The following is a 72,089-nucleotide window of genomic DNA, read 5'->3' as shown; positions in this document are numbered from 1 at the left end:
ATCCTTCTAGTCTTCAAAACTCCCCACCTTATAGAGAAACACTATCTCTCGACTAAATACAAATACTGCTCATACTTACAAACACGCGAAAAAACAAGTCATTTTAAATGAGTTCGAAACAACAAGAAATGAAACACAAACCTATATAGCTTTATACGACTAAAATTTGTGGCTCTAGGTTCAAAAGAATATTTTTTGTTTCAATAAACTACTGGTTCTAAGTACATTAGAAGATACTCTATAATAAAGTTTCTATATAATATTCAGGACTTATCAAATATATTAATCTCACTATTTTTCTAGTATTGGATTGTCTATGTGCTTATAATTTTTAGACTAATATAATCTCTATCAACTATTAGATTATAATAGAATTTGCTTATCCTATAAATTTATATTCCTTTTCGCGCTAAGATTTGTGGTCTAATATTTAATAATTTATTAATTTGATGTTGTTTCATATGTGTTATATATTTATCCACATAACTAATCCTAATTTAATTTCACGTAAATCTAAAATATCTGATATTTTAACTTTACTGTTACATAATATATAAATTTCTCCAAATATTGCCTGTTAAAAGTTTGCTATCAACTTAACTACTCAAAATAATATTATCAATTGTGTTATTGTTCTCATCATTCTTACTACTATCGTTATTGATTTGTTGATTGGTCAGTTGGTAGACTAAGTCTAAATCTTTAAGTATGACTCTATTCACATACAGATTATTATAGTTAACTTTATTTATTCCTATTGAATCCATATATTATAGAATATTGGCGTTAATAATTTAATATGATTTAAATTCGAGTATGCATAAAATTAAAATTTTAATATGTCCTAATAGTCTTTGGATTTTGCTATTAATATAAAGTATCCTATTAATATACAAATTTATTTTCTGTTAAATCCAAATTTGTACTAAGCATTCAATTACTATTATTACTTCTTCATGTGTATTTGTTTCATTTTAATGATTTACAAAATCAATTATTAGACTCAAGTTAATTTGGGTATTCGATTATTAAGAAATTTAGTCTTTTTTATTTTATGCAATATATCCGCACGTTTTTTGGTCTAATCTAATATGTCTTATGTATTATCTATCTGGTTTTAATGCACAATAATGTATTTCTAATTTTATTTAATTTACAAAATCTGAAAATAGATAATTACTAATAATTTTTCGTAGCTACTTGATCCTAATTATTACTTTTATCGTTATACATTTACTAATAAGATTTTAATTAGGTTAAATTCAATTCAATATTATTGGATAAGTGTTAATATTACTTTTATTATGATTACTAGTGATCTTATTATCATTTATTATTAGTGACATTAGTGATCGAACTATTATCTTAACCACTCTTATAATTTAACTTCATTTTTACTTTAATAGATTAATGGTTCTAATTACAGAGAGGATACTCAATCAGTTTCTAAATAGAATTTTGGATTTATCTGTGCACTAATAGAAGCAAGTCCTCCTTATATGCCTAGTGATACCAGAATGTAGTTGCCATGTCTAGGTTCATGATGCCTGACAATGCCTACGTACGTAACAAGTATCACATGAACTCATCAGAATTACCAACTTCACTATTCCCTATTGCTGGATTATCTAAGCATTGAATTCCTGAACTAATTAATCTTTAATTCTCTATTGAAATTTCTAGTTATAACCTAACTGGTTTCAACCTATAATTTTCACTTCATGATTTACAAAATAACAAACCTTCACAAAACAAAGAACAACCAATCAAACATGTTATCCAACCCAATCAAATTAATTCAACTTTTAGTTATTGATAGTTTTTAGTGATTAAGATTTATCTCACATCCCAACCAGTTTTAAACAAATCTAGTTCACTAACTGGCACTGGCTAATCATATTGTCACTCATATAAGATCTAATAGTGAGCTCTAATAATAAGTCTGTAGCGCCCCCAAAACTAGCAGCTGACTAAACCAAACGACTAACTATAAAAATAGGCACTAAGGATCTAAAACATCTATTTAAACAATAATAAATAAATTCTAAATAAATATTAAACCAAATCTAACCGCTCTCCGAATGAAATACAAAAGCTCCTCTGAAATGATACATATTCAATATTAAGTTAGTTTACAAATTGAATATAAACATAAAACAAACATAGAGGAAGCTAACTAAGGTAACTAATTCCTCGAAGCTTTCATTGTCACGCGCACATCTTGATCTGACTCTGAAACTGAAAGTGGGAGTTGAGTGAGCACATCATCCCTAAAAGGGATGCCCAATGGAAATTACATTTAACTTTTAAGTAATCATAGCATGTTTTGGATAATAAATACATGTCTTCCCAAATATTAAAAGATAACCAACTCTCTGATTAAACAAACATGTATATGGAACTAACTTTTTCTGTAAGAAAATATATTTGTGATGCATTTACACACCGCAAACAAATATCTCCGTGGTGGCATTTACACACCGTAATATTGGTGACAATTACACACCTAGATAGTTTGTGGGTGATTGTACACACCCGTAATATTGGTGACAATTACCCACCTAGTAATCTTGGTGACAATTATATACTAACATAATCATAAAATATAAATTGATACATATGATCTCTATATCTTGGTAGCTATTATTATAGAGGCAGAATTCAGAATAATAATAGACGGAGACTTAGTAAACATAACACAAAGTAGTGATTCGAAGAAAAATATCTTCTCTAAATTATGAACAATAAAACGATTACAATTCTCTCTTTGTTACGCTCACAATCTTTTCTAAACAGAGGATCAACCTTAAACTGTTTGCTAAGCTTGCACCAGTATTTATCCAAGCTTTCTTTAGGTTTTCCGTGCCTAATATATATCTTTAGCTATTAGTCATAGCCCTCTATTGATAATCTTCATCGTACACAGCTGACCAAGGACTTTTATTAAGAATCTATTTCCTAAACTAAGAGTATTGCCTAAAACAAAAATTTTCTCTAACTAGGAAATCTGCCTAAACGAGGATTCCTGCGTAGAATAGGATTATTCCCTCAACTTAGCTTGAGGTTAACTAAGTTCCCTAAAGGAGTACGGATACACCTGTATAATGGGAGTACGGATACAGCTGTATAATGGGTCCCTCTTTTAAGAAATTGAACTTCTGTGGGAGTTAGAAATGAAGGTTGAGTAACTCGAGAGTCCCTTTTTCTTTGTTAAACCACTTGGAATTTCTGGGAACTTGACCTTTACATCCAATCAGAAAAGATTTTTTTTGTCTTTGTCGTGTTCTGGTCACTCTTTTCTCCAGTATACAATCTTCCTTAAGTGGTTTTTCTCTATCAAACCTTAAGTCTTCTACTTGTGGTAATATCATAGTGTTGTCGCCGTCATCATCAAATAATGGTGGTTTAAACAACTTCAAGTATTTAGCATTTATAACCGAGTACATTCCTAAATAAGGTCACAAATCCATACAAAAGGAACTGTCACCAATCTGATCGAGTATATGAAAATAATGGTGGTTCAAACAACTTCAAGTATTCAGCATTTATAACCGAGTACATTCCTAAATAAGGTCGCAAATCCAGACGAAAGGAACTGTCACCAATCTGATCGAGTATACGAAATGGTCCATATCTCAATGGTTTCAACTTCTTTCCTTCTCCCTTCAATCGCTCCTTACTAATTTTAACCATACCAAGTCACCAACACCTAAATAACAAGGCACAAGATACTTGTCATGCTTTGCTTTGTATTTGGTTGTGACTTCTTTAATTGTGCTTCAACAGTTGCATGAATCTGAGATATCTTCTCCAAGAAATTTTGTGCCTTTTGTCGTTCACTTCCTTCTTTCCCCCTCATTGAGGAGTCACTAGAAAATACTAGATCAAAAGGACTAGGTGGTAAGTAACCATAACACGTCTCAAAAGGATATTTTCCCAAAGAACTATGAACTGCTCTATTGAATGCAAATTGTAGATACGATAAACACTCATCCCAAGTTTTAGGATGCTTGGAATTATATCTCCCACCCCTTTAATTAGAACAAGACTAAGCAAAATTCTAAAATCTAATGGACAACAGTCGTGGGATGTCCTTCCTTTTAAAATCTAGACCGTTAGATGTTAGAATATTGCCTATAGATTACCGTCACATTCCCTGTGGCTTTTTTTTCCGTTACTTCACGAAAATACCCCTTAGAAAAATAAGCTTCTTTCAATGTTCCCCTCCGACAAATTATTTCCTTTCTCATTTATCGCGCTTGAAAAAGCGGGGGTCTAACAACCACACCCAACAATTAGATTAGCAATATGTACGGCCAAACTCCAATATACTTTTAAGAGTATCAGTTAAGACTCAATCTATAAAACGAATATATCAAAGAGTTTATATCTCTATCTCTCGATTTAAATCTTACTCAAGCAAACTGCGAGTCTCAATTTAAATACAAGAGAGATAAACTTGGACGGTACCAAAGACCAATATCCAAGTGTCAATCAATTTAAATCAACAACCAAAAGGTCGGATATTCTAATTGATTGAACAACACACAACCTGCATTATTTCAATTATATAAACAAATATAATGCGGAAAACAAATAACACAGACACCAGAATTTTATTAACGAGGAAACCGCAAAGGCAGAAAACCCCCGGGACTTAGTCCATATTGAACATACATTGTATTAAGCCTCTACAGACACTATCCTACTCCAAACTAACTTCGGTCTGGACTGTAGATGAACCCCAATCTATCTCACACTGATCCAAGGTACAGTTATGCTCCGTACGCGTCTGATCCCAGCATGATACTGCGCACTTGATTCCCTAAGATGATCTCACCTACAACTAAGAGTTACTACGAACCAAAGTCGAAGACTTTAATAAACAAATCTGTATCACACAGAAAAGTCTACGGTAATAGATAAATCCGTCTCCCACGAATAAACCTACGAGTTTTGTTCCGTCTTTTGATAAATCAAGGTGAACAAGAAACCAATTGATAAACCAGACTTATATTCCCGAAGAGCAACCTAGTATTATCAATCACCTCACAATAGTCTTAATCGACGCAGCAAAAAAAGATATTGTGGAATCATAAACGATGAGACGAAGATGTTTGTGACTACTTTTTATCTTGCCTATCGGAGATATGAATCTTGAGCCAATTATTACAATCGTACTCGTAACGATAGAAACAACAAGATCAGATCACACAACTACAGAAAAGTAGTATCGGTCTGGCTTCACAATCCCAATGAAGTATTTAAGTCGTGAACCTGGTTTAGAAGAAGAAACCAAATGTTAAAGGAGAATCGACTCTATCTTAGCAAACTAGTATGACACAGAAGGTGTGCGGATTAGGTTTCCCAGTTGCTAGAGTTCTCCCTTATATAGTCTTTCAAATCAGGGTTTGCAATCAATGTTAGCTTGGTAACAAAACATTCAATATTCACCATTGGATGAAAACCTGATTTAGATTCAATCTAATATTTCTCAACCGTTAGATCGAAAACATAGCTTGTCATACACAATTGAAATGTACGTTTCTAGGTTGGTGTAACCGTACCCAAACTTGTACATTAGTTGGTTCAACAATAGTTAACCAAATGGTTAGCCATATGATAAATTTCATATCAACCATATTCTTCTTTACCATAACTAGTTCAAATGACTCAAATGAACTAGTTAGAGAGTTGTTCAATTGCTTATATCTTTATGTACTACACAAGACACAATTGAAGCAAAAACGGTTTGATTCACATGAATCGGTTCATGAACTATATAACCACGTTTTTCAATTGCATTCCTTAGTTTATTTAATCATGAGTTCAAGAACGACCGTTTTTAGATATACCAATTGAGAAAGCGGGGGTCTAACAACCACACCCAATAATTCGATTAGCAATCTGCACGAACAACCTCCAATATACTTTTAAGAGAATCAGTTAAGACTCAATCTATAAAACGAATATATCAAAGAGTTTATATCTCTATTTCTCAATTTAAATATTACTCAAGCAAACTACGAGTCTCAATTTAAATACAAGATACATAAACTTGGACGATACCAAAAACCAATATCCAAGTGTCAATCAATTTAAATCAACAACCAAAAGGTCGTATATTCTAATTGATTGAACAACACACAACCAGCATTATTTCAATTATATAAACAAATATAATGCGGAAAACAAATAACACAGACACCAGAATTTTGTTAACGAGGAAACCGCAAATGCAGAAAAAACCCGGGACTTAGTCCAGATTGAACATACATTGTATTAAGACGCTACAAACACTAGCATATTCCAAACTAACTTCGGTCTGGACTGTAGTTGAACCCAAATCAATCTTACACTGATCCAAGGTACAATTACGCCTCTGATCCCGGCAGGATACTGTGCACTTGATTCCCTTAGATGATCTCACCCCCAACTAAGAGTTACTACGACCCAAAGTCGAAGACTTTAATAAACAAATTTGTACCACACAGAAAAGTCTACGGTAATAGATAAATCTGTCTCCCACGAATAAACCTACGAGTTTTGTTCCGTCTTTTGATAAATCAAGGTGAACAGGAACCAATTGATAACCCGGACTCATATTCCCGAGGAACAACCTAGTATTATCAATCACCTCACAATAGTCTTAATCGACGCAGCGAAAAAAGTTATTATGGAATCACAAACGATGAGAAGAAGATGTTTGTGACTACTTTTTATCTTGCCTATCGGAGATATAAATCTCGAGCCAATTATTACGATCGTACTCGTAACGATAAAAACAACAAGATCAGATCACACAACTACAGAAAAGTAGTATCGGTCTGGCTTCACAATCCCAATGAAGTCTTTAAGTCGTGAACCTGGTTTAGAAGAAGAAACCAAATGTTAAAGGAGAATCAACTCTAGCTTAGCAAACTAGTATGACACAGAAGGTGTGGGGATTAGGTTTCCCAGTTGCTAGAGTTCTCCATTATATAGTCTTTCAAATCAGGGTTTGCAATCAATGCTAGCTTGGTAACAAAGCATTCAATATTCACCGTTGGACGAAAACCTGATTTAGATTCAAGCTAATATTTCTCAAACGTTAGATCGAAAACATAGCTTGTCATACACAATTGAAATGGACGTTTCTAGGTTTATGTAACCGTACCCAAACTTGTACATTAGTTGGTTCAACAATAGTTAACCAAATGGTTAGCCATATGATAACTTTCATATCAACCATATTCTTATTTACCATAACTATTTCAAATGACTCAAATGAACTAGTTAGAGAGTTGTTCAGTTGATTAGATATTTATGTAATACACAAGACACGATTGAAGTAAAAACGGTTTGATTCACATGAATCGGTTCATGAACTATATAGCCACGGTTTGCAATTGCATTCCTTAGTTTATTTAATCAGGAGTTCAAGAACGACAGTTTTTAGATATAAACAACTCAAGTTCGCGGACTGGGTTCGCGAACTTAAGCTCATGGAAGGAGTACACAAACTCCAGCAGAAATTCTCGGGTCGAGAACTTCCGCAAGTTCGCGGACTTGGCTCACGCCACTTCCATTTCTCTTGATCAACAAAGTTCGCAAACTTTGGTTCAAGGAATAAGGACTTATACATATATGTGTTTCCACAACAATGCTTATATCCTACCAATGGTTATGTAATATAAACTCTCATTTCAATCATCGAAACATTCTCAGAGGACGTTATATAGTCGTTATTCACAAACCATTTTTCGTCAGAACAATTTTCAAAGTGATTGAAACTTAACATGACTTTCGTCACTAGGTAAAGATGAACTTGGCTAAAGCGAAAGCTTTACCAACACATATTTTGAGAAATAGATAGGCGAGGTAAACTCGGCTCGAAATACCAAATGTGTATAATCTAAGTCTATATAGCAAAATGACTTTTGTCTCAATATATGAGATAAATAGACTTTCTAGTGATGGGTAAGTTCAAGTCTCCACATACCTTTTAGTGGATGAAGATCCACCAGCTCCTTGAGTAGTCCTTCGTCTTGTATGATGATTGCCATGGAGTTCTTGAGCTCAACTACACTTTTTATCCTAGTCCGATACCTTAGCTATAGTAGACTAGAAATCAAGACTTATAGTTTTGATCACTAACATTGACAAATATGCTTGAGATAACAACGCATGCGAGTTCGACCGAGCAATGCTCTAACACCGCTGTGAATTTAATGTATCGTTTCAACTAAAACCATTCTTGATTGACAACAATGTGAAATCAATCTTCGCCTCAATTCTTAGATGATTAACACCAAACACAGAGATTAGAAATCAAATCAATTTATAACTATCTCAACTTGAAATAGAAACTCACAATTGGATAAGGTAGATTTCAAAGGGCGGTTTCAAAATTCTAAAAATGGATTAGAATTTCAATTGGAGAAGGTACTAGGAGTTATGGGTTGTCATCAATCTCGAATTTGCAGGGAGTTGTGGGTGTCATAAAAGATAAATTGAATTCCAGAAGCATCACCTGTGAAAAGCACACCAACTGTTCGGAATAAGTCCTCAACCAGTACCATCTTCTTCTCCCAAATTGTCTTACCAGTAGAACTCTGATTAATTGAAACACTGAAAATTTCCTATCAAATGTTGATTTATACTAGACGCAGACAAAAATTCCTATCAACTAACACTCAAACCGAAGACAATCAACTCAATTACGAAATGTAAAGTGCTTAGAATTCATTATGTAACTCTAACATGACTTACTGAAACACCAATCCACCAATCCATTTTTCATTAAAGTGCTCAAAAGACAAATGCATTACAAATTCACAAAACATTTGTTACATTATCTATTGTTATTGTAAAATCGACCACATTTAAAACCCACCTCTTCAATTTGAAAAACAAAGAAAACCCACTTATTACAGTAAACTCGAATTACAGAGATTTTAAACAACCTAATAAGACCCAAATCAATTGCTACATCTCAATTCGGTACCTATTCTTTGTTTTCTTTAACATATTTCTTCATTTCTTTTGTTTCTTCTTCAATTTTCATCTCTGATATCTCTAATTCATTTCTTAACCTCTCATTATTGATTTGTTGACTTTCAATTTTGTTATACAAACTTTAATCTACAATTATTTTATTTTTTTAAGAAAGTACACTTTTTAAAAACGGAGATGGATAAGAAGGAGAAAGGTTTGTCTCTACCTTTTTGTTATGTTATTTTGACACCTTGGTCTGGCTTAGTTTGTAAGGTGTATTTTGATTGCAGCAGAATTGATTGATTCAAGAAAAAGGGAGAATAAGTCTGGATTAGTTTGTAAGAGGGATTTTGCAAAAGCTTTTGACAATATTAATTGGAATTGTGTTGACATCGTTCTTCAAAGATTTGGCTCTGGAAATATATGGCGGGGATGGATAAAGTAGTGCATCTCTCAAGCAAGATTTTCCATTCTTATTAATGGTGAAGCTACACCCTGTTTCAAGAGTCAAAAAGGAATTAGACAGGGTGATCCTATATCCCCTTTCTTATTCATTATGGTAGCCGAAATTCTCTCAAAGATGATTCAAAAATATGCTTCGGTTGGTCTTCTGTCAGGTTTCAAAGTTGCTACAAATGGTTCTGTTATCAATCATCTCCAATTTGCAGACGATTTAATCGTTTTCATTGATGACACGGAAGATCAATATTATAGCTTTGAAGGATATTTTGTTTGCTTTTCAGCTTTTTTCGGGTTTAAAAGGTAACTTTAGTAAAAGTGTCGTGGTTGGTATAGGGGATAACCACCATGGTCTGCTTGCGCTGATTTGTTTGGTTGTCAGCTAGTGGAGTATCCTATCAATTATCTTAGAATCCCTCTTGGCAGTAAATCAAAATCCAAAGCGGTTTGGGACGTGTTGATTCATAGATGCAGACATAAGATAAGTACTTGGAGAAAAAGATATCTTTCTAAAGGTCAGCGCCTTATCTTGATAAATAGTGTTCTAGCGTCAATGTCAATCTATTATTTGTCTCTGTTTCAAATGCCAATGAAAGTGGTTAAGGAAATAGAGAAAATAATGCGCAATTTCCTTTGGGGTTCTTCAAACTCTAAAAAGAAGATAAGTTGGGTGTCTTGGTCTAAAGCTAATATTCCAAAATCAAGTGGCGGCGTAGGAATTAAGAAGTTCAAGCTGGACAACAAGTCACTTCACTGCAAATGGATCTGGAGATATGGAGGAGAGAAAAAGACTCTTTGGCGGCAGTTAATTCTTGAAAAATTTGGAGGTAATCCTGATTATTTTCTCCCTAATGTTTCTAAAAAGTCTTTGGGTTATAGTCTTTCGGCTGGAATTCTTAAATCTAGGGATTATGTGAAGGCAAACACTTCTCTAATAGTACATAATGGTAGGAGCATTCATTTTTGGACGGATAAGTGGATTGAAGGAATTATTCTTAAGGATAGTCTCCCGTCAATTTATAAACTATCAAGGTGCAAGTCTTGCTCTGTCCGTGATATGCTCTCTGATCAAGGGTCTTGGAATTTTAACTTCAAAAGGAACTTAAATGAAACTGAAATTGGTGAAGTTGTTAATCTTCTTCAAGTGTTAGAAGGTTTTTCTACTACAATCCATAAATGTGTAGGAAATGATAGTAGAAGGTGGGGTTTTGGTCAGGAATTCTCTGTAGCTAACTGTTACAGTTCTATGGATGTGGATGGTTTTATTACATTTCCACATAAACAAATTTGGAATCCAAAAATTCCCTTGAAAATGTCTTTTCTTGTTTGGATCTTATCTCATGAAGGAGCTACTACTTTGGATAAGTTACATAGAGCTGGATTAGTAAAATCAGATAGATGCGTTTTATGTAATGAGGTTCAAGAAACGCAGAGCCATCTTTTTCTTCACTGGGCTGAGACACGGAAAGTTTGGAAATACTTCTTAGATAGTTTTGGAGTTAGCTGGTTTTTTCGGAAAGTATTAAAGCTAATATTTGGGAATGGCCAAATAAGAAGAGTAACCATATGATGGAGAAAATTTGGGGTCTCTTTCCTTTCGCAATCTGATGGACAATTTGGAATGAGCGCAATGACAGGTTATTTAAAAACCGAAAGCGAAGCATCAATCAACTAATTGTTTCTGTCAAGCGTTTGTTGTTTAATACGAGCATCCACTCTAAGCTTTTTGGGGGAGTCACTCTAGGTACATTAATATGTAATTGAGAAACTGTTATTCACATCTAACTTTTGTTTCATTTTCTTCCATCTTTTTTATTGTATCTTCTAACATTCATCTTTTTGACGATTGCTATTCTTTAATCAAATTTGGCATTTCTCTTTAAAAAAAAAATTAAATAAATTCTAAAAAAGTGAAACAGTACTTCATTTAAAAGTAACACAAAATTGAAACTTCAGTGAAACTGTGAAACAGTACTTTATTTTCATAAAAGGATAGCAAAATTGAAACTTCCTATTATCAAATACAAGAGGATAGCGAAACCATAACGATCACTAAACTACGTCCAACACTGGTTTAGTTAGACGGACAACAAGGACAGCTTCATTAGTGTTGGCCGCTTGGAATGCGAAACAAAAAAAAGAGTTCTTGCCTCGTACAAACTGCACTATGTGAGTATGATTAGCCTTTTTAATCGCAAAGAATTAGTATTTAATTAGAAGAAAAACAGGCAGTGCCGACACTGTAAACCGCTTACTCGCCCACAATACTGCTAAAGGAAACGAAAAAGCAAAAATAAATAAATTGTTTTATGACGATTGCCTAATCCCAATCCAATGTGGCAGTTTAAATGAGTCAATAGAGACGGCCGGCGTAACCGGCAAAGCGACAAAATGCGTCGTATTTGGTGCGAGTGGTCACGCCACATTATAATTTCATGTTTTGGATAATTATATAATGAGCCACAAAATTTTAACATTTATAATCGTCGTGAAACCAATTATTAAATGTTCAATCCTTCGTATTGTGTTGCCAAAAATCCTGAACCCTAAAACAAATGAGTTTGATCCGTGACTCATGAGTCGATACTATTATATCAAAAAGGTAATACAAAATCAAATTAACATAGAACTAAAAATATTTTTAATTTATAAAAAACCGATTTTTTGCTTCAATGTGTTGTTTTAAAATTTTATTTTCTAAAAATTATAAAAGTTAATTTTACACAAAATTGGTTAAAAAGATCAAAATCAATAATTTTTGGGTGAAAAGGACACTTAGATTTAGATACTGTTTAAATGACCAAAATTTTAAAAATGGCCAGGATGTAACCAGTTTCATTGTTCCCATTTTCAAATATTTTTTCTTATTTTTAATTTACACAGGATGCATCCAGTTTTATCCTTGCTATGTTTTAAATTTAAGTCAGGATGCATCCAGTTTCATCCTTGCTATGTTTTAAATTTAAGTCAGGATGAATCCAGTTTCATCCTTGCTATTTTTTCTTTGTCCATTTCACCCGAATTATTTTTTACTCGTCCATTTGAACCGTGATTAAATTTTTTTTGGACAAATAACTCATTTTCCGTTAATTTTAGATGTCTCGGAACCATCAAGTAGCGCCTAATGGTTCTCATGTTCCCTTCTTTGAAGGAGATAAGGATTCGAACTCTGGACTTTGTAATTGCTATTAGTATTTAGGAGCCACAACTAATCACTGTACTAACCCATAAAAAAAAGTAAAAAAATAAGTATTTAAACGCGCTCATTTGGAAATTACTTTTTGTTCTAAACTAACAACAAAAATCCGAAAATCTTGTATTCTTTAATCATCATTATGTATTCTAATCTTAATTTAGTAAAGTAATTGGTGTGGAAGCCAAGACATATACACGTGTGTATTTGTTAAGCTCATAAATTAGCCACGTTTCACGGTTTTAATCCAGCTAAGTCTGGTCTCCCCGCCAGTGACTTACACCTAACCACGGTCACGAGATACCATTCCAATAGAAAAAAAAAGCTTAACACGAGTCCTACAAACAACACAAGGCCTCCGCGCCAGATCCCGTGGCATAAATGAGAATCACTCGGTGGCAAAGCGAATAGACTGCCCCTAAAGAAACGGGTCTCTCTGTCAGTCAAAACCGCCCCTTGTTTTCCATCCTCCGTTCTTTTCTCTCAAGTTAACAGAATCAATACCACACCATTAAAACCGACATTCCCAACATTCTCTCGTTACACCATAAATACCATCACCCATCTCGTTCCAACATTCATTCATCTTCTTCTTCATCATCATCTCCGATTAAAACCTAATTATTAATGGATTTCAAAGTTGGTTCTCTTGATACACCCAAACCCGCTAATGGAGACGTGGGTTCTCTACCTGCAAACCATGTATCAACCCTCAAGACTTCGACATCGTCGACACAATTATGCTCAGCTGAAGCAACATTAGGGAGGCATTTGGCGAGGCGTTTAGTACAAGTTGGTGTCAGCGATGTCTTTGCGGTGCCCGGTGATTTTAATCTCACATTGCTTGATGATCTTATTGCTGAACCTGGGTTGAAATTAGTTGGTTGTTGTAATGAGCTTAATGCTGGTTATGCTGCTGATGGTTATGCGAGGTCTCGTGGTGTTGGTGCTTGTGCTGTTACTTTTACTGTTGGTGGTTTGAGTATTTTGAATGCTATTGCTGGTGCTTACAGTGAGAATTTGCCAATCATCTGTATTGTTGGTGGTCCTAATTCTAATGATTATGGGACGAATCGCATCTTGCATCATACTATTGGTTTGCCGGATTTTAGTCAAGAACTCCGTTGTTTCCAGACCGTCACTTGTTATCAGGTATATATCAATTTTTTTAGCTTTGTTTTCTGCCAAGTTTTTTGGTCTGTTTTTGATTTTTGTGATGATTTTTTTTTTTTTAATTTCCGGGTCTTTTGTGTTGATTGTAATTGATTGTTGTGTAGGCAATTGTTAATAACTTGGAAGATGCACATGAGCAAATCGATACTGCGATTTCGACAGCTTTGAAGGAAAGCAAGCCTGTTTATATCAGTGTCAGTTGCAATTTGTCTGCGATACCACATCCTACGTTTAGTCGAGAGCCTGTTCCATTCTGCTTAGCACCTAAGTAAGAATAGAATCTCTGACTTTCTCTTAGTCACTGGTGTTTTTTTTTTCTTCCAATTTTTGGGTGTTGGATTTGCTGTGTGTTTATGTTTTGTGTTTATTGTGGGATTGCAGGTTGAGTAATAGTTTGGGTTTGGAAGCAGCAGTGGATGCTGCAGCAGAGTTCTTGAATAAGGCAGTAAAGCCAGTGATGGTGGCAGGGCCAAAACTAAGGGTTGCCAAGGCTTGCGATGCGTTTCTTGAACTGGCCGATGCCTGTGGTTATCCAGTTGCGGTGATGCCATCAGCCAAAGGACTAATGAAGGAGACTCATCCACATTTCATCGGAACTTATTGGGGTGCAGTAAGCACGGCTTTCTGTGCTGAGATTGTTGAATCAGCTGATGCTTACATATTTGCAGGACCAATCTTTAATGACTACAGCTCTGTGGGGTACTCTCTACTTCTCAAGAAGGAGAAGGCGATTATCGTGCAGCCTGACCGGGTTGTGATTGCTAATGGAGCTGCATTTGGATGTGTTTTGATGAAGGAATTCTTACCAGCATTGGCTAAGAAACTTCAGCGAAACACAACTGCTTATGAGAATTACCACAGGATTTATGTTCCCGAAGGGCTTCCTCCTCGATGTGACCCAAAAGAGCCATTGAGGGTTAACATATTGTTCAAACACATTCAAAAGATGCTATCAGGTGACAGTGCTGTGATTGCCGAAACGGGTGATTCCTGGTTTAACTGCCAGAAATTGAAATTACCCGAAGGGTGCGGGTGAGAAATTTGCATCAACATCATATTCTTGTTATCTGCTCTTATTTATTTTAGCATTCTAGAATTTACAATAAGAATATATGTCTAAGTAAGTGATGTCATTGCAGGTATGAATTCCAAATGCAGTATGGGTCTATTGGTTGGTCAGTTGGGGCAACACTTGGGTATGCTCAGGCTGCAAAGGATAAGCGAGTGATTGCTTGTATTGGCGATGGAAGTTTCCAGGTAACTGCACAAGATATATCAACAATGTTAAGGTGTGAGCAGAATACCATCATCTTCCTGATAAACAATGGTGGGTACACCATTGAAGTTGAGATCCATGATGGACCTTACAATGTGATTAAGAACTGGAACTACACTGCCTTAGTTGACGCGATTCATAACGGTGATGGCAAATGCTGGACCACCAAGGTATAATTGGCTTCCCGTTTGGGATATCAGCTTTGTAGTTTGCTTGTGTTGAGATTGAAAATCTACGGGTTATGGAAGGGTATAAACTTATTAACTTTTATGTCTGTTTGATGACTACAGGTTCAATGTGAAGAAGAGCTGGTGGAAGCAATTGAGACTGCGACTGAAGTTAAGAAGGATTGCTTGTGTTTCATTGAGATTGTAGTTCACAAGGATGACACAAGCAAAGAGTTGCTGGAATGGGGTTCAAGGGTTTCTTCTGCAAACAGTCGACCACCAAATCCTCAGTAAACACGTTCCGAGCCTACAGCTGATGCCATTAAGAAGTCAAATTATATAAACGATCAAGTCTAGAAAAATAAGTTCCATTACGGTATTATGTCTAATTTGAGGTTAGGTGATCAATTTTTAATAGGGGTTTGTCTAATTTGATCTCTCGGTTACGAATTGCTCGATTTCATAGTATTATTCATTTGAAATTTGTCAGTGTGGGAGTGTTGGAAGAGTTGGTGACGTCTTCTTCAAGTTCTGGTGAACTTTTTGTCACTGATTACTTTTTTAAGACTTGGTTTTGTGATTGCAGTATTCTCTCAATGTTCATAGTTACTCTGGTTCATTACTACCATTCTCTGCAATGTTTTCGTAATTACTATCCTCTTCATTCAAACTCATTATTCTTGGATTCTATTTCTCAATAGGCTATTAGACGCACAACAAAGGAATCCAATAATCATATATCAGTGACCAAACACACATACAGAACAACCAACAAGGTTTTCACTCTGCTTGTGGCAGCTGAATTATTGGACTAAGCAACTTCAGAGCTATCCTTTCCAAAACGTAAGAGAACTGATGGAGGCTGTGGATCTGTTTAAGAAACATTAAGAAACTCTGGAATCATCTCCATCTTTTCATTTGGGGAACTCACATCCAGAAACAGTATCCTGGGTTGATTGTTGATCAGCTTCCACTCTGAGTTCTTCGGAAGGTGAGGTGAACTTCGGTGGATCAACAATATGTTGCAAGTTCTGATTAATGGCTTGGAACCGAAAGATGTTTTCTTTCAGGGTAAAACCGGAAGGTTTACTTAAACAGCTGGTCTGCTGGTGAATGATTAAAAAAAAAAAAAGAGTTAATATGGATGCTAGGATCTACCAGTGGCCTAGAATATGTTGCTAGATCGAGAAAACAAGAAGCTACTTTGAGAAAAAAACAAATCCAAATTTGGAGGGAAAGAGGTCCTCCTTGATTAACTCGTGAACCAACATTTGACAAATGAAATTGGTCGACCGTAGCAGCATAATATTACAAGCATGTTAGTTTACCTCATTATAAAGCTTCACATATTAATAGGATCTGAACTGTCATCAAAGGTAACAGCTTGTAATTCTTCAGGAGCTGCAGAAACACAAGCATAAATTTTCAAATACAATCTAGCAGACAACATTGATATATATGAATCACCAATCTAGACTACATTATAATCTAAGCAAAGAAACTCAATGTTAAGTAAATTGGAGACAACACTATGATATGCGCTACCTTTCGGTACTTCCCTCAACTTCATGTTTGTTGAAATTATATAAGTGATCGGTAGATAAAGCACTAAAGTAGATATTAGACATCGAAAATCTTCCATCATATTTGTACTGTTATCGGTGGAAAGAAACAAATTATATTCTATTTGTTTGTTTGTAATTCCTGTGTGATTAAAAGATGTTTTGATATTTGTACTGTTATCGGTGGACAAATGCAGCCCTTTGCCTTTGGTTGAATCTGAGAACTCTAAATGATTTTCCTGTCCGCTGGCATGTAAGCGTATAAACTCACAGTTATGCCTACTAACAGAAAATAAATGCACCAACTAATTTATCAAAGATGAAGACTAAAGTGACTGAAGATACCACGTGCTTTCTTCTTTGACTGAGGCTTTTTTTCCTGCTTCAGTCCCAGCATAGACCATTTCAGCATCAACCCTGTCAGCTTTAGTAACATCAAATTCTTCATTAGAACTAACATCTGCAATTCCAGCAAGGTGATATTCTTCTACAGATACCATCTAATACAAGCCAAAAACATCCATAAAGCATGAAAAAGCTTGAACTAGAAACCAAAGTTATTAATGCATTCTACAATTCAAGACAGAAGTTAAAAACCCAGAAACGCTTTAAACGAATGTGAAGCCTACGCTGTAACAGTTGGGGAAATAACTAAGAAAAACACAATTAAACTGTTTTCAGACAAAGGACACCCTGGTAGTCAGAACTTATGAGACAAAAGACCCTGGGCAGTTGGAAAATGTGGCTTTGAATAAGTGCGGGCAGCAAAGCTGACCAGCTTCAAATGTATCTCTACAGTAGCTCATGGCCCTTTATTACTTTATTAGTCTTCATGTTTTTCCCATTCTTAACCTCAAGAAAATACAGGGAAGTATGAACACACCTGTTTGCGGCTTCTCATTCCCTTCCCCATGGCAGTGAACTCTTCAATTTTATGCTCCCTGTATCTGTCCTTCAACAGATCTTCCCGGTAAACTTTTGTTTCTGTGTTCCTGACAGCAGGCTTATTCAGCATGGAAACATCAACAAATGGGTTTCTCGAACATGACATGAGAAAGAAAGCCTCTGAAACAGCATGCAATTGTGGCAGCAGGTGATTTTGTATACAAAATAAGTTATTCTACTCTTAAAAGGAGTAATAATGGCATTAGATCACAAATATCAACAATTTAAGTTTATGGTAACAAGCTTAACGTCGAGCTCCCAGACTCGGCGTTTTCGCATTGAGTCAGGCCCTTGTCCCCTTAGTTAATTTTGCTTGACGGATATGTATAACACCTGCGTGCATATATTACAAAAAGCAAAAAACCCTCTCACTGGAAACATACTACTGAAACATTATGGCATACTGGAAGTATTACAAGCATAAAATGATGATACGGAACTCAAAGCACATAAAAGGAAGACAGATGATTATCCGAAGATTTTATGTTTCTTGATTCTTCAACTAATAACTGTTGAATAATTGTTTGATGATAATGGACAAAACTGTATGTTTCTTCGAGCTAGTTTGTTTTATGTTCCAACTGCATGTTTTAATCCTGATAATCTCTTAACAAGACAGGTATCAGCCACCTATTCCAGCTGAACAAGTAAAACCATGGACTGAATTCCATTATGAAGGAGGATAATGTGCTAGATTTAGACTTGAGTTTTCCAGATGTTCTCTCTGACTGTTTGTGACAACACCTGAATATTTTCAATCTATGTTTGTAATAAGGTGATTTTCAACAGAACAAAAAGAATCTACAAAACTTCCAAAAAAAAGTAAAGTAAATGAAGATTATTAACCAGAATTGCTAAAATATACAGAAGTCAAAGAAACAAGATACAGAAGTTCAGGGGGAATCCGACCTTTTCTCTGTACTTCCTCTATTCCCAGTACTCTATTCATCAATCAGTTGGTGGTACAAAATTTGTTGTCTCCATCACTCCAAACTCACTCCAAATTCAAAATTAAATCACTGATTTGATGATTGAGTTGAAATTGAGATTGAACTAAACAAACCCATCTTCAGTTACCGATTCCAACCGATCCCTAAGTAATTTCAGGGGGAGTGGGGGGAAGAGATTATCTTTATGGTTTTTTTATGATCTCACTAAGAAGGGGTCGAAGATCTGACTTTTTTTTTTTTTTTTTTGATACTAAAGAAAGTCGATCACTGATAGAAATTAAAATTACAGAGATCATTTTTGACCAGCGTGAGAATATCATCTGGAAAATTGTCTAAGTATAAAAAATCTAGCCTGGAGTCTAGCTTTTTTGGCTAGTTCATGAGCTGCATTATTACCTACTCTGTTTACAGACTTGCAAAACCAAAAATTTCTACTACTGAATTTATGTTTAACTACTTCAATTAAAGTTTGATTGAACCAGTGAATATGTAGCTCATCATATTCACAATCCATTTCAAAAAATGTTTTAGTAATTTCCAGTTCCTCCATCCATTCCACAGCTAATTCTAGTGCCTTGCATTCAAAATACTCAGTCCCATATTCCTCTTGCACCTCCTCTTCACAGCATATGCCTTTTGCTCCTAAACATGTACCTGCAAAATTTCTCAGAATTAGACCTACACTTCCTTGTTTAGTCTGTGATATATAAGAACCATCAATAATTATTTTCACAAATTCCTTGTCCGGAGGCCTCCAATTCTTGATCTGCAATTAATTAGCAATAGGAAATTGATACTGAACATTCTTTAAGCAACCAATTAACTCTAGCTACAGTAACTTGCAGATGAGGCTTCTTATCTTGAAAGACCAAAGAGCACCGGTCTTTCCTGATGTACCAAATAACACAAATAAATCTGCATATCAAATTCTCATTACTCAAGCATAAAGAAGAAACATTACTAACTTCAGAGTGGAACCAGCCTATAATCCATTGTTCAAAATCATCATTGGAGTGTCTAATGGCATCTATATTAATATTCATGACAAACCAAATGGCTCTACTGTAACTGCAATCCATAAAGATGTGATTAGTGGCTTACTCACTATTTTTACAGAAACTACAGTGGGTTTTTATGCCATGTTTATATCTAGCAATCTTAGTTTTAACATGAACTATTTTCTTTAGACATTTCCAAAAGAAAATTTGAATTCTATGTGGAACTTTGAACTTCCACGAGTTTTTCTAGACATCAGTAGGAATAGAGCTACCTGAGAAGAGTCTCTGATACAACCATTCATAGGCACAAAATCTGACTTAACCATTGGCTTAACGGAATGGGAAGGTTCAGATAAAACACTAATGGAGGCAGCAGGCTCTTTTAAGTGGATTTTCTTTTTTGGGGTGGTACTGGTAAACAAAAATTTTCCGAATATTTATTTTCATTTTATTTGGCTAGTTGAATTTTGTTTATTTTGAAGCATGATATTTATTGATAATTACATTGAAATTACACGTTTGAACGTTGTACTTATGGAGCAGGATTAATACGCGACAATGTTTTATGTTCCTAAATTGGTGTACAGAGATTTCTAGTTAGCTATCGTTAGCCGCTCGGTTTGGCAGTCTGTCCATTACTTGATTTCCTTTCCTGTAGATGTGTTCTATGGTGCAATATGGGATTCTTGCCAATCTAATTTTGATTTCGGCTCATATCAGAAACATCATTAAATTTTCCAAGTCCATTTCAATTTGTACCTTTGGTCATCCTCATTCTATTGCATTTTAGATGTGATTAGTATGGCCCAAGTTCCAGCTTTGAGAGTACTAGTTATGCCCGGTGATTGGGTAATCGCTAAGATTGTGATAGGTTCATCATTTCTGTATATAATACTCGTTCCTGCTATTGCACAGTGTACTCTTGCTGCCAAATATGTGTTGATTTTGATCCATCCCACTAAGATGGTAGTTGCCTTTAAATTTTATGCGCATGTTCATAGATAATTGTGTTTCAAGTGACACCATGAGGGGGTAAGTGGGGCGGGTGTGGTATCAGGGCCTATTCCTGCTGAAGTTTGGTGATGATTTTCATTATGCTGACGAATTTGGTTGCCTTCGGTTATATATAAATTGGTTACTGGTTATCCATAGGTTGTGACCTCTTCATGGATTTTTTTTTAATAAACCGGGAGTTATAATTGTTTGAGGGTTTAGGGAGTGACTCTTTGAATTGATTTTGAGTAATACTAATTCATCTTGAACTCAGCTCTAATTAATTCACCCACATCAATTTACCTTTATTCGTATTTGTCTCCCTCCTTAATCTCTTTAATTTGACTTCATGTTTTTACTCTGCTCCCCATACGACTTATAACAGAATATTTAAATGACCCCACATTTGTTGATACAGACCTGAAAATATAATATTTTTAGGTTTTGTTGGCTGTATATGAGCACCAAATGTGAGTGATAAAATCTATAAATCTTAGATATTTATAATGGGTGTAATAAGATGCGCATAATTATATTATATCTTCAACGAGGAGAAGAAGAAGCAATGTGAACCAGTGGGATACCCGAAGAGTTATGGCTTGAAATCCTGATCAGATTACCAGTGAAATCCATATTCAAATGTAAGTGTGTTTCCACATCTTGGTGTTGTAATGGCCTGGTTCTGCTTCAGCATACTGATATTGAGAATTATGAATTTGGTAATGATCCCGGTGGTGACGTCTTCTTCATGAGTGTTTGGAACCCAGCCACCGGGGAATACAAGAAGATGCCTCCCTCGCGTGATGCATATGATTTATGGGGTCTCTGGATACATGGTCTATGGTATGATGGTAAGAATGAAGATTACAAGTTTGTAATTGGGAAGCGACTTGGTGGAACTGAGGTCACTACTTATGTGGAAGTCTTTTATTTAAGATCAAATTCATGGGAAACTATTGATACACCTTGTCGGTTTAGAGCAGGAAACTGGGGTAATTGTTAATGGAGATCTTCATTGGTTAGCCAAAGCGAAACATGGAGTTTGCATAGTATATTTGGAAAGCAGTGGTGATATGCCATCATCATTCAAAGAGATTCAACGACCTTTAATACCTAATTTGAAATTTGTATAACACGGGCAGTTACGGGTTATGTTATCTCCAATGGGACGTCAACACAGGCAGTTGAGAATGGAAAGTCCACCATGAAGATTGTGTGGTCTTTTAAGGCTGGGAATATTGTATTGGATTGTGTTGTATGATCTGAAGCATGGAAGTGCTACCGAAAGAGAATTGGAGAGATTTGAGGGCTTTGAATCAGTAGTTAGCTATGTAGAAAGCTTAGTTTCTATCCATACTATTACGTCCGGGACAGAACGAGTAGAGTCAGACGAAGGCAAATCAACTGAAGACTAAACAGAAGACGAATCAACTTAAGACGAATCAACAGAAAAAACCTTAAGAAAACCATCTTCTGTGATATTGCAATAGGCCTTCTTGATAGAGCATCAGCTACAACATTGTCAGCTCCCTTTTTGTATTCAATGTTGTAATCAAAACCCAAGAGCTTGATCAACCATCTTTGATGTAAGGGAGTAGTTATCTTTTGCTCAAGAAAATATTTCAAGCTTTGATGATATGTTCTGATGATGAATTTGGTCCCTTTTAAATATTGTCTCCATCTTTGCACAACCATTACAATTGCAAGAAATTATTTCTCATAAGTAGAAAGTGCTTGAGCTCTTGGACCTAAAGGTTTGCTGAAAAAAGCAGTTGGTCTGCCTTCTTGGAGAAGTACTGCACAGAAACATGTGTCACTTGCATCACTTTAAACAATAAAAGGTTTACTGAAGTCTGGCATGGCCAAAATTGGAGTAGTGGTCATTGCTTGTTTGAGTTTTTCAAAAGCAGTAGTTGTAGCTGGACTCCACATGAAAGAGTTCTTCTTGAGTAGAGAGGTTAATGGTTTACTAATCAAACCATATCCTTGAACAATTTCCTATAGTACCCAGTAAGTCCCAGAAGCCCTCTCAACTCCTTAATGGTTTTTGGTATTGGCCAATTCTGCATACAGGCAATCTTAGAGGGATCAGCATACACACCATTAGCTGAAATTATATGACCAAGGTATTCCAAGGAAGGTTGGCCAAAGCAGCACTTGTACATCTTAGCAAAAAGTTTGTGTTGTCTAAGGAGGGAAAAAAAATCTTCAAGTGTTCCAAATGCACCTCCATACTTTGTCTGTAAATAAGGAAGTCATCAAAGAAAACAAGAACAAATTTTCTCAAATAAGGCTGAAGATTTCATTCATTAAAGCCTGAAAGGTAGCAGGTGCATTTGTCAAGCAAAAGGGCATGACTTTGAACTCATAATGCCCTTAAATATATCTAAATCATGAACTTTAATCTGATGATAGCCAGCTCTAAGATCAATCTTAGTGAAGATAATTGCACCTTTCAACTCATCCAATAGCTCCTCTACAAGTGGAATGGGGAATTTATCTTTAATGGTGATGTTGTTGAGTTTTCTGTAATCAACACAGAACCTCCAGGAATTATCTTTCTTTTTAACCAATAGAATTGGAGAGGCAAAAAGACTGCGCTAGGTTGAATTATTCCAGAATGGAGCATTTCTTTCACAAGTTTCTCAACTGTGGCTTTTTGAATATATGGGCATTCTTAAGCTCTTTGGTTAGCTGGTGTTGAAAGTGGTTGCAATGGAATTTTGTGATCCAAACTTGTTTGAGGTGGAAGTTTGGTTGGTTCCTTAAATATGTCATTGAACTCTTGTAATAATGGTGAAATGGGTGCAGGGGGTAGGAGGTGTAGAAGTTGTAGAGATAGAGAAGAAGTGACCTAAAACTCCATGAGTAGTTTTGGAGATGAACTTCTTTACAACTGAGCCACTCATCATGAGTACTGAAGAGGTTGGTGGAGCACCCTGCAGTGTAATCTTCTTGTGATGGTGTTTGAAGGAAATACTCAACTTTGAGAAGTTAAAAAGCCCATCACCCAATTTTCTGAGCCAATCAGCTCCAAGCACAATATCACGACCCCTTAGAGGTAAGATTCTTAGATCCTCAGTAAATTTATGGCCTTGCATACTCTAGTGCAGTTGTGGGCATACACCAGTACTTACAGTTTTATTACCATTGGCAACAATCACCATCATGGGAGCAGTTTGACTGATAGTGCAGTGAATATTAGCGACTAAGGCACTATCTATGAAGCTAGTTGTGCTACCTGAATCAATTAAGATTGACGCTTTGTGTTTGTGGAGAATGCCAGGAATCCTGATTGTGTCCCCTGTAACAGTGCTTGTTAAAGCACACAGTGAAATCTCCATGTCAGAGTGAACTGGTGATTCCACAGCCTCTTCAAACACATCATCCTCAGTCTCTTGAGAATCAGAAGGCTCTATTTGAAGCACGAATATCTTTTGTTTCCCTTTGCAAAGGTGGCTTGGTTTATAAACCACATCACAATTGTAGCAAAGTCCTAAATCTCTTCTTATTTGCATCTCCTCAGGGGTTAGTCTCTTAATTGTGGGACTTGTAGTGGTAGGTTTATTCTGAGTGTTGAAAAAAGATTTTAGTGTTGGAGGTGTGGACTTTGGGGAAGTTAAAATGGGTTTAAGAGGGAAGGAGGGTGATGAATATTATCTATTAGAAGAATATGAGTGATTGAAAGACCTATTAAGTGGTTTGTGGTTTGTAGCTGCTAAGTTGAATTTCTGCTCTTGTAGTCGAGCCAGTGAAAAAGCTTCAGTAAGTGTGTCTGGTTGAAACATGGACACAGATTTACCAATTTCTTCCTTAAGTCCGCTCAGAAAACTTATAACAAAATAATCTTCAGTCAGGGAGGAATTCATGTTCAACATTAATGCTCTTAAAGACTCAAATGTTTCATAATAATCATCCACGGTGGAGAGTTGCACCAACTTATTAAAGCTACCCACGGAATTTTCTCCAATTGGATTTTCAAATCTAGCAATTAAATGAGTAGCTAAGTCTGTCCATGTAATACGATTTCGATTTACTTGAAAATTTAAAAACCATTTCTCAGCTTTACTTTCTAAATAAATAGCAGCAATATTTACCTTCAGATGGTCTTCAATCCCATTGAGCTTGAAATATCTTTCACTCTTTTGGATCCATCCGCGTGGGTTGTCACCATCAAATCGGGGAAAATCGAGTTTAGGAATTCGGTATTGAGGAATAGTGTATGATGGTGGTGTAAATGCGTGAGTCTCATTAGCTTCTGAGTGAGATCCATCATCTTTCTCAGGGATGTTCGGTGATTTCTCTAGGAATTTGAGGAGGGTATCGAACTGGTTTGATAGTTTATCGACGGCACCACGAACATCAGACACCTCTGTAACAAGTTTGTCATAAGATCCTTTGAGTTTTTCAACCTCTGATTCAACTTCCTTCAAGGTCATGATGAAAAAAAAATTGTGGGTTGATTTGAGTGAATTAGAACGACTCTGATGCCAAATGTTGTATAGTTACAACAATTTGTCAAACAGATAGAGAAATTTTGGATAGATTGGTGATAATTCACCTCTTGAATCGAGACTCGGGCCAATTCTATGCCCAAGAAGCACAACCAAAGAAGTATAACTTCATTTAAGTTTCAGATAGATAGAGGAGGAATTCTACAGGGCTTTTAATACCAATCACTAACCCTAGCTAAGACTCAATGGATGCAACACACGTGTCGACATCCGATACATCCAATCAATAATGATTAAGGCACAGAAGAATTACTAACAGCAGACTAGAGTAACTACTTAATTAATGAACCGAAGTACACTAATTGTCACACTGTAACAAAAATTTACTGAAGGGCAACAGATCTCAAATGACATGGAAATATCATTTTGCAATGAAAAAAGAAGAAGGTGTCGATGTATAAACTGTTAACGGATTGGAACCCCTTGATGTTCATGGTGCTTCTTCCCATTATTTACAAGGCTAGCTATACACTATATTCAAAGCTTAAATTACTCACCACTATAACACTAGTAAACTTTGATCCTCTAAAGAGTATTTTTACATGTTGCTTTGTACCATCAAAGGAAGTAGTATTATCTAAGATATTCAACTGTCAACTGTTCATGCTATGAATTAGAGCTTCCTTGTGAATGGCGAAACTTAAAAATGCATTTATGATTCTGAGAAATCTCGCCATCATTATTGAGGATAGTAAGTCGTCACTTCTTCTGACGAGAAAATGTATAGCAGAGACCTTGATGTGGAGTAGGATTGAGCAAAAGGTTTTTACACGTAATAGATCATGCCAACTTCAAGTAGAGATGTATAAGGCACATTTAGAACAACATCTGGTCCCCTGCAATTCTTGCTCAGGAAAGCAAAGACAAAATTGATGGAAAATCTCTTGAAAAATGATGATGATTTCTTTGCCTTTGCATAAGAATGCCCAAGGATATAAGCCACTCCAGATTCCTTAGCTCTCATTATCTGCAGTGATTCCTCCTTGAAGAAACGATTCTCTGAAAGATCATCTTCGGGTCTGACCACTTGAATATCGGATAAAGACTGCACCATATTCTCTTCGCGGTTTTGATGAGATAACATGAGCTTTGAAACATCGCAGGAATCAATATTGGAGATTGCATTGTTGATACATGATTTTCCTATTGGAGCGGACGTACATTGTTCATCTTCCATCTCAACAAACTGTATTATAACAGATACTAGCCTATTTTCGAAATCATAGTTCTCTTGTTGTAAATCTTTGTACCCATACCTGACAATACACCGGAACATGCCATGCTCTTTTGTGCCTACCCTGTCTACAACAAAACGTTCCCTTTCACTAACATATGGAACTTGTACCGATTTAACACACACAAATACTAACACCTGATGGAAAGCTGGCAAATTTGTCACAAAATGTCCGAAAACGGCCGGTACCCCAGTTGCCAGATCGGTGTAAACAAGTCCAATGCCTGGGACTCGAACCATGCCTAGGCTAGGTCCTAAAGCCACGATTCTTTTCATTGAAACCTTGTTCTCCATGTCGAATTGGTGTTTCTTCAATGTTCCATAGTTCCAAACATACATTATTCCCATACAGACGAAAGACAGAGAGAGTGGGATCCACCCACCTTCTGGGACCTTAATGATGCATGATGAGATGTATAAGAGCTCAATTGAACCGAACAATATCAGAAACGCGATAGCAGTGGTTATCCGTTGCTTCCATACGATTATTATAACCAAACACATCAAGCAAGTAGTCACAAACATCACAGTCGTCACAGCGAGGCCTACAAAGTCATCAAAAGAAATAACAAATGTTTCATGAATACAAAACGGAGAGGAAAGACAAGTAACATGGCACGCTTACGAAACAAATTCAGGGGTGTACCATAAGCATGACCCATCATGTTTGTGTCCCTTAATCCAATAGTGACCGCTAAACACAGGCACATCAGAATCCAGTTGATCTCTGGAATATATATCTGCCCGTGTATCGTACTTGAAGTATGAACAATCTTCACCCGAGGAAAGCAATTTAGTGCACAGCACTGGCTAACCATGGAGAAAGTAGCAGATATAACAGCCTGACTTCCCACTATAGCTGCAAACGTGGCCACTATGAAGACTGGCCAAAACACTGGCTCTGAAGATTGAAGAGGGAAAATAACATGAGGGAGCAGTTTTGAAGAATGAAATGAAGAACAACGTTTAAACAACAGTGTCGGAGCAGAGGGTCTGGCTCATACGAAGTGTTTAATTATCATTACCTGGTATTGCTTTATAGAAACTTCTCTGTATATCATCATGGTTTCTGGAAAGAAATGCGGCTTCCCCCATATAAGCAAGAACCAAGCAGGGATACACTAGAAATGAGAAAGCAACCTAGCATTTTGGATAAAAGTATAGGACATTAGTTTGCTTTCTTTTACTTGCTGGCTTGTTGATTAGAAATACAATTCGTTTTACCTTGACGGATAGAGGGGAAAAATGTCCTAAATCAGCAAACATGGTCTCGGAACCTGAAGAGTGGGGAGAGAGCTTTTTAGATGTCAGACTAGTACTATTCGCAGATGTGGTTATTTGCAAAGAATTACACAACAAGATGAAAAACATATAAGCGTGAAAGGCTACCTGTAATAGAGAGAACAACTCCCCCTAGCGACACCCAGCCTTCAATTCCAGTGGTTCTGAGGAATTTAAACATGTAAACTGGAGAAAGTGCATGGTATATTTTTGGGTTCCACCGGTAAATATTATATATGCCAATACCACTGATACATAGAAGCCATGCAGTAACAATGGGTGCAAATATAAAAGAAACTCTGTGTGTTCCATGATGCTGAAGGGAGAAAAGAACCACTAAAATCACACAAGAGATCACCACAATGTAATCTGGCAAAGACGAAATTGAAGAAGTTAGTTTTAACAAATTAGGTAGGATTCAATAGGTTGAACTATGAAGGTGGTATTCAAAAGCAAGGAACTTACTCTCGTGAAGTTTTGTCGTTTTAACTGAAATTCCTGAAACAGCCGAAAGAACTGAAAAGAAACCATCCAAGTCATTTTAGAGTGATACTTCACCGATAAAATTAGCGTTAAAAATCTAACTGCACCATAGAGTGGGACTACCAAAAAGGGAATTTCAATTTGCTCAATTGCGTTTGAAGCACCTATATATTTTTTTTTGGCAAACCTCAGTTTCCACATGAACAGGTCTGTTTAGCTCTAGTACTGACAGAGAAGAGAAATAGACAAGACTAAAGAGGATGATATGCTAATACATAGAAATTAACACACCTGAGATTGCTGGTGTAAGTACACCATCACCAATTGCCATACAGGTCCCCAAAAGTACAAAGATCAAGAGTACATTACGGAACTTTGGATGCTTTGCAAAGAATGATTTCAGCATAGCGCTCTGCCATGTGTCAGCTGAACCATCCATCCCATATGATGCCAATCTCTCATCTGCTTCTTGGTGGTTGGGTAGAATCCCAAGTCTCCCATGTCTGCAGAGGAGGGAGTACAGCGCGAAGGTACCACCTGCACTATGATCAATTAGTTGACAAGGCCTTTTTTTGTTTTCTTCCCTAATTTGTTAGGTCCCGTACTCATAATCTCCAAAGTAAAGCAACGGTTTTCATCAATTTTGATAGATATCATTGGATTTTCAACCCAAGTTCCAGCTAAAAGTTACTAACTTAGTTCAACAGAATTTACAATCAGGGAAAGGACAAAAGTTTACCTTCACCGTTGTCATCGGCCGACAGCACAAAGAATATGTACTTGAAAAGAGGTATGAGAGTTAAGGTCCAAAAAATAAATGATAGTACTCCATAAACCTCCTCATCATTCTCATGTAGGCTCAATTTCCCAGAGAAGGTGGTTTTGTACACATAGAGAGGAGATGTACTGAGATCACCATAAACCACTCCGAGACTCTGGTAAGCGAGCGTGAGCACCGTTTTGATTGGAACCCTCTTCAATTTCTGGTTCAAGACACCAAATCTTAACATGGATAACAAAAAAAAATTGAATAAAATGAGCTCTTCCAAATGCACACAAGAAAATTCAATGCCAACCAATTCATAACCTTACATATTCAGTCAACACAGTTTTCATTTCTAAGCTCAATCCTTGAATTCAACTAATAACAACAACAAATCTCACATTCATGTTGATACAATTAAAAATTCTTCAGAAAATCAACCACAAAATGACCAATCAACCACATGAATGCAGAAACTATGATACTCAAATCTAAATCTAACATCTTTCAATTGATACACAACAAACATTTCATCCAGAAGCAAAAACTGAACAAAAGTACTCATGCAAAAAGAAAAGGAGAAAAAAAGAATACCTGTTCAAAAGACCCATTTTCTACAGTTTCTACAGAAGCAGCTCTTGCATTCATGGCTGCTGGAAGATTTAAATCAGCAAAGAAGAAGAAGATGAAGAAATGTACAAAAACTTTAAAGAGAGAATGAAGTTTTTCAGGGTTCTTTAGTCTACCAGAGAGAGTATTGTTTATTATTTATGGGTTTCATTTTTAAAGATTGTTTGTTCAGAGAGAATATTGGAGGAAGTGGGTAGTAACTGAGTAGTAGTTAAGTAAGTCGTGAGCAGGAAAAGTGTGTGTGGGTGATTTACAGAGAAGAAGCTTATCAAATGCATCAGGAGTTTTTATAGGGAAACCCAAAACCCAGAAGGAAAGAAAAAAATCATTTTAATTTTTTACAAAGCACCTTAAAATATGGACCCATCAGCATTAATATGGGTGGACCACTTCAGTTGGTCCTGCAGTAGCAATATATGCATGTCCCAAACTCATCCACACTTACCTGGCTGGCATTTGAATGTGACATCATCAAGTCAATCAATCACATTTTTAAGCCCTTGCTGCCTTGCTAGAGTAATAATAGTATCATTGGTGTGTTTGCAAAACCTGGTTTGACTGGGGTGGTTCCAGATTAATATATTTAATGAGACAAAAGTTATGTCATTTGGAAGTAAAAGACGCCACCCCTTAACCATGTATTTTTTAAATGACTGATATATCCTTGTTAAAAAATTTGATTAGCTTAATTAGTTGAGTTTAGATGGATTAATTGAGTAGATTAAAACTTGTATCCCATGAGTTCAATCAACACCAGTTCTGAATTTTGTGAAAAGTCGGCCGGCAAGGTCTACGGATGAAGGACATGCCGACTATATCTGGCCAGCAGGGTCTACGGATGAATAACATGCCGACCATATCCGGTAGGCAAGGTCGGTGAATGAAGAAGATGCCGACTTTATTATTTTTGACACACAGGAGACTGTTGTAAATGTTTCACTAATCGGCATCTTATTGATTTTTTACCTTGCGAGCTACCTTATAGTCGGCAAGGTCGACAAAAAATACCTTGTCGACTATAGGATTTTTGACATACAGAGAAAGGTGTTACAAATGCATGATTAGTCGGCAAGGTATTAATTTCATAACCTGCCGACTAAACTATATTCGGCAAGGTATAAGGATGAATACCGTGCCGACCCTGTAAATGCAAATAGAGATGAAAAGTCGGTACAATATTTAACCTAGGAAGATGCCGACTTGGTCGGCAAAAAGAAACCATGCCGACTGTTGATAAAAATTTGGATCATACCGGATTTGAGATTGGGTATGATTTTGTACCCAATCTCAAAACCCGTATAACCCAATTTTTTTCTTTTTCTCAAAACTCAAGAGAGTAATTTTTCTTAAGCGGATGATTTTCAAACTCAGATCATCGATATCATCACTCAATTATACTGGCTTGAATAGTTACACATTAGATATTTTATTTGGGTTAAACACCAATTCGATGGAAAATATTTTGATCTAGCAGTGCTAGATCATAAAGTATCTAGCAGCATCTCTACCGTCTATTTAGTTAGATATGACATCATTGAACCCGAGAATTTAACCATGGTTATCGGAATGTTTTCACTATTTTTTGTCGCATGATCTTCAAATCTACTGTAATTTCTTATGGAACATTATCACTTCCAGTTACATGTTCGTTATTGTATCACGAAATATATATCGTTTGGTTACCTTGAATGGAGAAGATAACCGTGGTTACCTTTGTGTTAGCTGATGTCATATCTAACTAAATAGACGGCAGAGATGCTGCTAAATACTTTATGATCTGCTAGATCAAAATACTTCCCCAATTGGATCGGGTCGGAGTATATATACTCGGATGCGCACAATGTGTAACATACCTCTTTGGTCAAAAGGTGGATCCAACCGGCAAAAAGATTCAAAACAAACCAAAAATAAAAGTACATGAAGATTAGAAAAGGTTTTAGATTAGCTAATCAAAGTGTTAAAAAAAGATTAAATGAGTTCGGCAGAGGCTTTTCGTATGCATCTTGATGTCTTTTTTCTCAAAGAGGTCCGTTTAGTTTGGTGATAGTCCTTAATTATTTTTCAAAGACTTTATTTAGTAGATGGTTGTTTTGCATTAAAGACAAAGATCTCTCAGTAATGACATCATTCATTTCATTATTTTTTTTAGTTTATAGATAAATTTGATTTGATTTGATTTGATTTGATTCCTACCACAAAACCAAAATAGAAAAATTTGTGACATTCAAAGATATCATTGTTTGGTTGAAACAGTAGTCAACCTAAATGAATGAAGTTTTGAGAGAGTTAGGTTGATTGACTCATTATGCAACTACCAGTTGATACGAAATCCTAATTTTTCTTGAATGTTATGGGTGTGAGGAGTAAGGACAAAACAGCTCCCTACTACACATCCCATCGTATATTATTGTTGGATGGATGTGTGTAAAGTCCCTACAAATAAAGTTGTTTAGTCTCATCCGTGCATGTATATAGTCCATTTTGCTTAAAAAGAAAAAGAAAAAAAAAATATATAGTCCATTTCACCGCAAATCCATTTATGTTTATAGCTTGTTTGGATGGTACATCTGAAATAGTTTTTCGACTTTTAAAATCGGCCAGTTTGGATGTTGAATTTTAGAACGATTTTTAGAAATCGAAAAAGTAATTTTTTGTGAAGTAAAATTGGGTTGCTTCTGACTTCTACTTCTGGAGAAGCATAAGTCAGAAGCAGAGTTGTATACAAATGCGGTGTTATTTTTTTGTGAGATATTTTATGATGGGTTTGGATGTAGAATTTGAAAGGCGGGATTTATGGGTTCTGGAGTTTAGTGGAATTACTTTTCTCTCAGTACGTTTGGTTGCCCCAATCCCTGGAATCACGTTTCTTGCGGGAATCATTTTTCCAGCAAATCCTTCATATGGAGTCCGACCCCTCCCCCTAAGATTTGATGGGAAACTTATTAAGGGATTTGTGGACCCACTTTTTTTTTAACTCTAAATCCTATGTACATTTTTAAGATCCTTAGGGTAATCCAAACACTACATAGATTCTAAAGCAAGAAAATTCTAAAAATCCTAGGAAGTTTAACTGAGTTACCAAACATACGAAGGATTTACATGAATCCCGGAATTTGTAATACTAACAGCTTATAAATTTTTGGAAATTGTGAATTCTGCAAATAAATCCACCATTATTTTATTTTTCCGTAAGAGAAGATTTAGTTATTATTAATATCTAAGTCGTACATAACCCTAGTGAGTTTAGTCCCATCATTGTTTGTAAAATTACTTCCAAAATCTTATAAACTCCTGGAAATTGTAAATTCCGCAAACAATCCCACCATTATTTTATTTTTCGTAAGAGAAGATTCAGTTATTATTAATATCCAAGTCGGGATAACCCTAGTGAGTTTAGTCCCATCACTGCTTGTAACATTACTTCCAAATCCTAATAAATTGGCTTAGGCCAGTTTTAGTTAAGATTATCACTCCAATGCAGTCTGCTTATGCCAAATGGAAAGATTGTTGATAATAAATTTATATCCCAAGAAGTAATTCACACAATGAAGAAAGATCGAAAGAATGGTGGTTCTATAGGGCTGAAATTAGGTATGAGAAAAACTTTTGATATGGCCAATTGGTCCTACCTTCTACAAGCAATGATAGAATAATGTTTTAGTACTACGTTTATAGTACTGCTTTATAATGGGGTTTAGGGGAAAAAATTCACCCCTACTAAGGACCTTAGACAGGGAGATCCCTTATCCTCTATATGTTTCTTATATGTATGGAAGGTCTGTCCAGATTGCTTAAGAAAGCTTAGATTTCAAATAAAATTAGAGGTGTAAAGGCAACGTAAGACAGTGTAGCCACTTTCTCTTCGTTGATGATCATCAACTATTAACCAAAGCCTCTCTTAGTGAGGTTAGGAATCTGCCAGAAGCTATTCACATTTTCAGTAACGTCACCAGACAAATGATTAACTTTTAAAAGTCTAGTTTTTTTTTCAACGTCATATGCCTAACAAATTCAGCAAAATGATCTTGACAATCCTGAAAGTTCAGAAATTTTTAATGATTGGTAACTATTTAGGAACTCCTCTCTTCATTGTTCGTACCAAAGTGAAGTGCTTCAAATCTGTGAGATTCAAAATCCGACTTCAAAATTGGTCTAGGAGAACTTTCTCTCAGGCAGCTAGGGTATTGGCTGTCAAATCAACCCTATAATCATTTTATATTTACCATATGGGATGGTATGTGATTCCCAAGGCCGTAACCAGCCAACTTGCTTCCATCCAAAGAGACTTCTGGTTGAGAAGAAGGAAGGCACCAAAAGTAATAAATATTTAAAGGCTTGAACAAGCATTAATAAACCTATACTGAATGGTGGACTAGGACGCAACATCGCTTCTAACAATCTTGCTCAACTAGAGAGACTACCATGGGATCTTCTCTCTAATTCTGATGCTATGTGGGATGTTGCGCTACAAGACAGATATTTCAGTAAATGTTGCCACCCTCTAGAACCTAGAATGTCGAAGAACTTTTCTTGGAACTGTAAATGTATCCAAGAAGGTATGTTGTTAGAACACTGCTCGGTCGAACTCGCAAGCGTTGTTATCTCAAGCTTGTTTGTCAAGTTTAGTTGTCAAAACTATAAGTCTTGATTTCTAGTATACTTATAGCTATGTCTCGTATTAGGATAGGATGTATAGTTGATCTTTAGACTTCACGGCATTCATCGATTGAAGATGAAAAACTACTAAGGGGACCTTGTGGAACTTCATTAACAAAATTTATGTGGAGACTTGAACTCATCTATCACTCAGAAGTATATTTTTATTCTATCTCCTATTGAGACAAAAGTCGTATAGCTATATAGACTTTACATTATACACATTTGATATTTCGAGCTGAGTCTAAATCGCTTATATCTTTATCGAAATATGTGTTGGAAAGCTTTTTGCTTTAACCACGTTCATCATTATTCTTGATGAAAGTCAAAAGATGATCATGTGAAAAACACTTGGTAACATCTTACATGATTTGTGTGAGACGGTCATTTGATGTAGGCTTGGAATGTTTCGTATTGATCATTTGGTTACTTGAAAATTGCTTTTAAGCTAATAGTTTGTGTGAGACGGATATTTACATCTTCTAAGAATGTTTCAATGATTGAAATGAGAGTTAAGAGTTAAAACCCATGTATGGATACATTACGGTTTGTGTACTTAGTGTACGAACTGTTTTGTCGGAATTCACGACCGGAAGTTTGCATACCCATTCGCAAACTTATTCAATTGTTTAAGTCAGGGTACTTAAGTTTGAATACCCGCTCGCTAACTGATTTAACTGTTAAATTCAGGGAACCAAGTTTCCGTACCCGTTCGCAAACGGTCTTAACTGAGTTCGGTCCGGAGCTAAAGTTTGCGTACCCATTTGCAAACTGTCGGCTTGTGACCAATGTCCGGAACTTAAGTTCTTGTACTCATTCTCAAACTTAAGTGGTTCAAGTTCTTAAATTGGTTAAGTATGATTTCATACTCATGAACAAATACATTTATAAATTAAGGAATATACAATCTTTGCAAACCGTGGGTAAAATATTCATGAACTGATTCTTTTAAATCAAACCGATTTTGCTTCAATTATATCTTGTATACTTCTATGAGAATATAAAAAATGAACAAGTATATGAGTAACACAATTAGATTCATTTGATTACCTATTGATCTATAAGTGTTAAGATGAACAAGATTAAGAGAAAAATGTTCATATGGCTAACTTAGGTTAACTGTTATTAAGCCAACTCAATATACACTTTTAGGTACGGTTACCCATATCTAAATGAAAGTATATTTCATTTGTGTATGACAAGCTAAGACAATCTAACGGTTGAAAGATATTAGCTTGAATCTTAAATCAGGTTCCATCTAATGGTGAATATTGATTACTTTGTTCCAAAGTTATCAAACCCTGATTTTAAGACTATATAAGGGAGAAATCTAGAAACTGGGAACCCTAATCCCCACACCTCATGTGTGATACTAGTTGCGACTAGATTCGATTCTCCTTTAACCTAGGTTTTTCCTAAAACCATTATAGGTTAACGACTTAAAGACTTCATTGGGATTCTTAAGTGAGACCCAACTATTTTCTCTGTAGTTGCATGTTCTGATCTTAATTTATTCTATCGTATTGAGTACTATGTTCTCTAATATTTGCTCGAGATTTGTCTCTGATAGGTAAGATATAAAAAGTAATCATAAAGCTCTTCGTCTCATTCTTTGTGATTCAGCAATAACTTGTTCTACTACCGTATAGTTAAGTTATTGTGAGGTGATTGATATTACTAGGCTGTTCTTTGGGAATATAAGATTGGTGTATCAATTGGTTCCTATTCACCATAATTTATCAAAAGACGGAACAAAAACTCGTAAGTATTTCTGTGGGAGACAGATTTATCTATTCAATACAATTTACTGTGTGATACAATTTTTTTTATCAAGTCTTCGACTTTTTGTCGTATCAACTCTTAGTTGTGGGTGAGATCTGCTAAGGGAATCAAGTGCGCAGAGTTCTGTTGTGATTCAGAGGCGTATGGAACGCGACTGTACCTTAATCAGTGTGAGATTGGTTAGGGCTCAACTAAATTCCAGTCCGAAGTTAACTTGTAGTAGGCTAGAGTCTGTAGTGGCTTAATACAGTGGTGTTCAAATCTGGACTAGGTCCCGGGGTTTTTCTGCATTTGCGGTTTCCTCGTTAACAAAAAAATTGGTTTCCGTGTTATTTCTTTTTTGTATTATATTTTCTATATAATTGAAATATCACAGGTTGTACGTGTTCAATCAATTGGTAAATCCAACCTTTGGTTGTTGATTGAAAATTTATTGACACCTGAACCTTGGACTTTGGGTCCGTTCAAGTTTTTTCTCATATTAATTAGGCTCGCCGATTTCTATCTGTTTGATTTGCTGATTACATTGAGTAACATAGATATAATTCTTGGACGTATTTTCCTTGGTTGAGTCTGACTGTCTAGTTGATTCTCTTGGAAATATTTTGGATTTAGTCCATACAGATTTCCGAAACTAAATATTGGGTGTGGTTGTTAGACCCCCGCTTTTTCAATTGATAACATTCTCTATAATGTGACATTTGACACTTTGTCAGAAGCTGAAATGGCACTCATCAGAACTTTAAAAAAATCAGCTGAGGTTATTGATTTTCAAGATTCTAAAATAAAGTCTCTTGAAGAAAAACATGCTAAGCTCATTTATGAACTTGTGAAGTCTCTTGATCGAGAACGGGAACTCTACGTATAGTTGAGTCCTTCTCTGACAATATTGAAAAACTTATTCAATAAACTACTATACAACGTGAAAAGATTGGTGTTCTTGAAGATATTGTTAGAGAAAAACGTTTGATCGAGACACATTCATCAGATCTGAACAATTTCTGCTAAACCAGGAACAGTGCAAATCCTTGGAAAAGGAAAACTCTGTTTTAATGAGCAAACCTTCTTCTGTGCCAATCTTTAATTCTCATATGGGATTTCAGTACGTGAAGCAAATTAATCCAAAGGAAGAGTCTGCTAATAAATGTTTAGATAACTTGCAATTTTCTAATAGGGCTACGAATCTAAAACAGGTTCCTTCCGATGTTTCTCTTCCACGAACATGTTCCTTCTGCGGGAAAAGAATTATTATGATTCACATTGTTTTACTAAAAGAAACAGAATTCTGATTTTCAAAATCTATTTTTTTTACCATCGACATAGTGAATAGTCGGATGACATCTACGATGGATTTCATTCCTACAGAAAACCAGAATTCTCATGCACAAGGTTTCCAAAGTCACCCATCTAGAAATCGCTACAGAAATCGTATCTGAAAATGCGGGGGTCTAACAACCACACCCAACAATTCACTTGACAATCTGAGAGGACTTACTCCAATATACTTTCTAGAGAATCAAATAGTCAGTCAGACTCAATCTAGAATAAAGTATATCAAAGAGTTTAATATCTCTAACTCTTAATTCAATCTGCAATCAGCAAATAGAAATCTGCGAGCCCGATTGAATATAAGAGGAATTACTTGAATGGTACCAAAGACGAATTTTCAAATGTCAATCAATGTAAATCAACAACCAAAGGTTGGATATTCTAATTTATTGATCTTAACGCACAACCTGTGGTATTTCAATTATATAACAAAATATAATGTGGAAAAGAAATAACACAGACACCAAAATTTTGTTAACGAGGAAACCGCAAATGCAGAAAAACCCCGGGACCTAGTCCAAATTGAACACCATACTGTATTAAGCCGCTACAGACACTATCCTACTACCAATTAACTTCGGACTGAACTGTAGTTGAACCCTAATCAATCTCACACTGATTCAAGGTATAGTTGCGCTCCTTTTGTCTCTGATCCCAGCAAGATACTACGAGCTTGATTCCCTTAGCTGATCTCACCCACAACTAAGAGTTGCTACGACCCGAAGTCTAAGACTTGATAAACAAATCTGTCTCACACAAAAAACTGTATAGGATTGAATAAATCTTTCTCCCACAGAAATACCCAATATTTTTTGTTCCTTCTTTTGATAAATCAAGGTGAACAAGAACCAATTGATAAACCGAACTTATATTCCCGAAGAACAGCCTAGTATTATCAATCACCTCACAATAAACTTAATCGACTAGCGAAACAAGTTATTGTGGAATCATAAACGATGAGACGAAGGTGTTTGTGATTACTTTTCTATATTGCCTATTGGAGATATAAATCTCAAGCCAATTTTACAATTGCACTCAATCACGATAGAAACAACAAGATCAGATCACGCAACTACAAAGAGAATAGTTGGGTCTGGCTTCACAATCCCAATGAAGTCTTCAAGTCATTAACCTACAGGGTCTGAGAAGAAACCTAAGGTTAAAGGAGAATCGCCTCTAGTTATGCAACTAGTAACACACATGAGGTGTAGGGATTAGTTTTCCCAGTTACTAGAGTTCTCATTTATATAGTTTTCAAATCAAGGTTTGCAATACAAGTTACCTTGGTAACAGAGCATTCAAAATATTCACCGTTAGATGAAAAACTTGATTCAACCAAGCTAGTATCTTTCAACCGTTAGATCGAACTTAGCTTGTTACACACAAATGAAATGTAACCTCATTTAGGTTTATGTAACCGCACCCAAACGTGTACACCATGTTGGTTCACAAATAGTTAACCGAGGTTAGCCATATGATTACTCTCATATCAACCTTATTCATCTTAATTATAACTAGTTCAAATGACTCAAATGAAACTAGTTAAAGAGTTGTTCAATTGCTATATTCTCATGGATTTATACAAGAACGCAATTGAAGCAAAATCTATTTTAATCACTCGAATCGATACATAAACATTATAGCCACGGTTTGCAAATATTGCATTCCTTATTGATAAATGTTTTAGGTTCATGTACAACCGATTTTAGAATTATTAACCACTTAGGTATGCGCACGCGTACTTAAACAAATGGATTTAAGTTTGTTTTAGTTTTCAAACTCAGCAAAAATTCACGGACGTGAACTTTCCGCCAGTATGTGTACGGGTACGCGTACTTTAGGCAACCGGATGAGTTTGGTTTTGGTTTTCAAACTCAACAGAAAATCACGGATGTGAACTTCTGCCAGTATGCGTACGGGTACGCATACTTACCCAATCCCCTACAACCTTTTTTATACACACAAGTATGCATACTTTAGGCTCCCGGTTTTGGACTTATAACACTAATGTGCGAACGCACTATGCTTATATCCAAAGATGGTTACATGATTCTAAACTCTTTATTTCAATCACTGAAACATTTTTTAATAATGACAATAGCCGTTTTCACACACTATTAGCATCAAAGCAATTTTCAAGATATTGAAATAATCATTATCGAAACATTCCAAGTCTTAAACCAAATGATTGTATCATACAAACCATGTAAGATGTTACTCGGCAATTTTCTCATGATATAAGATGAACTTGGTCGAAGCGAAAGCATACCAACACATATTTCGAGAAATATGTAAGCGAGATATACTCAGCTCGAAATCTCAAATGTGTATAGAGAAAACTATACCGTAACACGACTTATGTCTCAATACAGGAGATATAGTAGAAATAGACTTTCCAAGTGATAGATGAGTTTAAGTCTCCATATACCTTTTTTCGATGGAGTTCCACAAGATCTCCTTAGTAGTTCTTCGTCTTCAAGTGATAAAGCGTCGTGAGGTCTAAGCTCAACTACACAAACTATGTCCTAGTCCGAGACATCTATAAATAGGGTAGAAATCAAGACTTACATTTTTGATCACTAACATTGACAAACATGCTTGAGATAGCAATGCATGCGAGTTCGATCGAGCAGTGCTCTAACAATCTCCCCCTTTGTCAGTTTTAGTGACAAACTATCAATACATGTGGATTACAAAATAAATAAAAATTATAGCTTCTCATCCAAATGCTTGATCTCCTTGCATCTTCAACGCGACTCGAAATCTTCCTCACTTCCAAGTAATCCATGATCCTAAAGGTTGTAAGTTCAACATCATAGTTGTTGAAGATCCGTAACGATAACAATGAGAAAACAAATGCTCTCATTCATTTTTATACAGTGTCATAGTATTATTACACAACATCAAAGTTCAATTGTATCATAACTTTGACAACAATACTATGGTGATATGTATCACTCCCCCTTAGTGAATACTTCATCTCGACATAAAAACCACTCCCCCTTACATAATGATCCGTAAACCATATGTATTTGTAGTATCACACTACACATTAATTTTCCCTCTTTTTTTCAATATAAATTGGCAAAGGTACGAAAACTAGTGGGATCCTCATGAAATTTTAACAGAGATACTTCATGACCAAAAGAGAATGTCATATCAACTTATTTAGATGCCATCATAAAGCCGAAGCTAAATGCATTCATCAAGGAGTTTATAAAGATACAAGATAACCCCTATAATATTCCACAACCACACTCCCCACGAAGATTTGGCGATTAAGCACAAGTTCAAAAATAACTCTCCCCCATAAAATGTCATTCCCGAAAGAACAACAAAGGCGACCTTACTTTCACAAAAAAAGAAGGATTTCTTTGGACATAACCAAATCACATGAAAACATGCATTTGAGTCCAAAGTATTCAATTGAATTATTCACAAGAGAATTCATGATTAATCCAATCGAAGTGCACAATTAAATCAATCATAAGAAAACTCATAATTAATTCAATTGGAATTACACAACGAAATTAACCACAAGAAAGTGATCAATTCAATTGGCCATGCTCGTCATAAGAGAACTTACGGAGCAACAACTAAACTGACCACAATAGAATTATCAATTCAATTGGTTATGCTTAAACATAAGAAAACTTATGGAGCAACACGGTATATGCACAAAAATGTGGATCGCAGATCGACTAATACTGCGGAATAGACAAGGATTTTCTATTTTTTCATCACTATTTGCACAATGACATGTAATAGACTTAATCCTTGTAAACAAAAGTTTTATCCTTTCTTCTATCAAACAATGACATAAAAGGCTTTAACTTTTGTAATGTCAAAAGTTCATTCTATCTTCTATCAATACTTTCATACCGACATAATAGAGATAACTTTTGAACAAGTATGGGACAGTCACAGGTTCATGGACGTAAACAACATATCCCATAACAATTTGCAATATATAAAATCATAAAGATTAAGATTGCAAAAAAAAAATCATCTTCCAAATAACTTAGAATTTAAATAAATAAATCTAAAAACATTGAAGATGAAGATCGTTGGACATAGCTATGTGTACTCACAATAATGGCTATTCCAAACCCTAGTTATTCTTCTAAAAACATAAAAAGAAGATTTACTAGACACAAAGAACAAATATGAAAATCAAAAACACTTCTCAGGCAGAGATCAGATTTCAGGTACGGAGGCTTTACTGGTACCTAGACCTTCAAGTTTTTGACTGACAGAGTTGACAGCATCTTCAGACACGGCATTGAGGCGATCCTTAAGTTGTGTCCTCATAAGAGCAATTTCAGAGTTGACATTTATCAACTCGGTTCTTAACACATCAAGATCTTTGAGAGTGTTAACAAGTAACTTCTTTGCATCATTAAACTGATTAATAAAGTTTCGAACAATTTCATTAGAAATCTCTTCATCATCCTCAAAATCTGAGAAGTTACCAGGAGATTGAGAAGATGTGTCATCAACTTCCACTAGAGAATTTTCCTTCTTCTCTTCGAGACAAAAAAACCTTATCAAGAAATCCTCTTGGAAAAATACAAGTTCCCGACGGAGAAGCCATTCTTGATGAAAACGCAGCCTGAGTATGCGTACTTTTTAAACAGGGTTTGGTATTTAAAAGATTTCACAGGAACTAGGAGATTAGGGTTTATAAAGTCGGTATGTATTATGTAACAAGGATACCCATACGAACACAAACTTGGCCTGTTATCCATAAACAACTCAAGAAGGGAAGAGCTCAAAAACAACTTTTCAACAAAGAATGGTTGCCTATGTGAGAAGTTTCACAGATCTTCGCTCAATAAATTTTGTATACTCATATGAGAGAAAATTTAGAGCATAAGAGTAGCAATTTTTGATACACAAAATGTAGGATCAGAATCTCGCAACGATAATGTTTCAGCGAAATTACCAATGACAAAGCACAACAGCATCGCAGAACAATTTCGGAAATGATAAAATAAATGACGTCAGCTGAGATCACGAGAAAGATATGATAGTCCTGCGAAAATTAGAGAGTTTGCGAAATTAACATTTGTAAGGTTGCGAGAATGTCGCAGACTATACCCGAAAATAAAGGACAAATTAGTTGTCATCCATCATGTATTTCCCTATAAATAGTTGTTCGAGTTGTAAAGAGAGGGAGAGATCTTTTTTGAGTAAGAAACAAGTAAATAGGAGAGAGAAGTTTAGAGCAAAGGTCATTCTTGATTTCTTTATCTTTTCTTGTAAGAACATTCAGAGATTGATAAATAAAATTAAGAGTGTAAACCTAAAAATGAGTTGATTAATAGTGAGATCTTCAGAGATTGATAAATAAAATTAAGAGTGTAAACCTAAAAATGAGTTGATTAATAGTGAGATCATATGAGGGGTGTAGTGTAGGATTTCCTGCAACTACATAATGGTGCTAGAAACAGGGAGGTTTTGAAGATTATTTTAGAAAAAACTGAAGATTGATATTGAGATTTGTGAAAATTTAGAGTGATTGATTAAGAATTTTCCATAATTTCTTGCAATATTGTTAACATTGAAGAAATGGCTAGAAGAAGAAATACATCCGAACAACCGACTACTGTTAGAACAAGCAAAAGAATTGCTGGAAGAGAAAGAAGTGAAATGGGAGAATCTACTAGAATGAGAAGTAATAGAGAAAATCAAATTCAACCACCAATTCAACAAACACTAATTCAAGGGAGGAATACAGATTATGATAGGGTAAGCATACACACTTGGCAATCAAATTCGGCAGAAGAAGTAGAAGAAGAGCAACAAAACAGAAATTATAGACATGAAGAGAGAAATAAAGAAGCAGATGAAGGAATAATTCATGGAGATGAGGAAATTTGAGCATTAGAAACGTTGAGACGAAGAATACATGAAGAAAGAAGAGCAGAGGCAGAAGAACGTGCAAATTTAACAAGGAAAAATCACGAATTAAGGATGGAGAATATAAGACTACAGAATAGAAGATCGAGAAGTATTACAAAATCATATTCAAGATCGACTATAAGAGAAATGAGGCGAAACTCACCCACAATCAATGTTGGAAACAATTTTCAAGAAGAAATATCAAATCCTAATGAAGAATTTCGCGAAAATAGAGAAAGAGTTGATGATCTCTACGTTCCACAAAATGAAACTTTTGATGATGGGCAAAATGGTGGAAATCAAGAGAACGAACAACATCAGGGACGAAATGACCAAGATGGCGAAGGAAATCGAGAGGAAGGAAGAAGAATTTTACATGTGAGAGAAACTCAAAGAAATCAACAGACAATTGAAGAAGAAATTTAAAGACATTATGCTGAACAAGCACGTTTAATTTGCGAACGTGAAAGATTGAGAGCGGAAATGGAAGAACAAGAGCTTCAGGAGACAATTCTCCAGAACAATCATGACAATCGAGAAAGAAGACGTACACAAAACCGGAATAACGGTAATCTCAATGAAGAGTATGATAGAGTAAAGAGGATGGCTGAAAGACAGCGAGTTGAATTGATAAGAAATGAACAAAATCATGGAGGGGGAAATGAAAGGCATCATCATATGCGAATTCAAGATAGAGAGGAGGAAGAGAATCGCAGAAGAAAACGAGATGAGGATAATGAAGAAGAAATGCAAAATTTCGCGAGAGAAGATAGACATGAACGCAGAAGAAGAGAGGCGAAACTAAAGAGACCAATGGGTCAAGATTCAGGTGTAAATAAACAAATCTTGAAATAATTAGAAGAAATGATAGGAATTCTAAATAATAGAGGAGAAGTAGGTAGAAGACAATTGGATGAAGCAATAGAAGAAGCTGCGAAAACTCCATTTACAAGGGAAGTACAATTAGGAGGAATACCACCGAAATGCAATTTGCCCGCATTAACCAGCACTTTTGATGGAACAACTTGTGCAATTCAACACATTAAAGCCTATGTGAGGTGCATATTACAATGGGAAAATCATGATTCCGTATTGTGCAAATATTTCGCATCCAGCTTAACAGGAGAGGCGTTAAAATGGTTTGAAGGTCTACCAAAGAACACAATAACCTCCTTCAATCATTTGCAGACTACATTCTTGGGGGCGTATATAAGTAATAATTCCTCGTGACCTGGTATAGAAGTTGTGTTTGGATGAAAACAAAGGATTGGCGAAAGTTTGAAACACCTGACTAAAAGATGGAGAACTATGTGTAGAGAAATGGCTGGCCGTGTAGATGAGAGATATCTTATATTATCATTTATCAATGCTATGTTCGCAACAAACCTATTGTATATCCAAATTTTCAGAGTCAAGAATACGATCACAATGACTGAGTTGCGGAAACTTCAAGAAGAATACATTGCTCTAGAGGAAAGACAAAATGAAATGGAATCATATCCAGTTGCGAACACCAGCTCACAAACAACGAATGCAAGCTTATTACCCAAGCTAATAAACACAATGGTGAATACTTCGCAAGTACAACAAGAGAAGGTGACAAGTAACAATCAACAGAAACTGGTAGCTATGAGAAGCTGAGATCAAGAAAAGTATGAAAGAGAAAGAAATTTCTACAATCGTGGAGGAAATAACAAGATTCAAAGACTCGATCAACCGCAAGAAACTTATGGAGGTCAAAGACAAAACTATAATAGAGGACAAGGAGGTCACAAGGTAGTATGGGAAGAAATCAAGATGCCACCTCTAAATGCAAGTGTAGAGAAGATATGGGAAGCTATAATCTTGATGGAGAATATACCAACACCTTGGAACATGGGAATGGAACCACCTCCAAACCACAGAAGTCATGAGTTTTGTTCTTATCATCATTTTCATGGACATACCACAAATGATTGCAGAAATGTTAAAAGAATCATTTTGAGAATGATAGATCAAGGAAAACTAAACGACTTTCTGGTAGGGCATCCACAATCTCAACCACTGCCACCACCACCAGAACATAACAAAATGAATACGATGAAAAAGAAAGAAACATTCTTCAAAGAAGTTGGTGCAAAAGCAAAAAATCTATTCTGTCACTCTATCGTACATTCATATAAGACAATTGAATATTTTCATGATAATGTTTTGAGTAGAGTGTTCGCAAGAGATAATGATGGAAGAGAAATTATGAATATTGCGAAAATCTCGCCACTAGAGGAATGACAGATACAGATCATTTCTTTTACCGTAGAAGAAATTCCCGAAGGAGAAGAGGTGCATGACAATCCATTGGTAGTGAAATTAGAAATTAATCCAAAACCGAAAGAAGATGAGGATGATGAAGCTGAAGATTCATGGGCAATCAATAGAATTCTAATTGATACTGGAAGCTCTGTGAACATCTTATTTTATCATACTTATAAAACCATGGGTGGAAGAGATGATGATCTTATACCATCAACATATAAGATATATGGTTTTAATGGTACTGCTAACAAGCCTAAAGGGGAGTTTTCTATGCGAATTCCATTGAAGGGAATATCTTCTGAAATCTTATTCTGTGTCGTTGATGTAGAATCACCCTACAATGCTGTAATTGGTCGACCTTGGCTACATGGGATTCTAGGTGTAGCTTCAACTTTTCACCAGTGCATCAAATTCCCTCACCCCAGTGGTGTAGGAATCATAAAGGGAGATAGGGTTGAAGAAAAGAGGTGTTACGAAACTGAGATAGAATCTTGCGAAGGAAGAGAAAACAAGAAGGAAAATTGGCGACACAAAATCAAAGATACACAAAGAAGTGAGAGGTTGATGGTGGATACAATTGAAAGGAAGGGATGAGAGATGTTGCGAAATTCAGATATGACATGATGATTTGCGAAACTCTCGCAGAGATAATGAATTTTACAGAAAATAATCAGAGAAAAATGACAAAAGAGAAAGAGCTGAATCTTTATGGCGTACACCCTAGTTCGCGAATACAATTTCGCAAGAGGCAAATGTAAGACCTAAAGTACGTCATATAAGGGGGTACCTGTTGCATGGCTTAGGGAAAGGCTACACCGCCACCGGAACCTGAGTCATGGAGATTTGGGGTCAATAAAGCCCATCCGGGAGAGGCACCTTGGATTCTCAACTTAAGCATATGACTTAGGTTGGGCGACTTAGGTAATAAGGACTCTACCAAGGAGTGCATATCTGATCAAGGCGCCGAGGTACACGGTTGAGTCAAGAGTGCCAGAGACGTTTGAAGCGTACTTTGCCATTCTTGACAAGTATTGGATTATACTGCACTCGGCCTGAAGAAAACCCCACTTAGGGTGCAGTCTCGTAACCATAAACCCTATAGGTAAAAGGGATAAGAGGCTGCGAAAACAACTGGTTATTTTTAAGACTGGATGGGAGGAGCCAACCTTGTATGGTAGAAGTACGCCTCCTTGAAGGGGCAACCAGGGGGGATATAAGGGCGGCACCCTCCATTAGGGAGCTGATAAGTGTCTTAAGACGCAAATATCATGAGGCTTTTTATTCGCAAGGATATTAAGTCTTGTCATAGTTGTGCAACAATCGTGAAGAGGCAATAATACAAAAGAAAAGGATAAGACGAGATCAATGGGTTTTCGCATGAAAGTGCGAAGACGTCCTGCGATTTCGTCGCAAGACAATGTCATGGGGCTTCATTCGCAAGAATATTTAGGTCATGTAGGCTATGTCGCAACATTCCTGAAGAGGCCATAATACAAAGAAAAAGTTAAGGCAAGATCAATGGGTTTTTGCATGAAAGTGCAAGGACGTCCTGCGATTTTGTCGCAATGACAAGAGGTGGCATAATAAGACCTTTAATTAGGAAGGCAAAATAAGACCACACAGGAATGAGATTTTGAAAAGAAACAAAATTCACTTCGCATAAGATTGCGAAGTTATACAATAAGAATTTTTTTATGAAATCTCCATTTGGATTCAAATAACAGAGGCAAGTATGGGAATGTATGAAATTAGAAAATGTTATTTGTCTCCATATGAGAGATTTACTCAAAGATTCAAGAATTAATGATTATATTGATTAACTGTATTGCAAAGAAGAATTGTTTTAATTAATGCAGGTCAAAATGAAAGAAACACAAATATACAGAAAGAAGAAATAAATGTACAAGTATTACAAAGAATCAAGAAAGAAGTAAATACTATTTCTTAGTTAATCCTTCATTATCTTCATCAGACTTGTTCCTTCTTCGTCTGCGTCAGAATCTTCATCACCATCAGAACTTCCATCACTATCAGATTCTTCATCGTCAGCTTCGCTATCAGGATAATCAAACTGGGAGTATTCTGTGGGATTTCTTCCAAGAGACAAGGATAATCAGAATGTGGGATATTATGATCGTCACAAACCATTTGGATAGTTTGATTGCGAAAATGCATAGCATCATTCTTAAAATTCGCAACAGTGATCTTGATTTGATTCTTTAATCTAGAATACTTGTCGTTGCGAGAAGAAAGATTCTTTGCGAGTTCCTCCTTTTCAGCTTCAGTTCTTCAATCTTTTCACGATATCTATTTTCAGAATCTGCGAACAAAAGACAATCAATTATTAACTTGATGAGAATTCATAAGAAGCAAAAGATTAGTAAAGAAGAGCAGTTAGTAACCTTCTCTGTCAGAAATCATATCTCTAATCAAGGATGATGCTCAACTTGGAGACTAACATTTACACCTAAATCTTTTCTAGCATCATCTAATTTTCGCAGCCCAAACAAATTCATCCTCACTACTTATGAAGACGAGAACGAATTTGATTTTCCCTTTCGCAGAGTTCGATATTCTTGCGGTTAGCTTCATCTCGTTCAAGTTGAACTTCAAGAAGAGCCTCTTGGAATTTCGCCAAAGCCTTGGCACCTTGATCAGAGATGCGATCCTTATCATCTATGAGACCGCTAATTTTGGTTCTTAACTCATTGGTTTTCTCTTTAGAATCAAGAAGGAGACGCTTAAATCGGTTGGCTAAGCCTAAACTAGATCTATGATCAATTTCTAAGAGGCGAAATTTAGATCTAAGCTCATTTAGAGAAAGAGGAAATTCTATCATTTGAGAAGCTATTTAAGGAATTGTTAAGACGTCAAGAAGGGTATCATTATCCAAGGCATTAGGAAATGAACGAAGAAGGGTAGCTTCATCAGAAAGACCATAAATGTCTGCAAAAAGGATCATTTAAATAAGATAAAAACAGGATGAATGAATAAAAAAAAAAAGTAACATACCGTAAAGCTGATTATTAGCTTGCTGAAGACTAGAATTTTGTTCTTATACGAAGAAGAATCAATTTCTAATTGTCTATTTTTCTCGCGAAGACCTTTAACTTCAGCTTCCAATTCTTCATTCTTTTGCGAAATTGAAGATTCTTCTTTTCAAGATTTTCACGTCTTCTCTCTAGATCTGAGGCAACAAAAAGAAGCTTTTCCAGCCTGCGAAAAATATAAAAATATTAATATAGAAAGAAATTTTGAGTTATAACAATGAAGAAGTAAAAGGATAAAAGTATACCAGACTATTGAGAGAATGCAAGAAGTCGGGAGTCACTGATCTAGAAACTCCACGAAGAGAGCTATCACCATCCAGTAAAGGGACATCGCAAAGGGTAGCGAGAGCTAGTATTTGCGAATTGGCTATCTCCCATTCCTTGTAGAGAATCAGAAAAGAGGCCAGAAGCTTAGCCATAGAAGATTCAGGTGGAGAATCTTCACTTGCAGCAAGATCATCGTTGTCCTCATCACCCTTGTCACTTTCGGAATTTTCGTGAGGAGGAATATTTGAAGGAGAAGAAGAACGAACTTTCCTTTTCTTTGGAGGAGGACCAGTTGATTTTTCCCTGCGAAGAGCACCTTTACCTTTATCACCAACTTCGCAACATCGGCAGATTCTTCTACTTCAGCAATAATCTTCACACACAGATAGAAATAAGAAATGGAAGCATGGAAGTAACAATATATTGTTTAAAATCATAAGAGAAAATTTCTTACCTCATCTGTGTATGAGCGAAGAGCTAACAGAGTACTAGATTTCCCAGTGTTATAACTATCTTTCAGTTTTTGGATCTGCGGAATGTCGCAAGAGTTAGCGAACAGAATCAATAAAGAAATATAAAGTGAGTTAAATGGGAAGAAACATACCTCTTTCTCTTCTCGGGCCAAGAGAAAACCCAAGGTTGATAAGCAGCGAGATTCGCAGGAAGAACATTTGACCCAGCAATGTAGGGTCCTTTTAGCATTAAAGGAAAAACACACCATTTATCATCTTTGGATTGGCGAGGAGTTGTGTTTTTACCAGAATGCCAGTCAATATCTTGCATGAAATTTTGGCTTCATCATGTTATCTTTCTTTTTAAGCGAATACCCCAGCGAGTATTCTCTTTCTTCATGGAGATAAGTTCATAGTTCTCAAAGAAATTCGCTACTGTATATTTCTCAGCAACTATCTCTAGGTTTGCGAATTTAGGATCCCTAAGTTCTTTGGAGTACAAAGATCCTCTACCAGCACCACGATTAGCGAACTCTAGCATCAGACGGATGCAGTCCCCACTCAGTTGGAAGATAGCTCGCGAAAATCCCGAGTGAGCGAGAATTTCATAAAATAAAGGAAGTTGGGTTATAAAGAGGAATAGGGAGACCTGCGAGAATCTGACCTAGCGAAATTATGATTGATTGATCATCACAATACTGATCAGAGAAAAGTTTGACAGAAAGAATTGATTTGGCATTTTCACCAGGAATGGTGAGAGTGTGAAACCTTTCAGCAAGATCTTTTTGGACATCTTGTAAATTCTTCTCATATCTATGACCACTTGGAGCCATGTTTGAATATAGAGTATGGGAATGAATAAAAAAAGAGATTGAAGGGGAAAAATTACAGCAGCAGAATTGCAGAAGAATAACAGAGTTGCAGAGATGAGAGAATAAAAAGAGAAGAAAGTAAAAAAAAGTGGAAGAAGAGTAAGAAGAGTATATAAAGGAGATTTTTTTACTCGAAGAAATAAACACCATTAAGACGAAGAGACGTGAGCGGTTGAAAAGTAGCGGTTACAAAACGTGTCAAGAAATAAATGGAAGAAGATACGTGTGATAAATGCAAATATGAAAAGATGAACAGTGCGGCATTTCTCACATCATTCTCTACTTTGCAGAAAGATATGAGAAGAGGCAAGATGTAGGATCAGAATCTCGCAACGAATGTTTCAGCGAAATTACAATGACACACAACTCGCAGAACAATTTCAGAAATGATAAAATAAATGACGTCAGCTAGATCACGAGAAAGATGATAGTCCTGCGAAAATTAGAGAGTTTGCGAAATTAACATTTGTAAGGTTGCGAGAATGTCGCAGACCATACCCGAAAATAAAGGACAGATTAGCTGTCATCCACTATGTATTTCCTATAAATAGTCGTTCGAGTTGTAAAGAGAGGGAGAGATCTTTTTTGAGTAAGAAACAAGTAAATAGGAGAGAGAAGTTGAGCAAGATCATTCTTGATTTCTTTATCTTTTCTTGTAAGAACATTCAAGATTGATCAATAAAATTAAGAGTGTAAACCTAAAAATGAGTTGATTAATAGTGAGATCTTCAGAGATTGATAAATAAAATTAAGAGTGTAAACCTAAAAATGAGTTGATTAATAGTGAGATCATATGAGGGGTGTAGTGTCGGATTTCCTGCAACTACACAAAATTTCAAACAGAAATTAAGAGATTAAAAGCTTGAAAAGACAAACACAAATACTTATGAAAAAATGTTTGTGATTGATAATCCAGATAAGAGCGATAAGCAAATAGCTAGAGAGTCACAAAACACTTTGTCATCACGTATACCTGACTATATCTCACTCAACCAGGATTTTTGTGAGTGAAATTTCAACCTTGTGATTAATTAGCACAAGTATGAGCCTTGAGCTCATTAAATGAATGTTGTTTCTGGTTAAACCTCTTTTTCCTGATCTTTGGAGGAAAACCATCATGATGTGAAAAGTTATCATAAAAATTGCTATCATCAAAATATGACACATATTGCTTATTCTTACCTGAAGAATTTTGCCCATAGGGAGTAGACAGCCTGTTGATAATTTCTTTATATCCTTCAATTATCCTTTTTAAGTTGTCTTCCATACTTCCATTTTTGCTTCCTTCTCTGGTACCTTTTTCACATCATGTACACCATTATTTCCCTTTTTGAAAGAAGAAAAACCATGAGTTCTTCTTTATCGAACAACATTGGGGAGTCTCTTAAATTCTTGAACATTTGAAGAACACCTCGAACTAACTTTCCCGGTAGAATACACAGGGTAAGTATTAAACCCAATTGGTTTAGACATACGAATGTCAGTTACACCTTTGAGAATTAAGTCTAAGGTGTGTTGAAGACGACTGAAAGAATTGTCATTCAACCTAGATTTCTTCTTTCGTTCACCATGACCTTTTGAATCACAAAAGAGACATACTTTATGATCACTTGAGTGATTAGAAAGAGCAGACTCAACATTATTGTTGGGAGACTTCTTCCTTCCAAGTGATGTGGACATTCTTTGATTGGAGGAAGATACAACCACATTATTTCCAACATGAAGTGATTTTTGTTTTGCTTCTGAGACAGAGACTTTTACAGTTTTATCAGAAGCAGTTGGTATTGTGGACTCTTTGGAACATCTTGAACAGAGAGTTTACTCAAAAGATGTTCAATTTCCAAAGCATCCTTTTTGAGGTTTTTCTCAATGAATGAGGTGTTTTCCTCTCGAAAGACCTTTAGAAGAGAGTCATGCTTATCAGCCATACCAACAAGGACATTGAATTTGTGTTTCAATTGATTGACGTTATCAGCCTGGATCCTAAAAATTTTTAGGATCGTTGAACTCTGTTTGGCTGCATTCCTTTCAACTTCTAAGTCAGACTCGTCAGTAAGGTATTCATGGAAACAGTTTTCAATGTACGTCTGTTTCATTGGAACATTAGATTCATCTATATTCGAGATTGGAAAATCTTTCTCTTTAATAGACTTCATAGAAACGTAACTTTTATTTCCGGTGATGCGTTTATCAGAGACAATATCGTCCATCCTCAGATTGCTACAAACACAGACTTATAAGGTCTTTAACGTGTTTGCATGCTCTGATACCAATTGAAAATGTGGGGGTCTAAAAACCACACCCAACAATTCGTTTGGGAATCTGAGAGGACTTACTCCAATACACTTTCTAGAGAATCAACTAGACAGTCAGACTCAATCTAGAATAAAATATATCAAAGAGTTTAACATCTCTAACTCTTAATTCAATCCGCAATCAGCAAATAGAAATCTGCGAGCCCGATTGAATATAAGAGGAATTACTTGAATGGTACCAAAGACCAATGTTCAAATGTAAATCAATGTAAATCAACAACCAAAGGTTGTATATTCTAATTGATTGATCTTAACGCACAACCTATGATATTTCAATTATATAACAAAATATAATGCGGAAAAGAAATAACACAGACACCAAAATTTTGTTAAAGAGGAAACCGCAATTGCAGAAAAACCCCGGGACCTAGTCCAGGTTGAACACCACATTGTATTAAGCCTCTACAGACACTAGCCTACTACCAATTAACTTCGGACTGGACTGTAGTTGAACCCTAATAAATCTCACACTGATTCAAGGTATAGTTGTGTTCCTTAGTCTTTGATCCCAGCAAGATACTACACACTTGATTCCCTTAGCTGATCTCACCCACAACTAAGAGTTGCTACGACCCAAAGTCGAAGACTTGATAAACAAATCTGTCTCACACAGAAAAGTCTAAAGGAATGAATAAATCTGTCTCCCACAGAAATACCAAGAGTTTTTGTTCCGTCTTTTGATAAATCAAGGTGAACAAGAATCAATGGATAAACTGGATTTATATTCCCGAAGAACAGACTAGTATTATCAATCACCTTACAATAAACTTAATCGACTAGTGAAACAAGTTATTGTGGGATCACAAACGATGAGACGAAGGTGTTTGTGATTACTTTTCTATCTTGCCTATCGAAGATATAAATCTCAAGCCAATTATACAATTGCACTTAATCACGATAGAAAGAACAAGATCAGATCACGCAACTACAAAGAGAACAGTTGGGTCTGGCTTCACAATCCCAATAAAGTATTCAAGTCGTTAACCTACAGGGTCTCGAGAAAAACCTAAGGTTATAGGAGAATCGACTCTAATTATGCAACTAGTAACACACAAGAGGTGTGGGGATTAGATTTCCCAGTTGCTAGAGTTCTCCTTTATATAGTTTTCAAATCAAGGTTTGCAATCCAAGTTACCTTGGTAACAAAGCATTCAATATTCACCGTTAGATGAAAACCTGATTTAGCCAAGCTAATATCTTTCAACCGTTAGATCGAACTTAACTTATTACACATAAATGAAATGTATCCGCATTTAGGTTTATGTAACCGTACCCAAACGTGTACACCATGTTGGTTCACAAATAGTTAACTGAGGTTAGCCATATGATTACTCTCGTATCAACCTTATTCATCTTAACCATAACTAGTTAAAATGAAACTAGTTAAAGAGTTGTTCAGTTGCTATATTCTCATGGATTTATACAAGAACACAATTGAAGCAAAATCGTTTTGGTTCACTCGAATAGATACGTGAACATTATAGCCACGGTTTGTAAAGATTGCATTCCTTATTGATAAATGTTTTAGTTTCATGTACAACCGATTTTAGAATTAGTAACCACTTAGTATGTGTACGCGTACTTAAGCAACCGGATTTAAGTTTGTTTTAGTTTTCAAACTCAGCAGAAATTCACGGACGTGAACTTTCCTCCAGTATGCGTATGGGTACGCGTACTTTAGGCAACCGGATGAGTTTGGTTTTGGTTTTCAAACTCAACAGAAATTCACGGACGTGAACTTCCGCCAATATGCGTACGGGTACGCATACTTGCCCTGCCTCCTACAACCTTTTTGTATACACACAAGTATGCATACTTTAGGCTCCCGGTTTTGGACTTACACACTAATGTGCGAACACACTATGCTCATATCCAAAGATGGTTACAGGATTATAAACTCTTTATTTCAATCATTGAAATATTATTTTATAATTACAATAGCCGTTTTCACACACTATTAGCATCAAAGCAATTTTCAAGATATTGAAATAATCATTATCGAAATATTCCAAGTCTTACACCAAATGATTGTATCACACAAACCGTGTAAGATGTTACTCGGCAATTTTCTCATGATATAAGATGAACTTGGTTGAAGCGAAAGCTTAACAACACATATTTCGAGAAATATGTAAGCAATATATACTCAGCTCGAAATCTCAAATGTGTATAGAGAAAACTATACCGTAACACGACTTATGTCTCAATACAAGAGATAGAGTAGAAATAGACTTTCCAAGTGATAGATGAGTTTAATTCTCCACATACCTTTTGTCGATGAAGTTCCACAAGCTCTCCTTAGTAGTTCTTCGTCTTCAAGTGATAAGCGCCGTGAGGTCTAAGCTCAACTACACAAACTATGTCCTGGTCCAAGATATCTATAAATAGGCTAGAAATCAAGACTTATAGTTTTGATCACTAACATTGACAAACATGCTTGAGATAACCACGCTTGCGAGTTCGACCGATCAGTGCTCTAACAGTATCCCTCTTAATGGTGCTAATTTTCGCGCTACAAATGTACACATTCCCAGTGCTAATGAGAATAAGTCGGGTAGACTTAAGTTTAGGAGATGGAATTTTCTCAGTTCTGACCCTCTGGAACCAATCTTTAGAGGTCCTATATTTAGTCCTCAGAAAAATCCTTCTGATGGATACTCAAAAAGGTTTATGTCTTATTTCTCTGGGATAATAAATAATCGAAGAAAGGTAAGGAATACAAGGCTCAAACATTCAGATGGTATTTACAAATCATCTCTCAACATTCATGGTGGGATTACATCTCACCATGCTACCTAGATCTAGATAATTTCATCCTTGTATCTAACTTCAGAGTTACAAGGATGATATTTGCGAGATGCTCAAGTTTACTATAGGTTCCCATTTGTCTTGTGTTTGAAATAATTGTTTTCTTCTTTTGTGAATGTTGAGTCATATCTTGACTCCTAGTAACGTATCTATCTTTTTTCATATGCTCTGATTTAAAAGTAAACCTTTTTGTCATTGAGCTATGAAAATATAAGATATTTGAAAACAAAGTGTATTTACTTATTATTGGATCCCTTATGATCCATTAACCTTCCATAACTGGTCCATGAACGTTCGTGTCTTATTCTTGGGAGTTTATAGGGTTTCCATGACAAGGGTGTTCTTCTCTTGTTCGTAAACATATATATATATATGTTATATTGTTTCTTCCATCCCTATTTTAAATAAATAAAAAAATGGAGGACTCCTCAAGACCTCGGGAAGTGGTGAATCTTAAGATGGAAGAATACATTAAAGGATACGATTCAGTTCAAGAACTTGTCCTGAAAAAGATGATTGCAAGGAAAGAGTACAACTCTTGGATTGGTGAATCTGTCAAGGATTTAATTCTTTTTCAAAATGACTCAAGGGTCGAATTTGCAAATCTTCAACTGCAAATAAATCATCTTATTGATGATCAGACCAATTAAAAATCAAAAGATCTTGATTAGGAATCAGAAAAAACTCATTGTGGACTGCGTCGAAGCTAGGCAGCTTTCCCACATTGTTGATCGAAATGTTAATGTTCTAACTCATGAACATGGAGTCTCTGCGGTCAAAAGAATCAAGGATATCAGTGATACCTTTTATGATGGAGTCTTTCAAAGGTATGAAGTTATCGAAGAAACTTGATTTTTTTAATGTCTATGAAACTTCTTATGAGAATTTATTCTGGTGTTTTAAGAAGGATAACTAGGGTTTGGAATAGCCTATATTGTGATTGCACATAGATATTGTCAACGATTTTTATCTTACAATGTTTTTAGATTTATTTATTTAAATTCTAAGTTATTTGGAAGATGATTTTGCAGTATTAATTTTTATTGGTTTTATATATTGCAAGTAATATTATGGGATATGTGTGTTTACGTCCGTGAACTATGATTATCCCATATGTGTCAAAATTTAAGTCTATTATGTCATTATGCAAATATTGATGGAAAATAGAATGAACTTTTGATTTATATGTCAAATATTAAGTCTATATGCAAATATTGATGAAAAATAGAATGAGTCTTTGAATATTCCGCAGCATTGATCTTTCTCTGATCCACTTCTATGTGAAAGTACTGTATGGCTCCGTAAGTTTCCTTATGTTGAGCATTTCCGATTAAATTAATTATTAAGATTCCTCGTGGTTAATTTAATTGAGTTTACCGGATACAAATTCATGTTTCATGTGATTTGTTAATGTCCAAAGAAATCCTTCTTTTCTTGTAAAAGTAAGGTCGCACTTGTTGTTCTTTCGAGAATGACATTTTACGGGGAAGAATTCTTTATTGAACTTTTGCTTAATGGTCAAATCTTTGTGGGGAGTGTGGATGTGGACTATTGTAGGAGTTATCTTGTATCTTTATAAACTCGTTGATGAACACACTAAGTTTCGACTATGTGAAATCATCGAAAAAAAGTTGATATGCTCTCTTTTAGTCATGAAGTATCTCTTTGAGAATTTCATTATGATCCCGCTAGTTTTCGTACCTTTGCCAATTTATATTGACAAAAAGGGGGAGAATTATTTTGTAGTTCACACTACGTATACATATGGTTTACGGATCATTATGTAAGGGGAAGTGGTTTTCATTGTGAGATAAATTATTGGCTAAGGGGGAGTGATACATATCACCTTAGTATTATTGTCAAAGTTGTGATACAATCGAACTTGGATGTTGTGTGATAATACTATGATATTGTATAACAATAACTGAGAACATTTATTTTCTTATTGTTATGGCTACGGATCTTCAACAACTATGATGCTGAGTTGAACATGTTTAGAATCACTGAAGTACTTGGAGTGACGAAGAATTCAAGGAATGTTAAAGAACTAAGGAAATCTAGCATTTGGATGAGAATCTACAAACTTTATTTATTTTGTAATCCATATCTATTGATAGTTTTGTCACTAAAATTGACAAAGGGGGTGATTGTTAGAGCAGTAATTGTTATAGCACTGCTCGGTCGAACTCGCAAGCGTTGCTATCTCAAGCTTGTTTGTCAAGTTTAGTTGTCAAAACTATAAGTCTTGATTTCTAGTCTCGGATTAGGATAAAATGTGTAGTTGAGCTTTGGACTTCACGACGTTCATCGATTGAAGACGAAGAACTACTAAGGAAGCTTGTGGAACTTCATCAACAAAAGGTATGTGGAGACTTGAACTCATCTATCACTCAGAAGTCTATTTCTATTTTGTCTCCTATTGAGACAAGAGTCGTATAGACTTTACATTAACAACATTTGATATTTCGAGCTGAGTTTAACTCGCTTATATCTTTCTCGAAATATGTATTGGAAAGCTTTTTGCTTTAACCACGTTCATCATTATTCTTGACAAAAGTCAAAACATGATCATGTGAAAATCAGCTGGTAACATATTACCTGATTTGTGTGAGACAGTCATTTGATGTAGGCTCGGAATATTTCGTATTGATCATTCGATTACTTGAAAATTGCTTTTAAGCCAATAGTTTGTGTGAGACAACTATTCCCGTCTTATAAGAATGTTTCAATGATTGAAATGGGAGTTAAGAGCTAAAACCCATGTTTGGATACATTAAGGTTTGTGTACTTAGTGTACGAACTGTTTTGTTGGAATTCAGGACCGCAAGTTTGCATACACGTTCGCAAACTTATTCAACTGTTTAAGTCACGGTATTAAGTTTGCATACTCGTTCGCAAACTGATTTAACTGTTGAAGTCCGGGAACCAAGTTTGCGTACCCGTTCGCAAACGGTTTTAACTGAGTTCGATCCGGAGCTACAGTTTGCATACCCCTTTGCAAACTGTCTGCTTGTGACCAATGTCCGGAACTTAAGTTCGCGTACCCGTTCGCAAACTTAAGTGGTTCAAGTTATTAAATCGGTGGTATGATTTCATTCTCATGAACAAATACAATTATAAATTAAGGAATGCAATCTTTGCAAACCGTGGCTAAAATGTTCATGAACTGATTATTTTGAATCAAACCGATTTTGCTTCAATTGTGTCTTGTATACTTCTACGAGAATATAAAAAATTGAACAAATCTATGAGTAACACAATTAGATTCATTTGATTATCAATTGATCTAGAAGTGTTAAGATGAACAGGGATAAGAGAAAAGTGTTCATATGGGTAACTTCGGTTAACTGTTATTGAGCCAACTCAATATATACGTTTAGGTACGGTCACCCATATATAAATAAAAGTATATTTCATTTGTGTGTAACAAGCAAAGAAAATCTGACGGTTTAAAGATATTATCTTGAATCTTAAATCAGGTTTCATCTAACAATGAAGTTTCAAAGTTATCAAACCCTGATTTGAAGACTATATAAGGGAGAACTCTAGCAACTGGGAAACCTAATACCCACACCTCATGTGTGATACTAGTTGCGACTAGAGTCGATTCTCCTTTAACCTAGGTTTTTCCTAAAACCATTATAGGTTAACGACTTAAAGACTTCATTGGGATTCTGAAGCCAGACCCAACTATTTTCTCTGTAGTTGTGTGTTCTGATCTTACTTTGTTCTATCGTATTGGGTACTATCTTCTCTAATATTTGCTCGAGATTTATCTCTGATAGGTAAGATATGAAAAGTAATCACAAAGCTCTTCGTGTCATTTTTTGTGATTTCGCAATAACTTGTTCTACTATTATATATTTAAGTTATTGTGAGGTGATTGATATTACTAGTCTTTTCTTCGGGAGTATAAGACCGGTGTATCAATTGGTTCCTGTTCACCCTGATTTATCAAAAGACTGAACAAAAACTCATAGGTATTTCTGTAGGAGACAGTTTTATCTATTCAATAAAATTTTCTATGTGAGACAGATTTGTTTATCAAGTCTTCGACTTTGGGTCGTAGCAACTCTTAGTTGTGAGCGAGATCAGCTAAGGGAATCAAGTGCGTAGAGTCCTTTTAGGATTCAGAGGCGCAAGGAACGTGATTGTACCTTAATCAGTGTGAGAATGGTTAGGGCTCAACTACATTCCAGTCCGAAGTTAACTTGTAGCAGGATATAGTCTATAACAGCTTAATACAGTGTGGTGTTAAAATCTGGACTAGGTCCTGAGGTTTTTCTGCATTTTCGTTTTCTCGTTAACATAAATTCTGGTATCCGTGTTATTTCTTTTCCGTATTATATTTTCTATATAATTGAAATATCACAGGTTGTGTGTGTTCAATCAATTGGTAAATCCAACCTTTGGTTGTCGATTAAATTTGATTGACACTTAAACCTTGGTATTTGGGACCGTTCAAGTTTTTTCTCATATTAATCAGGCTCGTCGATTTCTATCTGTTTGATTTGCTGATTACATTGAGTAACAGATATATAGCTCTTGGATGTATTTTCCTTGGTTGAGTCTGACTGTCTAGTTGATTCTCTTGGAAATATATTGGAGTTAGTCCATACAGATTGTCGAAGCGAAATATTGGATGTGGTTTTTAGACCCCCGCTTTTTCATCTGCATCAAATCAGACCCCATTGTATATAGGAAATAAAATCTGGTGGAACAATCCATATTTGAGAGGATAGATGGATTCCTTCCCCTTTCACACACCATTTTCGACAAAAATCAGTCGCGATAATAACTATTATCCGTATCAATCATAGTGGTAAGGACATTCCTGGGTGGAGCCTAAATAATAATGGGATGTTCTCGTCGATATCTATTTACAACTTCATTCATGGAAACAATAATTCAGCAACCTCCTCTAAGATCTCTTAGACTGAAGTATGGGACATTGAAACGTCTCCAAGGATCAAACTTTTCATTTTCAAATGTATTCAAGATATATGATACCCACCACGACTAAACTGTCTCAATATTTTAAAGTCCGGAATATTTTTCCCTTGTGCTCTCATTATAATGAAACTCTTGAGAATCTATTTTTTTCTTTCCCATTTGCGATAAACGTGTGGTTTATCTCACACCACATCACATTTCCCCTTGGCTCTTTTTTTCCATATGTTAAACAATGGATGCTTGAATGGACCACTAACCCAACAGGTTGGGATACTAGTCAAGGCTAACAGAAAGATATATGTGCTAACATAATATGGAGGGCACGTCGTGATAAACTGTTCAAGGGAATTATCTCTCACCCAAAACACATCCTTACAATCGTGCAAATGGAACGGAGCCTCTATAAACAACTTTCTCGAGAAACCTATTCTAGAAATGCTTCTAATGATATTACTATCCAGGACATCTGGACTTTTCCACCTACGGGATTTGGAGATAAACTTCGCAGGTATGTAATTAATTGTTGTAAGGAAGCCAACAAGGCGGTTGTTGCATTAGATAACAAGGCAAATGCAGTGGCAACCTTGGATGACTCTGGATATTCTCTTATCTTTCTTTTTGAAACTCCTTCTATGGACATATTCTTAGCCTTGAACTCTACTTCAAGGACAAATGAGATATATTGAAACTCTATCTAATCAATATATTTTTATGTCAAAAAAGAAAAAGAAAAAGTCGTACATAACCGATACATGCCTAAATTGGCTACAGTCTCGAGAATTATACCACACCTAATGTTAACAATGTTGATGTTTGATTTTTTTTTTTTATTCTCTCAAAGTATGCTGGTACTCCTTTTTGACATATATTGGATATATGAAGTATCCTCTTTGTGTCCTATCCTTGATGAAACTTTTGGCGTGCTAACTTGCATTCCATTACCCATTCCATATTGTTTTCCTATTATGTCTTCACTATAAGTGTCGACATCCTTGAAATACTCATGTTCCTCTCATACTATCCTATCATTACCAATTTTCTTGAAAACATCTTCTCCGTATGAAGTATTACTAAAGTCTTCTGCTTTGTGTTAGAAATCGGATATAAAACTTGCTTTCGTCTTCGATTGTTGATATAATCAACTAAAGGCATCCAACCAACTCCTTATTTTTTTGGTTATTTTTGAACTATTAAATTATCGTTTTTCCCCTTAAAACTCAGAATAATGTTAGATTTATCGAGAAAATTTTATATCGTTTACATTTAAAATGCTTTTATGAAAGTCTTAAATCTAGACAGTGAAATCCATGATCTGAAAAATTCCGAAAATTGAAAAAAAAATCCACATCACACGATAAATAATAGCACATGATATATCTATGTTTAAATAGTAGTTATATATCACGTTAAAAAATAACTTTCAAAAATATGTTTAAAAACCAAACTTTAAAATGACTTATAAAACCAAATTTCATCAAAACTCCGATAAATCATGTTTATCATCTTTTTACCGTACTTTTTTATTGGAAATTAAGATTACGTTGTCATGTTCATCTATAAACATTTTTATTTCTTCCATAAATAAAATAAAATATAATAAAAGACCCTTTTAAGAAGCTTTAAATTTAGACTCTGAAATCAATGGAGTTCTGATAGTTGAGGGAGGGGTTCGAACACCTAAATGCCAAATCGATTTCAATTTTGAAGAGTTTGGATGTAATCTAGGAACCAATGTACCCTATAAAAAAAAGTTAAGTAGAGCCAAGAGTTCTCTTCGGTGGATCAAACAAAAGATCTTTTTATAATTTACTTTTCTAACCCCACGAAATACAAAAGTTTCAGCATTATCATCCATATTAACTCCCACAAATGACTAAAATTCTCAAAAACGTAAATAAAATTATACTGAGATTGAAAAATAAGTGAGGTCTAGTGCTTCCACCAATGTGGTTCCGCCACCGCTAAAAACCAGATTCCAGTGAGCTCGAAAAAGTTTAGTGTCCCACCCTTTTAGCGTAGATCCCAGCCAGCATGATCTTAAAATTACTATAAAATTTTAATATATACTCATCAAAAATGATTATCGCATCGAATTTTTCACAACGGATTGCACCATGTGAGAGGGGGTGGGACCCACTTCCGCCCCACTCCCTCCAGATATTAAGCCCGCTCCATCTCGGACCGTTCATTCCACTCACGGTGCATTGCGCGGTGCAATTACTCGGTGTGTCCATCATTGCTCCATACTCATACGAACTTACGTGAATACCAATCCAGAATCCAACAACGAGGATTATTTTATTACGCAGCCCGCTAGTAAGGGTACACGCCTCTAGCAATCATGTGAGTTTGGGTGATGCTAAACTAGACGGAAGTCGAATTGAAAAAGCAGTTCACTTGAACAACAGTGTCTTGCTAATTGAGATATGATTTAAGTGTGGATATTTATTTGTATCTGGTAATGTGCAGGGACAAAAACTATACACGTGCAGTGATTGAAGAAATAATTGATACTATATATTAAACAAATCACATCACCATCTATCTATCAATTCTAATCATTTATGGCTGAAAGAAACTAATCCATCCGTAAACATGACTATGACTATGACTCCTACTAAAGTTTGAATATGGAATGATTTGTTTTCTTTCGTACCCATAGGGTCCATTTTTAAGTCGGCCATTCTACTGTAATGTAAGATGAATGCCAATGGCTTATCCGTTGCTTTTCCAATTTTGACCATGCGTTAAGACTGTTGCTGATATTTGTTGGCGTATGTCATAAGTAAATTGTACTATTAGTAATGTATTTTCTTTGGGAGTAAAATAGTGGCAAAGGCAGTTAAAACCAAGACGGGAGCATTATTTTACTACCCTCTCTTTCATTTTCCAGGGTAGAAACATCATTGAAGAGCATACTTTAGTGAAATCTAACTGATATGAAATTATTCAATGACCTTCTTGGCATCAGGGGCGGAGCCAGGCCTTGAGGAACGGGTGTGCCGTGTGCAAGCCATCTACGGGGTACTAAATAGACTATAGTGGCCAAAAATTGTCTTATGTAGGCAAATTGGACTTCGGAGCCAGCTTGATGCATGGATACGTAACTGAAAATATTGTTACAGAGGTGCAAGTTCTTTTTTTTTTTGGAATAAAAATTTATTTATTTATTAATGAAAATATAAACAATTATTTTATTTGAATTACTCGATAGTTCCGTACAAAACTTTGGTTGGTAAAAAGAATTATATTAGGCAAACATCAGTTGTTACAAAAGAGACAAGGATGGAAAACATGATCTTTTTGCTCGGTAAAAAGAATTATATTGGGCAAAACATCAGTTGTTACAGAAGAGACAAGGATGGAAAACAGAGGTGCAAGTTTACCCATCTAATCGTTTAATAAAATTTGGTTCAATAATGTAAGAATTACGTATTTCCCACCATCCACCATGTTGAGTTGTTAACTCCTGTTCAATGTATGATTTGCTAGTCCATCGACAGCTTGATTTGTTGATTTTTTTCTGATAAATAAAACCGAGTGTAAGTTGGTAAAGTGGTAACTTCACCTGTCCGGATACCAAGGTAGTGTACACTCTTGCTCTATGCTGTAAAAGACGCTTGGCGAAGCGAGGCGCCAAGCCCATCGCCTGGCCTGGCCTAGGGCTTAAGCGCTCCCTAGGCACTCAGAAAAAAATAATCTTTTTTTTGGTCATATCGCCTTGCATTGGCGTCTTTTTTTGCTAAGCGCTGGTCCTACGCCTAGTGGGCCTTTGGGGCTTAAGCGTCAAAGGCGCACGCCTTTTACAACATAGCTTGCTACTGATAAAATGTACTAGATCGTTTGAAATTTGAATCCCATTCAAAGCATAATAGGGACTAAATATGGACCAACAAACACCAATGAATCCAACCATTCGTTCCTCGCGTAAAAAGCCCACCCCTCTCAATCACTATTTAGTACACTCATTTGGTCAACTTCCAGCAAGATCGAAAGATATTGTGCCAGCTGATGTATCAGTTGTTGCTTGTAAGAATGAAAGAGGTTTTTTTGAGCCGAACAGAAAGAGATTTGCATATACTGTATACTAAAAAACTGAGCGAAAGTTGCCCATTTGTTTTTTGTTTGTTCCCGTTGGAATACCATGACTTCCCCCTCAGTTCTTGCCACCATTTTTCAAATTTTATAATCAAGTTCTTTGTTTGTCACCAACCAAAATAAGTGCTATGTGTCTTGACTTGAGCAAGGCAACCAGCACATCTAGAAAACAATTTTTTTATTTTTGGTAGTTAAAAAGATCAGTCAATAATGAAATACTTTATCTACTTTGAGATTTTTATTAATTTTATTTCTAAAAAAGAAAATGAAATTAGAAACAGCCATATGATGATTTTTGATATACATTATGGTCTTAGGGATTTTGTCTGTTTGGCATTGAGAGGCAGGAACCGTACAAATAATTGTGGGACGGCAATGCATGGAGGGGAGGGATGATTAGACCTTGGAAGAGAAATTCAAAGTGGTGGGCTGAGGATCTTGTTTGGATGATTCAGTTAGGTAGGCTATCAGTAGGAGGAGGAGGGAGTAAGAGAAGTTTCATTTATAGCAACCGTGCACCATCCATTCCCAATCTTAATCCAGTCTGTTTGATTGTTTGATAGTGGACTGCTAATGGGGGTACCGTTTTGCTTGGGGGTGTACCAATCCAAAGGCAATTGTTTTTTTTGTCTTTTATATATATTGGTACATCCTCAAGCAAAATGGTACCCCCATTGGCATCCTTGGATTATTTCGGCATACTAATCTCTTATTTTAGATGGACTATTTTATTAGAGAAACATCTACTGCAAGTAGTCAAAATACATCGTAAAACGACAATCAAGCTACAACTAGTAATGAAGTTCATCTTAAGCCCACCATGAATAAAACCTCTTTCAGTGTTGTTTTCTGTTTCTTTTCGGTCAGAGTGTCGCTGTAATTTAGTATGTTTCAGGACCTATCCTATTATTTGTGTACAAGTTAGCTAAATAAGCTAGAGTCTTCGTGTATTTTCTTTATAAAAGTTTGCAAAATCATGTTAAATGTGTTATTCCGTAGCAAATAGACTTGGATTGCGTCCTGAACATTCCTGTGTAATTTTTTTTCCTTCAATGCCGTAAAGATACTGACCCATCACATTTAGTCCGGGATCACCATTCCAGATATATGGTTTCGAATGTGCATTTTCAACTGCTATTTGGAATTTACCTCCAATGCAATCTCAGGGAGTTCCTCTTAACTCTAATCCTGTTAATACTTCTGCAAATAGTTCTGCTCATAAATCCTTCTTATATCAGTATAATGAATGGAAAACAGGGAACATACACTCTATTTCCATGGCCTTGGCAGCAACCAAGTGTTGGTTTATATGGAAAGAGAGGTACCTCAAAATTTTTGAAAATAAAAAAAGAACCCCAGAACAATTAGCTACAAATATAACTACGACACTTTGCTTATTAGCATCCTGATTGCAGAAATCTGAACACAATGAGCAGTATAGTAAAATTCACAAAGATAATATGGTCTCTACCTGCTATTAATACTTATAAAATAAAATGTGATGCCTCTTAGATATCTGAATTAGCTAACTCTGGTTTTGGTTTCATCTTACGCAACTGGACAAGGACATTCAAAGCAGCAGCAATGGGATGCAGCAGGACCTTCTCATCAGAAGAGGCAGAAGCTGTAGCTCTCCTCAGTGCAACTCAATGGGCAGTCACAAACAACATACAACAATTGGTGATTGAAGGAGACAACCAGGCAACAATCAAGTATCTTCAAGGCAGAGAATCAACAGTCCAATGGCAATGTATAGCCATCATAGATGAAGTTAAATTATTAGCTAAGAATTTAGTCTCTTTTCTAGGTTTTCAATGTGTAGATAGGAGAGCTAACAAGGTGGCAGACTTGTTAGCAAAGAAGGGAAGAAGTTCTGATAATACAACTTCCTGGAATGAAGAACCTCCTAGCTTATTAATTCCTTCAATTGCTTTTGACACTGTCAAAGCATATGAATCCTGTAACTTAAACAACATTCCCCCTATAACTGCTATTGCTGATGTTAATCTTAAAAATTCAGCCATTGGAAGAGCCATTCCTCACGAAATGGTCTCTGAAGAGTCTAAATCCGCAGATTAACAGAAGTCTTCCGATACAAATCTTATTTTCAAAAAAAAAAAAAAAAAAAAAAAGATATGGTTTATATTGGTTCAGCAAACGATTAAAGATTAACTAGCTAGCCGAAATGCTAATAGCATGGTTGAGTGATGAAAGAATTTGTACAAATTGCATGTCAAGTGCTTCTTGTTCTTGATCCCTATAGTCATACAAACAACTGGCGGTCAACAGATTCCAAATCCAAGAGTAATAAATAAATACTACTCCACAAAATCTTTTAATTTAATTTGTTTGCACAAAATCATTTTTTCATATGTACTGCCTAATATTGAATTACATGAGCTGTCATGAAAAGCCTTCTCAGGTTCTCCTCCCCCAATAATCTCTTCAAGTTAACACCTCCTCAACATTCTCCAACTATGCCATTGGCACCGTGCAAGCCACGTGATCCCTTCTTATTCTATTTGCATACCACCAATTAGGTGTCACCCAGTGTCCTATTTCCTTCACCCCTTTTGTTTGTCCAACTAGAAAATATACATCCGTCTGGTAGGGGGATAAGAAGAAAGACTAGAGAGACCATACAACACGCCTTCAGATCACTATTTGGTAGATAGTGGTCTCCTTCAGATCACTATTTGGTAGATAGTGGTCTCTAAGGTGCATACTCCACAGATCATGATATTTACCCCAACAGATTGGAGAATTCAAAGCACCGAGTTCTCCTAAATTTGAGAGCAACTAGCTAACAAGGTTATTGTATGGGCTAGGATCAAGATTAGAGTACAAAAATCCAAAGCCAAGCCCTCAATTAAGCACAGTAAATGGCTCACTACTAAGAGTCGATTGACAAAAGAATGGACTGCATAATGCATGAATGGTTTTTTGGACTATGAACATTGCAACTTATTTCACTACAGTACGCCACTTCACATTCAGATACGAGAGAACAGATCAACAAACCAGGTGCTACACAAAGTTCGAGTTCGCCTGCTTTAGCAAGTCTTCGGCCTTTTTGCCGATTAGTTATTCCAACTAGAGAGGTGCATATGTTTGGAAAAGAAAACAGGTAGCTCATATGCTAATGTCACCTCATCTTGTACTGCTGAGGTGCATAAAATTAGACTTACAATTGAGATATGGTGGGAGCAAAATCTGTACATTCAGAGAAGTATGTATGTCTTGCCCGAAACAGAAAGTTGGCCTTAATGCATATAGTTTACACAAAATCTGGGGAGATGTAATAAGATGATGCTTTACATGTACCTGAAAGGCTGAAAGGAAGTAGGGATTCTTCGTTTTCCCATCTATGCTTGAAGGCAGCTTGTTTGGATAACAAAGATGCAGCTCACCTGCACCTGAATTAGTATTCACTAGCTAGTCATTAAAATGGATGGCTCCAACTTTCCACACGACAAAAGCCGTTGCAAACATCAGTGTGCCAATGAAGGTTGCCGAGAATATGATGAAGAACAGTTCATTACCACCAGGAAGATCCCAGGTCAGTCCTTGCTTTGGCATCCCTCGTCTGCTATCATCAAGCATATTTGAAGGAGCTTCAGGAAGACCCATTCTTTTTTTCCCACTCTCACGATCACTTTCTCTCAAAGCATCTAAAACCTTGCTCCCTAGTACTGATTTTTTGGATGGCTTGGAATCTGTGTTATTTCGACTTAAAACACGAGCTGCTCTAAGCTTCTCCCTCGCTGTCAATGATGATCTTTTTGGTGATTTAGAAGAAGGTGTCGTCTCCTTTGCTGCGTCAGTTGTAACTGGCGACCCATTAGACGATCCTGTTGTTTGAGGACCCTGTTCAGCTTTGGCACTAGACTTGAGCTGTATATTCTCAGCAAGTGAACTGGCTGCTAACAATTGCTCATTTGCAACATTTTTTGCTGAACCACTCGAACCTTTATCTGCAGTGTCAGCAGCAACTTGATTACTATTGGAAGCCGAAAGTATAAGGCTGAATCTTCCGTACTTTATACCCTTTCTGGAACCAAAACAAAGCCCCGAGGAAGCTGTGACATACTCAGCCTTTGAAGTAGACCCTCCTCCATAAGGTCTTGCGAGAGTCCAATGTTTTGCTTGCAACTGCTGTTAAGTTAAAGCCGGTTAGTTAGTTCAAAACACAACATAGTGATGAACATGATCCTAAAGTAGTAGAATGATGGTAATTTCTGAACAGAGGTGCAGAATATCCAATGGTCAACCTCTCACACAGGCAAGTAGCATAAGAACCATTTAACAAGCAACAAAAGAAATACCGACAGGTTCCTTAATTCAAGTGTGAGTTTGAAACTAGTGCTCCTGACAGCGTTAATTTCAAGGACTACAGTCGGCGTGAACCGGTAAGCACAACAAAAAAAAAATTGATTTTGAATCTGCACCTCATTCTCCAGCACAAAGTTGCTGAACAGATAAGACTAACCACTGAAATACAACCACACATCCGACTCAATCAGCTAAGCAACAATAAATTACAGTCATAAAGAATTTCTACTCCTAACAGTAATCCAAACCACGTAAAAGACATAATCTACAAGCAAAGACATGAATCAATCATAAGGTTCCCAAACACATATCAAAAACATAAGAATTCTAACTAAAAACGAAAAAAGAAAGATAGATACCTTGGAAGAGTTGAAACCAGTAGCAACTGAATTGAAGGACATAGTCATCTAGAGATCCTTCAACCCAACCATATAATATGAAGAGAATGAAACGAATTCTTCAGTGTGTTTTATGACCACCGAACTCTCAGAGTAAAAGAAGTCCCTGGATTAGTATATTCTAAACGATAAGGGAAATCCACTACTTCAGTTCACTATACATCATAGTTGAGCACCCCATCAAAGACTTTGATGTTTCATCCTATCTGTTCAATACAGTCAATCTTGACCAGTTGACCATTTACCGGAATGGATAAAAACACCCCAAGGTCTAGTGGTCTGAATTTTGCCACTTCTCAGTTTTTTCATACAAGTTGGGCTCAATTTACTATTCAACTACTCCAGCCAGCTACAGCTGGGAGTGCACATAGCATAGTTAGAGTTTAAGGACCATTCTGATTAATTCTGTTTTAATTTACAACTGCAGCCCCCTTGTCTCAAAAACAAGGGCTGCAAAATTTCATTATTTTAGACGAGAACATCTCACTCTCATATATACACAAGTTAGGAGAGAAACTCAACTGGTAAAGGGAACTGAAGGAGTATCCAATTCAGAAGCACGCGCACAAACAACTGACGACTAACAAAATTTGTACGTAACTGTAACTACATCTCGCTAGATATACATCAACTGCTTTCTATTCTCACTTGAGGACGGGTTTCTGTAATGTCTTGGAAAAATTGATATCCCCGTTAAGAACAGAACCAATGAACCTCTCCACTTCCTCCATTGTAATTTCATTTGTGAAGGCTGCAAATTTCTGTTTCTTAGGCTTGTAAGCTACTAGAAATTTGTCCATAGACTTGAAACCTTTCTTGTCAAAAGAATTCAGAAATGAAGCTTGCTTGTTTGCATCCAACAACGCGTATGAAATAGAAACACCGGAACTAGAAATTTGGTTTTGTTGCCTCATCAATGACTTTTTGGAGACCTGCAAAAATGAAACATAACATATTGAACTCTGGATCAATGTCACAACCAAAGAAAAGAATGTCCCAGCGAAGCTTTACACTCACATTGGAGAGAACTGATTCTAGCTTCTCCTGTGCTTTTGATGAACGGAAAACACCAATAATGCACAAGGGAGTATTGTCTCCACAAAGGGAACCCAAATTTGAAGCCATAAGCAAAGGCAGCTGTTTTCCTTCTGAATCATTCCCTTGTGGATTTTTCCCCTGGCGAGCTGATCTTGCCTTCTTATTCTTTTTCTCAAAACTATCAAGTAACAAACTCAGCTCGTCAACTGCAGATTTTAACTTCTTCACGGTTATCCCTGTTTTCAGTACATGTTTCTCCCCATTTGAAAGCCAACCGACAACTGCCGGTAGTGCATCCACTCCTAGCTTTTTCACTGCTGGATCAGAAATGCCACCAACCTGCATAGTGATGAAACTTAATACAACCTTGACTACAATGGCAGGCCGCGCTATCAAAGTGGCCTGAGGCTAAAACACCTACATATGTATCATCAAAATCTAGTGGAAGCATTTCTAACCTAAAGAACACGGCAACAGTTAGATGTTCTGACACTGCCCAGATCAACTGGATTGGTTTATTCAGTCAACCAATGGAATTGTCAAAGGGTGCCAATATATAAGAACTCTGATGAGTTTTGAGGAATGTTGAGTCATACATACCTCTACATCATAAAAGGTGAAGCGCTTGCGGTACGAGCCACTGAGAGCACGCCAGATTACAGGAGTATCCTTCTTATTTGAGAGTAACATCACTCGAAGTAGGTTTTCAGTGCTCGATGGAAAATCAATACGGCTTAAGTCCACCCGTTTTGAAAACCTTGGCAAATGATTTTGGCAGAAGACTTTTAGACTTCTTGAATCCATATCACCATTGTACTCCGTCAGGGAAGCTTTGTCTATTGCTTCGTATGTATAAGCAAATACCCGAGCTGAATGAGATGGTGTTATACCAAGTTCCTTACATAAGGACTTCTCATCTTGGCAATTAATGCTACCAACCTGCAATAGTAACATATACCGTAAGAATTATTCAATGGATAAAGAATAGCGGTTCAGAGGATATATCTACAAAGAGCAAACACTTACCTTTATAGCTCCTTCTAACAAGCTGCCAACTTCACCTATCATTGACTCTAGTACATGATGTCCCTTTGACGTGGGAGTGTAAGACAATATAAGCCAAGTGACTCCTTTCTCTGCTATTTCATTCTTGAAACTCTTCGAAGTGATAGTCGGGATGCTACGAGAGGAAGTCCCAGACCTAGATTGAGATCCAGCTGAACCACCAAATGGGTTCCACCCCCCTTTCGCGCCACCACCAAAAAGATTGGAAAACATATCCTCCATACCAAACCCCCCGAACGAATTACCACCTCCACTAGGATTACCACCAAACGAAAATGAGAATGATTTTGAGTTCCCCTGCCTACCCATTCTTTGAAATTCGTCTGGCCTAAAGTTAAAGTGACTGTTCCCTGGGTGGCCTCCAGAAAAATGACTATATCCACCAGGACCAGCCTCAAATCTTGGTCTCCCCGTCTCATCCCCATACATATCATAGTTCTTCCTCTTTTCTTCATCAGATAGAATTTCATATGCTGTAAACAAGTAACAGGCGCATACGCAAAACATATTAAATCATCTGAGAGATTACCAACGGTAACTTCAGTTGTAAATATAAACTACAGTGCATCATTCTTCCAAGAAATACAATTACGAAAAGGCAAATTAGTACCGTTATTTATCTCAGCAAACTTCTCTTGTGCACCCTTGTTTTTGTTCTTATCTGGGTGATATTTAAGAGAGAGCCTGCAAAACCCAGTATCAAATGACATTTACAAGATTAGTGGTTACTACTAGTAGTAATGTATAAGACAGACCAAAACAACCAAGTAATAAACATAACATTGGGGATACAGAAAACCATACTTGTGAAAAGCTTTTTGTATTTGTCGCTGATTCGCGTCCCGCTCAACTCCAAGAACCTACAAATGCATCAATCAATT

The 72,089-nt window shown here is 36.1% G+C and overlaps 4 protein-coding genes across 9 annotated transcripts in view; 1 reads left to right on the top strand and 3 right to left on the bottom strand.

The window, feature by feature from the left end:
- The first annotated feature begins 13,050 nt into the window (after positions 1–13,050).
- On the top strand, positions 13,051–15,882 carry LOC113310237 (pyruvate decarboxylase 1). Its single transcript, XM_026558836.1, has 5 exons — positions 13,051–13,780; positions 13,906–14,069; positions 14,183–14,833; positions 14,941–15,247; positions 15,368–15,882. The coding sequence occupies exons 1-5, from the start codon at positions 13,256–13,258 to the stop codon at positions 15,536–15,538; spliced, it is 1,818 nt and encodes a 605-aa protein (XP_026414621.1). The 5' UTR covers positions 13,051–13,255; the 3' UTR covers positions 15,539–15,882.
- A 67-nt stretch (positions 15,883–15,949) lies between these two features.
- LOC113310238 lies at positions 15,950–19,707 on the bottom strand. 4 transcript variants are annotated; one of them, XM_026558837.1, is made up of 5 exons: positions 18,661–19,707; positions 17,690–17,871; positions 17,152–17,230; positions 16,573–16,645; positions 15,950–16,350 (listed from the first exon to the last, which is right to left on the bottom strand). In XM_026558837.1, exons 1-4 carry the CDS (start codon positions 18,698–18,700, stop codon positions 16,587–16,589), a joined length of 360 nt encoding a protein of 119 aa, XP_026414622.1. In that variant the 5' UTR covers positions 18,701–19,707; the 3' UTR covers positions 15,950–16,350; positions 16,573–16,586. The 4 variants fall into 4 exon arrangements, 3 of the variants coding, with proteins under 3 accessions (XP_026414622.1, XP_026414623.1, XP_026414624.1); XM_026558838.1 differs by having other exon boundaries at positions 15,950–16,347; XM_026558839.1 differs by having other exon boundaries at positions 17,690–17,790.
- A 5,838-nt stretch (positions 19,708–25,545) lies between these two features.
- On the bottom strand, positions 25,546–29,875 carry LOC113310236 (potassium transporter 1-like). Of its 2 annotated transcripts, none has more exons than XM_026558835.1 (9): positions 29,562–29,875; positions 28,944–29,206; positions 28,496–28,741; positions 28,187–28,237; positions 27,830–28,090; positions 27,665–27,717; positions 27,466–27,580; positions 27,087–27,341; positions 25,546–26,985 (listed from the first exon to the last, which is right to left on the bottom strand). In XM_026558835.1, exons 1-9 carry the CDS (start codon positions 29,576–29,578, stop codon positions 25,973–25,975), a joined length of 2,274 nt encoding a protein of 757 aa, XP_026414620.1. In that variant the 5' UTR covers positions 29,579–29,875; the 3' UTR covers positions 25,546–25,972. The 2 variants fall into 2 exon arrangements, with proteins under 2 accessions (XP_026414620.1, XP_026414619.1); XM_026558834.1 differs by having other exon boundaries at positions 28,944–29,187.
- Positions 29,876–67,510: 37,635 nt separating this feature from the next.
- The window catches only part of LOC113310235 (dnaJ protein ERDJ3A-like), a 5,034-nt gene continuing 455 nt past the window's right edge, over positions 67,511–72,089 (bottom strand). Inside the window, exons 2-8 of one of the 2 annotated variants that reach the window (XM_026558832.1) lie at positions 72,013–72,068; positions 71,819–71,892; positions 71,170–71,681; positions 70,744–71,082; positions 70,123–70,482; positions 69,067–70,037; positions 67,511–68,530 (exon numbers count right to left, since the gene is read on the bottom strand). In XM_026558832.1, the coding sequence (XP_026414617.1) occupies positions 69,750–70,037; positions 70,123–70,482; positions 70,744–71,082; positions 71,170–71,681; positions 71,819–71,892; positions 72,013–72,068 (1,629 nt within the window). In that variant the 3' untranslated portion in view covers positions 67,511–68,530; positions 69,067–69,749. The remainder of the gene's footprint in view (positions 68,531–69,066; positions 70,038–70,122; positions 70,483–70,743; positions 71,083–71,169; positions 71,682–71,818; positions 71,893–72,012; positions 72,069–72,089) is intronic. The other variant, XM_026558833.1, reaches the window with a different exon arrangement.

The sequence above is a fragment of the Papaver somniferum genome, chromosome 9 (assembly GCF_003573695.1).
Source record: "Papaver somniferum cultivar HN1 chromosome 9, ASM357369v1, whole genome shotgun sequence".
Taxonomy (NCBI): domain Eukaryota; kingdom Viridiplantae; phylum Streptophyta; class Magnoliopsida; order Ranunculales; family Papaveraceae; genus Papaver; species Papaver somniferum.
Note: the sequence above shows the minus strand (reverse complement) of the source record. Positions and strands in the feature narration are given on the sequence as shown.

Excerpts from the sequence above, each read along its gene's own strand:
- LOC113310238 (XM_026558837.1), bottom strand. The coding sequence starts at position 18,700 with ATGAATAGAGTACTGGGAATAGAGGAAGTACAGAGAAAAG. Across the intron at positions 17,872-18,660 it reads AGAGGAAGTACAGAGAAAAG|AGGCTTTCTTTCTCATGTCA; the intron begins GTCGGATTCCCC and ends ATGCTGTTTCAG. Across the intron at positions 16,646-17,151 it reads GTCAAAGAAGAAAGCACGTG|CTCCTGAAGAATTACAAGCT; the intron begins GTATCTTCAGTC and ends GTGTTTCTGCAG.
- LOC113310236 (XM_026558834.1), bottom strand. The coding sequence starts at position 29,615 with ATGAATGCAAGAGCTGCTTCTGTAGAAACTGTAGAAAATGGGTCTTTT. Across the intron at positions 28,091-28,186 it reads AACGACAAAACTTCACGAGA|ATTACATTGTGGTGATCTCT; the intron begins GTAAGTTCCTTG and ends CGTCTTTGCCAG. Across the intron at positions 26,986-27,086 it reads CATGATGGGTCATGCTTATG|GCCTCGCTGTGACGACTGTG; the intron begins GTACACCCCTGA and ends ATGACTTTGTAG.
- LOC113310237 (XM_026558836.1), top strand. The coding sequence starts at position 13,256 with ATGGATTTCAAAGTTGGTTCTCTTGATACACCCAAACCCGCTAATGGA. Across the intron at positions 13,781-13,905 it reads AGACCGTCACTTGTTATCAG|GCAATTGTTAATAACTTGGA; the intron begins GTATATATCAAT and ends ATTGTTGTGTAG. Across the intron at positions 15,248-15,367 it reads GCAAATGCTGGACCACCAAG|GTTCAATGTGAAGAAGAGCT; the intron begins GTATAATTGGCT and ends TGATGACTACAG.